Raw genomic sequence first — 62500 nt, 5'->3', positions numbered from 1 at the left:
CCATTTCTGAGCATGATTTTCTTTAAACATTTTTTTTAATGTTTATTATTTCTCTATCTGACGATTTGATCGCTCTCTGAATATTTTTGTTTGTTTGCTTTTTAATTATTTATTCTTTATAAATATACTTTTTGAGATCGGAATGGGGACGAATATGACAATTTACTAGAAAGGACCAAAAGAGGGAGGGAAAAATATTTTTTTTTAAAGGGGGAGGGGGGATGGATGGGATATTTATCATTTGCAACACTGTGAAGAAAGAAGATGAAAAAAAAAAAAAGTGGCGGAACCAGGATTCGAACACAGTGTTGATTCCGACAAGCCTTCTAAGGCAGACCACTTAACCATTCGGCCATAACACCCACATGAATGTCAACGCATAGTGTGTATATATTGTAACCTACTATCCATCAACCGATTTATTGTTAGTTTGTTTTATGTTTTTATTGATATTTTATTAACGTTACTTAATTCTATGTACATTTCGAAACTTTCCATAATCTGGAATGTGGATAAATGTTTAAAAGAGCAGAGTTTCAAATAAGTGTCTGTGTATAACCCTCCATCGTTATTGGTAGACAGTGTCTGCCAAATAATCAATTTTCTTATTCTCATACATGTCTGAGAATAATCACAGTTGTCATTACAATCTGCCACCATCCCTTTTATCACTCACCTCCTCCCCTCCCCCCCTCCTCTCTCTATCTCTCTGCCTGTCTCGCTCTCTCTCTCTCTCTCTCTCTCTCTCTCTTAATCACTCACTTTCTCTCTTGAGGTTGGACAGTAATTCTATCTTTGTTGATGACAGCCCTTTTGCGTTGAAGCTAACGATCTTAAAGTTGTCCATGGTGAGGGCCGAGGGGCTATCCTTTTACCACCCTGACCATGGAAGAGTTGTTGGTGTTGTGCGTGTTTTAGCAATCTGTCTCCAGCGAGGGATTTCAGGGATGTGACTTGGACGCTTGACACTAGATACAGAGGTACATTTCTTCTATCATCTACTTCTGTTCCTCCTTTTATCGCCTATCATGGTTTTTTTTTCCTGGCACTTAAATGACCCAAGTCTGTTTGCAAGAGCCATTAGTAGACTTCTAAAAACAAACAAAACAAAGCTTAGTTTCTTTCAAAACTTGTGAAATTTGGCATGTTTTGCATAATTAATCTGGAAAACCTTTCTTTTGTTTTTGTTGTTGTTTTTTTTTCCAGTGTTGCTCCTTACATCTATATTGACAAGTAAAGATGGACAGATTTAGTAAAATTGAACCAGAGAAACATGAGAGGCTTTCACCAGAAGATTTATCCTGTTCTAAGATATCTAATTCAAATGTCAGATTGGATAATGTTGAAGCAACAGAGAATTCTGTACCATCATTTACTGACGCCCTTGAAGATCTTATAAAAACTAAAATATCACTAGAAACCTTATGCCAGTCTTCTGATGTTGGTGTTAAACTTGAATCAGTAAAAGATGAAAATATACCAGAGCCTCATCCACAGAGCTCACAAGTCAATGTTAAACTTGAAGATGAAGACACCGAAGCAGAGAATTTTTCCCTCGCTTCTTCACAGTTAAGTTATGTCAATATTAAACTTGAAGCTGTGGACAATAAGGTAGAAAATACTTCCCTTACTTGTACCCACTTTAATTATGCCAATGTTAGACTTGAAGATGAAGGCAGCAAGGCAGAGAACTCTTCTCATATTTTTACTCAATTCTCTGACGTAAGTGTTAAACTTGAAAATGAAGACATCAAGGCAGAGAACTCTTTCCAAACCTTTTCACAATTTAATGATGTCTATGCACAAAGCATCGATGACAGTGTTAGAATTAAACTTGAAGACACTGTAACAACAGATCTGTCTTGTGAGATGTCATCACTGGGGACCCAATGCCAGGTGAGATAATGATTTCTCTTTTACTTGTAGTCTCTGATCATGACGACGCTAATAATAATAAAAAAATAATAAAAGATATCTGTATAGGGCTCTACCCCGATTACAAGAGGCTTTAGGGGCTTTACATTCATAAAATAGATATACCGAAAACGTCAACAAAATAAAAGAAAAGGGAAAAGATTAGAAGGATAGAAGGAAGAAACTCGTTAAGTTCCCTCAGAGAGGAAGATCAGGCCACTACTCTGGGCCTAGCCGATCAGATGAGAGAGAGAAAGAGAAAGTCAGTGCTTCACGGTCAGACAACTGTAGTGAAGAAATAAATGGAGATTAAGGTTTATGGACAGGACAATTTATTAAGGAACTAAATACAGTGATGCCAAAACTCCGGTTTCACCGGAAAAATCTCCGATCTGGAGCAAAAAATTCTGGGTTCCGGGCAACTTCCATCAAATTCAGGTGAGGTCAATTTGTTCCAAGGATCCCCCCTCTCCAACCACCACATCATCATCACTGCCACTAGTATTACAACCATCATCACTACCACTACTGCTGCAACCACCACCACATCATCATCACTACCACTACCACAACTACCATCACTATTACAACCACCACCACCACATCATCATCACTACCACTACTACTACTACTACAACCACCCCACCACATCATCATCACTACTACTACTACTACTACAACCACCACAACCACATCGTCATCACTACCACTACTACTGCAACCACCACTACCACATCATCATCATCAATACCACTACTACTACTACTACAACCACCAGCATCAAATCATCACTACTACTACAACCACAACTACCACATCATCGTGACCACTTCTACTGCTACAACCACCATCACATCATCATCACTACCACAAATACTACAACCACCACCATCACATCATCACTACTACTACAACCACCACAACCACCACTACATCGTCATTACCACTACTACTACAACCACCACCATCACATCATCATCACTACCACAACTACTACAACCACCACCACCACATCATCACTACCACAACTACTACAACCACCACCACCACTACATCATCACTACCACTACTACTACAACCACCACCACCACATCATCACTACCACTACTACTACAACTACCACCACCACATCATCATTACCACTACTACTACAACCACCACCACCACATCATCACTACCACTACTACTACAACCACCACCACCACATCATCATTACCGCTACTACTATTACAACCACCACCACCACTACATCATCACTACCACTACTACTACAACCACCACCACCACATCTTCATTACCGCTACTACTACTACAACCACCACCACCACCACTACATCGTCATTACCACTACTACTACAACCACCACCATCACATCATCATCACTACCACTACTACTACAACCACCACCACCACATCATCACTACCACTACTCCTACAACCACCACCACCACATCATCATCACTACCACTACTACTACAACCACCACCACCACCACGTCATCACTACCACTACTACTACAACCACCACCACCACATTATCACTACCACTACTACTACAACCACCCACCACCACATCATCATTACAGCTACTACTACAACCACCACCACCACATCATCACTGCAACTACCACTACTACACAGTGTTATGAGAATTGCCAGGTTAGAGAATATCCTTTTTTTTTTTACATGTGGTCCCTGATGACGATGATGATGATTAAAATGATGATGAAGGTGATGATGATGATGATGGCAATGAGGGTGATTATTGCAAAGTAGACAGTAACAGAGATTGAATCCAGGAGTCTACCAATTTCAATGTTTGTAAAAAACTGAACTCTTTGTCATTTTTCTTTGTACTTGTCAGTCTGCGACCAGTTTTATTACATTAGTCATCGCTTTTCTATATGCCAGATTTCTGCTTGCATCCCATTACTGTACACTATTCCTGGGTGAAAGAATTTTTTTCTATATAATATGTCTCCATAACTGTACGCAAGGTTTGGATAACTGCACACTGTACTCTAACAATCTTCTACTTTTCTCATCCAATATTTTTACAACCAGTGTAAATCAATGGCAATGGAAATGCATTTTTACACATCATGATTTATCGGGGACATGCGACAGTGCCATTCCGTTGTTACAAAGGCTAATTACGTGTTATTACATGGTGAATCTTCGTCATTCACCAGGCCACTAAGGTGTCATAATCATATCATTAGTGAGAGTTTACACACGGCTAACCTTCATCATTCGTCAGGTCATGCAAGGTGTCATAGTCCATTATAGTTTACACCACTCAGCCATCGCATCGTGTCTCCTTATGTATTAAATCTTCACAACTGCACGCTCTTTGTCGACAATGTTCTACCTTATCCATCAGTTTTCTCTTTTACGACGATTGTAAATCATTGTGTTGGGTCAAGACTAATCATATGGTAGACCTGATACACTCAAGAATATCTGGCAAGGTATGGTGCCAGTCGCTCTTTGTTTACAAAGTTTGTTGTACATTGTGGCCACAATGTGTTGACACTAAAAGTAGCCGACCAGAAAAAGGTCTAAAAAATCTGTAGTTTCGTGCTATCTTTTCATTTTATTCTGTATTCTCTTCCTTTTTCAGGGACCCTGTAATGTCAACAAAGGAGACCAGAGATGTAAAACAATTTGTGAGGGGCCAGTCTCTTCCAGTGGTTTGGGGTCAGAGGTCACATATAAGGTCTTGAAGACTGTACAAGGTATTTTAATGATGAGGTTGATGATGATCACTGAATATTTGTTCATTTTTTAATTGTGGGATCTCTCTAACTATTGTCACCTTTTCTTTTGGAAGGGGTAAAGTGGTCCTTCAGAACCATTGGGAGTTTATCTCGGTTTCTATAGCATGAAATGGAGAATAACAATTTCTTGTTACCCTTTAGATAGGATGCTAGTCTATCACAAAGTCCTTCCACCAGATCTAACAGTCCTTCTGCGTTGAAGCTTACAGTCTTAAAGTTGTCCATGGTGAGGGCTGAGGGGCTTTCTTTTTACCACCCTGACCATGGAAGAGTTGTTGGTGTTGTGCGTGTTGTAGCAATCGGTTTCCAGCGAGGGATTCCAGGGACGCGACGTAGACGCTTGCTACATGTCCCCAGGAATGAATGGGTAACACTGAACAGAGCATGGGAAAAAATTGGGAGAACAACTGGAAGCATAAAAAAGTGGGGGCTGGCTGAGACTAGCTTGTGTACATTTGGATCCCCAGAGCAGACGATGGAGCACATCCTTAGAGAATGCCAGAATGGGCCCTGCTTCACTGACCATGTCCTAAGAGTCTACTCTACAGATGCTTTGGCGTGGGTTCGGTGTTGGAGAGACAAGCTATTATGATGAACAGATCTAACAGACCTAGCTACCTGATCACTGTTGGGGGGGGGGGGGGGGGTCAGAAAAAATCTCGACAGCACCTGGGATCGATCCCGTTCCCTTTGTGTTTGAAGTGAGTGCTCTACCAAATGAGCTATCAGGACCCCCTTTGGAAGAGGGGGGGGGGGGGGGGGCAAAGTTGTGTCAATGCAAAATATTGCTTCTGTCCTTTACTATAATAGCCATTTTGTTCCATACACAATGTGTTACACTCCAAAAAAGTTTTCCCTAACCACTTGATGGAGACGGGGATGAGGTGGGGGAGTCTTGTGGCTCAGGTATGTGGTCTTTGCTTCATACCTGAAAGATAGCTAGTTTGAATATTCACTGTGTCATAAGGCCCTAAGCAAGCCACCTTTCCCTAGCTCAATTTTCAGCACTGATCTGCGCCTAACACCTGGGTTATTCCAGTCTTCTCTTGGAAAAGACCCAAAGACAATTATCTGCTTGAGGACTAATAAAGAGAGCTTTATTTACTTTATTGATATGTTGAGGGAGGTAACATTATACAACACATGTTACAAGGGTTTGATGTGTGTGTTGGATGGAGAGTGTTACACCAAAACGCAGCATTCAAAAGAGAAAATAATGCTCAATGTACATCTTATATTTTATATCTATAGTTCCAGTTTATTTGGTCTCCCAGGCCTTCCATTTATAACTAGCCAAATATAATCAGAGTGTAGTGAGTGATATCAGTGTCGTCCATAAGTAGTTTATTGTGTACACTTTGGGTGGTAGTGAAAAGGCATCCAATGCAATGTCACTTGTGACTTTCTGTGGTCCTATCTATCAGAATTAAAAATAGAAGTGTTGACAATAGATGGTCCAGTCTCACTCCAGTGGTGACATGAAATTCAGGAAATATTTTCCTTGATGGATGACCTGGCTTGAGAATTCTTGGTACAGCATTCTAAATATGTCAACTATTTCTTTGGAATTCCATCCATAAGGCTGGAGAATGTTCTAAAGTAAAAAAAAAATAAAATTGAGCTTTATATAGCGCAATATCCACTAAATGTGCTCAAAGCGCTTTACAAGGGGTCCCTGGTCAACAGCAACATTTAATATATAGGACAGGACATGACGCCTGTTAGGCGATGTTACAATTTTTCGGACAAAGACTGCTGTTAACGGCCAGGTACTCATTTTACACCTGAGTATGGTGAGAGAATATGAGTGAAGAGCCTTTTCCAAGGACTAACTATGCGCCGAGTGTGATGCTTGAACCCATAATTTTCCGATCCGAAAGCGGGTGTCATACCACTAGACCACATAACCGCTCTAAATATATATATAAATGTATGAATTCCGACTCACCAGTTTTGGTCAATTATCCATCCACCAACTTTCTTCCAATGTTATGAATATATAAAAACCAATCATCTATGTTAGTTCTAGTTACAATACACACATATTTAATTATTTCATTGGGGATATTGGATCACTTCAATAGATTTCTAAGTTATTGTTTTGTGGAGGTCAGAATATTCTTATCTATTTTACAGATAACAACGATCTTGACAGTGGTGACCAGTCTTTAAATGATGGACTTCGGGAAAACATCCAAATTGAAATTGACGTAGATGAAACTACAGACAGTAGTGTGGAATGGCAAGAGCCTGGCACTGATTTCCAGAACAATCATGATACAACTTTGGAACATCTTAGACCAGACCAAAGATTTGACTTTAGTGAAATAGACAAGCCTCAAGTTGATACAAAATCTCAAAACACTACAACTTCCCAGTTGCAAAATCACTCAAGAATCCAAACTGGAGAATGGCCATATAAATGTGTGACCTGTGGAAAGGCATTTACTCATAATTCACGTTTACAAAAACACATCATTACTCATACAGGAGAAAAACCATATAAATGTGTGACTTGTAAAAAGGCATTTACTCAGAATTCAAATTTGCAACAACACACCAGAACTCATACAGGAGAAAAACCATATAAATGTGTGACTTGTGGAAAGGATTTTACTCAGAATTCATTTTTACAACGACACATCAGAACTCATACAGGAGAAAAACCATTTAAATGTGTGACTTGTAAAAAGGTATTTACGCAGAAGTCATATTTACAATGTCACATGAGAACTCATACAGGAGAAAAACCATATAAATGTGTGACTTGTGGAAAGGCATTTACTCAGAATTCAAATTTGCAACAACACATCAGAACTCATACGGGAGAAAAACCTTTTAAATGTGAGACTTGTGGAAAGGCATTTATTCATAATTCATATTTACAACGACACATCAGAACTCATACAGGAGAAAAACCATATCAATGTGTGACTTGTGGAAAGGCATTTATTCGTAATTCATATTTACAACGACACATCAGAACTCATATTGGAGAAAAACCATATAAATTTGTGACTTGTAAAAAAGCATTTCATCCGAATTCGCATTTACAATATCACATCAGAACTCATACAGGAGAGAACCATATAAATGTGTGACTTGTGGAAAGGCATTTTGTCAGATTTCAGTTTTACATAAACACATCAGAACTCATACAGTAGAAAAACCATATAAATGTGTGACACGTGGAAAGGCATTTACTGAGAATACCTCTCACTGTTGTCATTCACCAAACTTGTTGGTCACAATGCACAGTTGTCAATTCCAAAACAAAGGATATGGCTCAGTCTCTCTTTAGAACTGTTATCATCTACCTGTTGTGAAAACTATACCCATTCCCCTCGCCTCCTATATATTAGTCACATATGACATCTCAAACCCATAGTGCAAAGCCCCATCCTCTTTTTAATCTAATAGTGTTGACACACTACTGTAGCATTAAACCCTGCTCACTATCGATTCTTCAACATGTCATGATTTACCCATGATGAAATTTAATCATGAGATTTTGTTTAATTGATTTCTTATTGAATTTGCCAGTTTTTTGGGGTCGAAAATTTGTTGCGATTAACCAAATTTTGTTGCAATTAACCAGTGATTTTTATATAGAATTAATTCCGTTTCTTGGGAAATGTTGTGGTTAACCGAAAGTTGCGATTAACCGAGTTGCGATTATCCAGAGTGGTCTGTACACCAAATTTAGAAATTGCGAACACTTTTAAATCTTTTGAATTAATCAAGGCATACTGAAAACAAACTAAAAGAGGAAAGAAAGGTGGAAGGAAACAAAAACAGTTAAAAAAAGAGAAGCCAAAGAAAACATCAAACACAACTCAGTCAAATTAAACTGCAATAATTTAAATTCTATTGATAACAATGACGGAAGGCAACTGAAAACCACCGTCACTAACAATAATTCCCAGGACATCAACTGTCCTGAACACGTTGAACGTTTCTAACTGATGCAAAAGGAAACAATCACATTGGCCACATGGAATATACATTCTTTAAACCACTTCGGCAAATTTGAAAACGATATCCAAGACATGAAAAGTTCCAAATTGAACATCCTTGGTATCTCAGAAATGAAATGGAAAGGAGAAGGAGTAGTGAAAGAAGATGATTTTGTATTGCATTATGCCAGTCATCATCATTGCTTCAACACCGAACCCAGTCCACAGCATCTGTGGAGCAGACTCTTAGGTCATGGTCAGTGCAGCTGGGCCCATCCTGGCATTCTCTAAGGATGTGCTCCATCGTCTGCTCTGGGCATCCACATGTACACAAGCTAGTCTCAGCCAGCTCCTACTTTTTCATGCTTCCAGCTGTTCTTCCAATTATTGCCTGTGCTCTGTTTAGTGTTACCCATTCATTCCTGTGGAGCTCAGTTCTCTCGGATCTTCAACAGCTTCATTTGCATGATTGTCCCACTCCATCCATGTGGAATGCCTGTATACAGCTGCATGGTCAGGGTGGATGCTTTCTTTCTTCATGAAGCTCTTTCTCGACTTCAGTCTACTATTAGGCCAGTGGAAAACATCAAGAGAAAGGAGCTGGAATTCTTCTAGACAAATCACCACCAAAGTGCTATTTAGATCATGTTGCAATCTCAGAAAGAGTTGTTTTAGTAAAGTTGAAAGGAAATTTTTTTAATGTTAATATTATTCAAATATATGCGTCAAAATCAGACAGTGACGAAAACATAATTGAAACATTCTGTCAAGATATGGAACAGGCAATACAGCAATGTAAAAAAATAAGTAGTCCTTCAGTGCCATTGGCCCAATGAAACGGAGCTTATCCTAGTTTTTATAGCATGAAACGGACAATAGCAATTGCTTGCTATCCTTTGGATAGGACGCTAGTCTATTGCAAAGTGCATTCCACCAAATCTAACAGACTCAGCTACCCATTCACTGCTAGGTGGACAGGGGATCAGAAAAAAATCTTGGAACAGGCAATAAAGCAATGTAAAACCAATGATATTCATTTAATAATTGGTGATTTCAATGCTAAGGTTGGTAAAGAGAGAGTTGAAAATATCCTATGCCCCCACGGACTAGGTACCAATAATGAAAGAGGGAAAAGACTTGTTGATTGGTGCAGATGGGAAACCTTATCATTGTCAATACATGGTTTAAAAAATCTCTTTAGAAATAAGTGGACATGAGTAAACCCTGGTTGCCTTTATAAAAATCAGACTTTATTCTAGTCCAACATCAAATCAGAAATATTGTGTGCAGGAAATGTCAAGCTTAAAGTTTCTGAGTTAAAAATTGGCCGTTTTGTGTAATGAAGACATAGGCCTGGGGTGCAAAGTCACCCCAGGGACTGAAATAATGTTTAAGAGTATATTTCTGATGTTTTCCCTAGATGTAGCATAATTAATAAATGGAGAGTTTTTATAAAATGACATATTCAACTTGTAGATGAAGTATGAAAAAGGGGTAGTTTTTGTGACGAAATTGATGATTAAGATGCTTTATGCTGAGAACACGTCCGAAGATTAGAACATAATCTACATTATACGACAATATGCTTGGTTTGGTAAAGGCTTTTTTTATGTGAAATGTAATTCTTATAATAATAATAATAATAATAATAATAATAATAATAATAATAATAATAATAATAATAATAATAATAATAATAATAATAATAATAATAATAATAATAGTAATAATAATAATAATAATAATAATAATAATAATAATAATAATAATAATAATAATAATAATAATAATAATAATAATAATAATAATAATAATAATAATAATAATAATATGTATAAAAATGTAGTCAATAACAAGCTGTCATGCTCTTCTAGTTTCAATTTAAAACACAATAATGTGAATAAGGAAGCCAAGAATATGCTGATTTCATGGATGAGGAGTGCTTTATTAATAATTACAATGGAGTCTTTTTATTTCATTCAATAACATATCATATCTGCCGGCTTCATTCCCGTTCAGGGTCAAAATAACAAGTTCAAGGGAAACAATTAAAAAAAAAAACATCAAATTTTACAAGCAATAACGTTTACACCGTTGTCTCCCCTGATCTCAGATAATGATTATTTTTATCACTCCCCACCCCTGGCCAATGCCACTGCTGAGGCTAGCATAACAATTTCTTTAAAAAAATAAAAAAATTCTAACATTAAATGATTATAAATCAAAGGTCTTGGGGGTCTGATAGCTCTACCCGATTTGGACCATGAACAACACAGTCAGTTTCAGGTGTTCGATCAGTATTTTCTGATACTGGATTATCAATTTCTATTCCATTTTCTTCATTCGAAACTTCAAGCTTATGAAGTTTCTGGACAGCTCTGATTAATTCCCCTTTCTCAGTTTTCACTCCAACTGCTCTAATCAGTCCATCTTTGCTTTGGATCAACCTAGATACCCTCCCCAATGGCCATTTCATTCTTGGTGTGTTTTCTTCTCTAATAAGCACCAGAGAACCAACTTGAAGTTTATTTCTATCTCTAACATGCCCCACAGTGGGAAGATTTCTCTCCAGATTTTCCAGAATTCGTCAAGAGCCAAAAGATGGTTCTTGTGCGCAACAATAAACTCATTAGCATTCTGAGGGGTTCGAGTTTTGACATGAGAAGCATCAAAGGGTGAGTTTCGCCCAAGTGAGAAGGAGTCAGAGGTTTTCCCAAGAGCCTGAAATTATCCACCCAAACTTGGTCTCTTGTGCAGACAGATATTCCGTTATTGATCATACATTTGGTTTCACAAATTTCCAAAAATAATCTAAACCAACAAGAATATCAATTTTCAAAGGACTGTCACTGTCCACACATGATCCTTCAGCCAATTTCAAACCTTTCCCTTGTAATATTCTGATGATTTCAGGGGATAATTTGGGCTTTTGGATAGGGGCACAGATCCTGGGTTGACAGTCATTTCGTCAGTTCCATTATTATCACGACAGACTAGTGATAATTTGTATTTATGTCTAATCACTGGCAGATGAGGTTTTGATTGTCCAAAGGTAACCACAGAAATCTTCTTCTTGCCAACAACCGCTAAATCCAATTTTCGAATGCACTCAGAAGAAATGTAACTCCTGTCGGAGCTGTAGTCAAAGAGAATATTGACTTTCATGTTGTAATTACTATCACTATTCACTGCCACAACACGAGCTGTCTGAAGAACTGTTACACACGATTTCACAGGTACGACTTTCACATCATGTAGAGACTGAGTCTGGTCGATCTCTAGGTCACTATTCACAGTGTTTCGTTCTGGATTGTTCGACACGGTACATAGGAAGAAGTGGTGCCTTCCACCACATGAATCTCATCTGGCCTGGGATCTGCAGTCCTTAATCCGATGAGGACCCATGCACAGGAAACACAAATCTTTCTCATAACACTGCGTTTTGCAGCCATTGAGGTCTAGTTGCTGCCAAGAATAACATTTCACCGTTGAGTTGTGTTTGTCGCATACGCTACAGTTGTTTGGGTGAACTTGACAGAGCTGCCAACCTACCGCAAAAATTGCCAAATTGTACGCATTTTCAGCGATTGTACGCTTGTACGCATTTCCCCCAACATTTACCCATTTTCAATGTATGGATGTTGTGTTACGTTGTTATTCATATTATTACTAGCCTATTGAGAAACCTTGGTGACCAAGTGGATATTCATATATTTTTTGACCAATTATGAACTTCATGCTGGGAGGTAGAATTCTGAAATGATTGGATTATAGTCTTGGGAACATTATTGCAATTGAGCTTGTGTGGTGTGACTTTATCAAAGTATACCTACCTCTTACTTTTACAATGGTTAGTTTCCGTCGATTTCAAGATTGTACCTGGGTGGGGATCCTGACCTCCCATAGCGGGCAGGGAGGTCCATACTGTGTCTTCTATCCCCTTATATCAGTTTTCCAACATGATTTCTGTCTTTGTCTTGAAATGAGGTTACTTGATTTTGTCCTGGACCTGGTTGGAGTCTTGGCTGGGAGGGAAACAGTCAAATGCATAGTTATTGTTTTGGGAGATGATATTTTTTTCCTTGTAAATCATCTCACTGTTATGTATTATTATATTTGTTATTTTTAGTGTATAATGTAAGCATTTGAGTGTGTTCCTCTCTGTTGGATTTTGTGCTTGTGTCCGGATGAGACTTATAGGTGATCTCAAACTAAGTACATTGGTCGTATGCTCTTGGAATCTACATCTGACCCCTTTTTGTTCCCAGTTCCCCTTTGTCTTACCTTTTCTTGGGTGCTTTAATTGTAATTCTAGAACTTTTTACTATCCATTTTCTTCCTTTTTACTTGCGCTGATATGACCTAAATGTGTTGCAAGCGCCGTAAAACCCTTAAAAACAAAAACAACAAGATTGTACCCATTTTTATGAAATATCCCCCATATTGAGGTCCCATTGTACACATTCTAATCAGATGGGGTTGGCAGCTCTGACTCGATGCTGTAGAATATCAAAGGACAAGACGCCATTGTTCTTTTCGTAATCGTTAATTGCTTTTCATTCATTAAGAATCAGGGAACATAACTCCATGAAATATGGTAGTGGTAAAATTACAATGATTATTTCCTTTGCATTACATGTTCATATTATTAAACCATTACATCCCTCACTTTCTAGAATGTTTGTAAAAAGATTGAAAAACATTTATTCCCCTTAGTAAAATAGGTATGAAGCATTCTCACTGAATAGAAACACAATGACTTTCTTAAACCTTTCGTACATTACTTTTTACCATTCATTCTCACTTTTATTTGCGGGTGGTTGGATGGGAGCATCACCCTTGAATCATATACCTATGATGTTCGCATGGGTGTACGGATCCGATAGTGATGTCGTTTCTTCTTCTCTTTACTAGCCTATCCTGCTTCTTTGGTTTGTGATTGTATTTTTGACAGGGGATATTTTTTTTTCTGTAAATCTTCTGCCTGTTTGTTCTTGGTTATTTATAATTTAGCTTATGATATCTTTAATTTATGATTTTGATTTACATTTGTACTATTTTTGTTAGATTGCTTGTTTTTTTGTTTCAGCGGTCTCTCATATAACCTCAATTGTGTTGGAAGAGACCTAAAGCAACAAACAAACAAAAAAATTGTTCCTTACGGGCTATAAATAATGAATTCTCACGGTTTTACCGTTCATGTATTAATTTCTTTCATTGAAAGGATTGTCCTTTAAATCTTTGAAAAGAGATAAAAATTTCCACAATTTAACAGTTCAGAAGTTTTTTTTTGGACTTATTCCAAATTACTGGTAATACAATTCTGATTGCTGCAGTGTCTTTTCCACTTATTGTACTTCATCTTACTTACTGACTGCTATATTTCATTCTTACTTACGTTCAACTTACTTCTCTCATATTTTTCTTAAAAAAACAAAAACAATTAACAGCTAACAAACCTTAAACGATGAAATGGTAACGAGTTTTGATAGACAAGACTATCATTAGGACTTTGGTGAGGATCCTAGTAATAAAAAGAACCCCCAAAAAACAACAACAAAAACAAAAACAAACAAATACGACAAGACTTAACAAGCTATTGTCTTGTGTAACAAGTTGGGGCTTCAAACGGATCGACATCTTATGCCCATGAAAACGAGATAAAAATACGATGAAAACGGTGCTCGATTTAATGATTAGATCATCACAAAATCTTTGATTTTCTCAGGGTCCTTTTGTCTCCGTCTACTCTTGGGACGTATTGGTTGAGGCTGCAGGCTTGGTTGACTGCTATCTGCTATCTCAAGTTTCAATTTCAGGGCGTGGGACGTCCTGAGGTGACGTATCATCCATTAGTGAAGCTTTGTCTTCCTCTATCTCACTGGCAGTTGGTGGTCTCGTGGGCGTTTGAAAAAGCTAATATTTCTGGTGATTGTTTTGTCATTTCGTGATGCTGTTACCATCGATCCTTTCTTTGCTGTTACAATGTAGGGTTTATTTTCATACGGAGTCCTAGGTGGGGATCTTGGCATCCCATAGTGAGCAGGGAGGTATATACTGTGTCTTCTATCCCCTTATGTCTGTTTTCCAACATGTTTTCTGTCTTTGTCTTGGTATGAGATTACTTGTTTTTTTCCTGGCTCTGGTCGGAGTCCTGGCTGGGAGGGAAACAGTCAAATGCATGGTTATTGTTTTGGAGATGATATATTTTTCCTTGTAAATCATCTCTCCAATATGTATTATTATATTTGTTATTTTGAATATATAATGTAAGCATTTGAGTGTATTCCTCTTTGTTGGATCTTGTGTTTGTGTCCGGATGAGACTTATAGGTGATCTCAAACTAGGTACATTGGTGGTATGCGCTTGGAATCTACATCTGATCCCTATTTGTTCCCAGTTCCCCTTTGTCTTACTTTCTCTTGGGTCCTTTAATTGTAATTCTATAACTTTTTACTATTCCATTTTCTTCCTTTTTACTGGCGCTGATATAACCTAAATTGTTGCAAGCGCCACGAAACCCTTAAAAACAAAAACAAACAAAACATATGGAGTCAAGGGTTTCATTTGGGTGCTGTCTATGATGGTAGATGGTTCTACATACTGTCGTTTGTCTGCGTATGTTTTCATTTCGGACTTCATCAAAGTGTCTTTGAGTCTGATATTTTCTTCATAAGGTTTAGTCTTAAATGAGATAGGTGGCTCATTAAGTTTTGTTTTCAGATTTCTTCCAAAAAGAAGTTGAGCAGGAGGAGGACCAGTTGTCGAGTGAGGAGTGGATCTATAGGATAACAGAAATGTGTACATTTCCTGCTTCCAATTCTTATGTTGTGCTAATGCTGCTTTGACCGATTTCTTGATGGTACGAGTGAAGCGTTCGATTTCACCGTTAGCCCTGGGCCATAAAGGAGTAATCTTTCTATGATGAATTCCCATGCATGCAATTCTGGACAGTTTTATCCACAACTTGGTTCATGCTTTGAAACCAGGATTTTTTCTGAGAAGGGCAAGTATTTTGTTGTGTCCTTGATGTCCCGAGTGAGCTAAGTCTACTGCTTGCTTTTGCAATGTTTTTGGTAGAACTATTTGGTTACTTTTCAGAATTAGACCGTCTCTTGTAATAGACAATTCATTTTGGCTCAGTTTTAATATCTCAAATGTCTTAAAGTCATCACTAGGTATAGATTTGACATGAATATGCCATTGATTATCATGTAGGGATTTTATAACAGCTTGTAGTGTTTTATCTTGCAAGGTTTGAAGTTGCACTTCCTGAAGTATCATGGCTGTTGGAATGTTGTGATCAGTGATATATTGCACATATTCTTCTGCAATTTTATCTTCCCTATAGCTAGGTGTATTGTCTGCAGGGTGCCTGCTCATGTAGTCGGCTGGATTATCATTTCCAGATTTAAAGATGATCTTCATGCAATATAGTTGCATACGCATTACCCAACTTTCAATTCCTGCTGGAAGTTTTGTTTTAGGGTTGCCAAAAAGTGTAACAAGTGGTAGTAATTAAATACTGAAAATGAAGGGCATCCATATATAGATAGCTATAGACAGGACCATGTTACTGCTAATGCTTCTCTCTCAGTTTGGGAGTATCTTTGTTCTGTTTCTGAGAGGGCTCTGCTGGCAAATTGAACAATTTCCATTGTGTTGTCATCAATTTAGGTTAGAATAGCTGATATTCCAAGGGGGCTCGCATCTACATGGATTTCTTTTGCAGTGTCAAAGTAAACTAAGTTTGTGGTATCCTGTAGCTTACTTTTTAGTTTCTTAAGAGCTTTTTCATGTTTCTCAGTCCAGATGAAGGTTGTTTTGTTTTGGGTTAGGTTGCGCAATTCATAGGTTAGTTGCATAATCAGGAATGAATCGCACACCACAAAAATTTAGCATCCTGGGAGGCTTCTGACTTCTGAGACAGTTTTGGGAGATGTCATGTTGATGAGATTGCTTTGATTTTGTCTGGGTTTGGTTTTATGCCTTCACTGCTTAATACACTCCAGCACGGAAATCTCAAAGAAGCCGGCACCGGGCCTATTTGTTCAAGATTTCCGTGTTTTCGAGTTTTCTGTGTTGAGTATTTTACAGAGGATATGAGGGAGGTAAATGTGGGTGGTCTTGATAAAAGTCATATTATAATGATAACTCTCCGTTATTGTGAACTCTGTCAAGAGTCGATAGTGAGACAATTTAATTTCCTTTTCTCGGCCATCTTTAACAAAATCATGAAGAGAGTTTTCACTGGTGTTGCGTTTATTGTGTCTTGTCTTGTTCAATTAAATGGAATTACAATTCCCACTGCATGTGCTTGATAAAAAGACAAAGACAGCATATCGCATTGTGGATTATACACTCAGCATGCGACGTCATTGCCTACGAATCCGGTACCTAAAATCACTAAACCTATTAATGGATAAATAGATAGGTAGATAGATAGAGAGATAAAAAGGAGAGAGGGACAAACAGAGAGAGAGAGAGAAAGAGAGAGAGAGAGAGAGAGAGAGAGAGAGAGAGAGATGATGTTAGTTTTGTCTGGCTTTCTTTGTATACTGAAAGAAGGGGTGGGGGGGGGGGGGGGGGGGGGGGGGGGGTTCTTTTTAGACAATCAAAAATGTGATGGAACGCTAAGAAAAACTTGAGAGATTCAATAACATGTTTTCATGTAAGTCACTACACAATAAGCCCCACCCCTCCTCCTTAAGCTGTCATCTGACTTAAAATCGAAACAATGCAATGAATAATTTGACCAGCCCATTTCTTTAATTGCAATCTCATTCTCACTCTCTCCGTCTCACTTTTGTTTCTTTCACACACACAAACACACACACACACACACACACACACACACACACACACACACACAAGATTCAATCTTTGGTATTTTTTATTTTTGTGGCATAATTGGTGGTGGGGGGGGGGGGGGGGGGCGGCTGGGGGTATTTGGTATTTTTTATTTTTGTGGCATAATTGGTGGTGGTGGGGGGGGGGGGGGGGGGGGCATTTTCCTGGAGGGACAGATTGCGACCACCGATGATTTACTGTGACATTGACAGTTATGTATGTGTTATCTGTCCCCGCGAATGTTTGCCATTTCAAACGCCAAAATTTGCCATTAAAAAATGGTAAAATTTGCCATAATATTTGCCAGATATTTGCCGCTTGTTTTACAAAAATCAAACAATTAAAACAATATGTACGGTTAAAAACTGACACAAATAGGGCATTTTGTAGAATATTGATGTCACAACATGTCAATATGAATTTATTTACATTTTGAATGGTTTGAAATAATAAAATAATAATAATAATAATAATATTAATAATAATAATGATAATAGCCATAGTAAGTGTAGGTAAGTAAAAAAAAAAAAGAAGGAAGTAATCAAAATATTTTATTAACTATTTAGGTTCTTATAATTTGGGAAATCAAAGTGAACAATCGCATAAAAAATTCAAAATTTGAAAAACTAATTAAGGAGAGGAAAAAAAATAACTATTCACAAGGAAAGAGAAACAAAATCCATTTTCCAATGGGGGCACATTCAATTTGTATGCTCTACTTACTATCCAATTTTGAGCATTATTATTATTGCTTTCTATTTCAATATAGGCCTAATGGGTTTTTGAAGGAAAAACAAGGAAAAAATGTATGGTTGCATACGCATTACTCAACGTTCAATTTTTGCTGGGAGTTTTGTTTTAGGGTTGCCGAAAAGTGTAACAAGTGGTTTGTGGTCAGTAAATACTAGTAGCTGGCTCTAAACTATCGGAACAATGGCGGACGCCCTTATGAAATATTTCTCCGACAAGCATAAAAGCGTACCCATAGGAAAAAAAAAACCATTATAAATCTGATCATGTTTTGACTTTTACACATTCTGATCACAAGACATATAAAAAGTTCTAGCCAGCATGAAGAATAAAAAGTACCGATTTTCTTTGTTTAGAACCACGATGGCCGCCGTTGCTGGGCGACGTGACATCAGACTATTGAATCCGGAACAGAATTACTTCATGATGGTGAAAATTGCGAAATGTGACAGAGAAAGAAAATGGACAATAAAGTGCTCAAACTACCTGGTTAAGCATCTCAAGTTTTAGAATCAGTCTCGTCGTAAACGAAAGGTTGGCCCCAAAAATTGTTTTCGTTTAGAATAAATTGTCTCCTTAATAAGTTAGCCAATATTATTTTTTATACTCATTGGTAAGTTGTATCGATTAAAGAATTTAAAATAAAATTGTCATCAAGTGCTCCGTTTAATGATGGAAATTTAGTGAGACTACCTACGATGTTTAGTTATCCAAAAAGTTTTAAAAGCTCACACTCACAATTGCCGATGATTGGCAGCCGGATAACGTACCGAGAGACAAAACTATAGATAGTTCGACGTTGACGTCACTCAGGTCTTAGTTATTGTTTTTATTTTTGCCATCCGCGTTTATGAGTAATTCTCACTAAACTGTATTAAACCAGACTATAAACGATCATGATTACACATTGTGTGTTGGCCATTTATAATGGACGGATTGACTATTCTCACCCCCGGGATGAGAATAAAAAATCGATCGAGCTCTCACCCCCTGGATGAGAGTAGAGGTCCTCGCCACTTCTCGCTATTCTCACCCTGTTAACCAACATGTAGGGAGGGTAGGTAGCCTAGCCTAGCCGCCACCCCTTCTCGCTATTCTCATCCCGTATTACTCTATTGAGAGAGAGAGAGAGAGAGGAGAGAGAGAGAGAGAGAGAGAGAGAGAGAGAGAGAGAGAGAGAGAGAGAGAGAGAGAGAGAGAGAGAGAGAGAGATCCCGTAGACAGATTTCCAACAATGATTCCCATATCTCAAGCCAGCCAGTCTACATTTTAAATGCACGACATATATGTTCACCCTCCTTACGTCCAGTACCAGGAGAGATTTGATGATCAGGTGAGAGTAGTGAGGAGGGGAGGGGGGGGGGAGGGGGTGCTAAGCTGACCCTACACAGGGATGAGAATAGCGAGAAGGGATGGCGGCTAGGCGAGGCTATCCTCCCTACCTGTTGGTTCATAGGGATGAGAATAGCGAGAAGGGATGGGGGCTAGGCTACCCTCCCTACCTGTTGGTTAACAGGGATGAGAATAGCGAGAAGGGGTGGGGCTGCATGTTCACCCTCCTTACGTCCAGTGCCACTAAAAGTAGTAACGAGAGAGATGATGATGATCAGATGAGAGTAGTGAGGAAGGGGGGGGGGGGGGGGGGGGGGTGCTAAGCTGACCCTACACAGGGATGAGAATAGCGTGAAGGGATGGCGGCTAGGCGAGGCTATCCTCCCTACCTGTTGGTTAATAGGGATGAGAATAGCGAGAAGGGACGAGGGCTAGGCTACCCTCCCTACCTGTTGGTTAATAGGGATGAGAATAGCGAGAAGGGACGGGGGCTAGGCTACCCTCCTACTGTTGGTTAACAGGGATGAGAATAGCGAGAGGATGGGGGGGGGGGGGGTGCTAAGCTGACCCTACAGAGGGATGAGAATAGCGAGAAGGGACGGGGGCTAGGCTAGGCTACCCTCCCTACCTGTTTGTTACAGGGGTGGAGATAGCGAGAAGGGGCAACTACCCCTATTCTCATCCCGGGGGTGAGAGCTCGATCGCTTCTCTATTCTCATCCCGGGGGTGAGAATAGAGGCAGCCTATAATGGATGGCAATGTTGTGAACTTCTTAGCCAAGCGTATACATCTATATGTAACCTTGAATGTTTATAGCCTGATTAATACGATTTAGTGAGATCTACTCATAAAACCGGCTGGCGAAAAACAATAGGTGAAAGTCAATGGCGTCAATTTCGTTCTACCTATAGAGTATCCCCTGACATATGTGAACAGGAAGTACACTGTGTGCACATATTTGCAGGTCATGGACAATAATATTTTGCGTTGATTTGAGGTGTTTTTCCATTACAACAATGGGCCTATAACAATTCGGGGTACCAGACCTGCAAATAAGTGCACATCGTCATGAAATCCACTAACTATTCAAATTAGTATTAGTGAGTTAAATTCCCATACCCATAGCTCCATGTTCTTTCAGTGGGCAAAGAAAAAAAATTTTTTATCAAAAATTTTTTTGTAATAAATCTACTTAATTTTTTTTACTGGCGCTGATTTGATCTAAATGTGTTGCAAGCGCTGTAAACCCCTTAAAAACAAACAAAACAATCATATTAAATTTTTATAAACTACTGTCATTACCAGGCTTTTTATCACTGACGTGATATTCATGAATGTAAACTGTAGTCTGAATTCTTTATTTAAGAGGCCACAAAGAAGTGGAAGATGAACATGTATTATATATATGTATTAGATATTGTTTGTAAAAGTACACAGGTACAAATGTTCATTTTCAACAAAGATCCAAGTGAGTCCACGATTTAAATCTCAGACTAGATACAGAAGTACATTTCTTCTATCATCTACCTCTGTTCCCCCTTTTATCTAAGTCTAAGCCTGTCGTATTACTTTTCCTGGCATTTAAATGACCCAAGTCTGTTGCAAATGCCATTAGGCCTTTAAAAACAAACAAAACAATCACTTAGGTTCTTTCAAAACTTGCAAAACTTAGTATGTTATTATAAGCTGTTTGGCATGTTTTATGAAATTAATCTGGCAAGCCTGAAAAAAAGGTCTGGGGAATTTAAATTTGGGCCGCCTTCTTGTTATAGCTAGACATAGATTTCAATGAGAGATTTGATTAATCCCAGACATGGCCTATAGTAATGGATGATTAGACACCGCTAGCCTTTTCAAGACGAAAAGAACAAAGACCAATGAAAGACACTTGATGCTTACATGACCTATTATTACCTAAAGCACCATCAGACTAGCATAAAAACAAAACAAGCACTCTTTGACATATTTTCCATTTTCTCATACATTTCTTGTTGTGTGTGTTTTTTCTCTCTCCAGTGTCTTTCCTTACATCCTGCATCCTTATAAAATTGAACCTGACAAACGTGAGTGGCTTTCACATGAAGATTTCACACATTCCAAGTCTTCACATTCAAATGCTGGATTGGAAGATGTAGCGACAGAGGATTCCATTCCATCATTTACTGACGCCCTTGAAGATCTAATGGAGACAAAAAGATCACTAGAAACCTTATGCCAGTCTTCTGATGTTGGTTTTAAACTTGAATCGGGGAGAAGATGAAAATATACCAGAGTCTCATTCACAGACCATACAAGTCAATGTTAAACTTGAAGATGAAGACATCAAAGCAGAGAGTTCCTCTCGTTCATTCACAATTCAGAGATGTCAATATTAAACTTGAAGCTGTAGACATTGAGGTAGAAAAGTCTTCCCACAATTATTCACAATTCTCTGGTGTAAAGGTTCTACCTCAAGATGACATCAAGGCAGATAACTCTTACCATACATTTTCACAATTTAATGATGTCCATGTTAAACTAGAAGATGAAGGGTCACAGAGCATTAATGTCAGTGATAAGATTAAACTTGAAGACACAATAACACCAGAGCTTACTTCTGTGACGTCATCACTGGGGATACACTGTCAGGTTAGAGAATATCCTTTTTGTTTACATGCGGTCCCTGATAATGATGATGATGATGATGATGATGATGATGATGATGAGGGTGATGATGATGATGATGATGCTGGTGATTAAAATGATGATGAGGGTGATGATGATGGTAATGACAATGAGGGTGATGAGGGTGATTATTGCAAAGTAGAAAGTAACAGATTGAACCCAGGATTCTACCAATTCAATTTTTATTAAAAAACTGAACTCTTTGTCATTTCTCTCTGTACTCGTCAGTCTGTGACCATTTTCATTCCATTAGTCAATGCTCTTCTGCATGTCAGCAGCTTCTAATGGTGGTCACACTATTATGTTATGACGATCGACCCAATCAGTAAATATTTCACCGCATTCGTGCACCGTTGCAAACCCACCGGAAGTTTTGTCACAACACACCATTCAACTAGATGTTCTGCGGTTTCGGCATGCCAGATTTCTGCTCGCATCGCATTACTGCACACTATTCCTGGGTGACGTAATTTTTTCTTTACAATATGTCTCCATAACTGTGTGCAAGGTTTGGATAACTGCTCGCTCTGCTTTGAGCATCTTCTACTTTTCTCATCAGATATTTTTACAACCAGTGTAAATAAATGACAATGGAAACGCATTTTCACACATCATGATTTATCAGGGACATGCGATAGTGCCGTAAGGTTGTTACAAATGCTAATTACGTGTTAATATATAGTAAATCTCCGTCATTCACCAGACCACATGAGGTGTCATAATAATATTAAGATCATTAGTAAGAGTTTACACACGGCTAACCTTCATCATTCGTCAGGTCATGCAAGGTGTCGTAGTCCATGATAGTTTACACCACTCAGCCATCGCATCGTGTCTCCTTATGTATTAAATCTTCACAGCTGCACACTCTTTGTCGATAATGTTCTACCTCACCCATCATATTTCTGTGTTATGACCATTGTAAATCATTGTGTTGGATCAAGACTAATCATATATGGTAAACCTAATACACTCCAAAATATCTGGCAAGGTATGGTGCCAGTCCCTCTTTGTTTACAAAGTTTGTTGTGCACTGTGGCCACAATGTGTTGACACTAAAAGTAGCTGACCTGAAAAAGGTCAAACTAATCTGTAGTTTCGTGCTATCTTTTAATTTTATTCTGTTTTCTCTTCATTTTTCAGGAACCCTGTTATGCCAACAAAGGAGACCAGTGTTGTAAAACAGAGGGCCTCAGCGGTATGATCTTTGCTTTGTACCCAAAAGATAGCTAGTACGATTATTCACTGTTTTATGTGGCCCTGAGCAAGCCACCTCTCCCGAGCTCAATTTTCGGCACTGATCTGTAGCAGCTAACTCCTGGGTTATTTCAGTCTTCTCTTGGAATAGACACTATGACAAATCTCCTCTTGAGGACGAATAAAGAGAGCTTTATTTACTTTATTGATTTGTTGAGGGAGATTAACAGTATACACAACATGTTACAAGGGCTTGATGTGTGTGTGTGTTGGGTGGGGGGGGGGGGGGGCTGCTGTATCATAACATTTATTAACCTTCCTAGCCAACCTTTAGCAAATCATGGCATTGAAATTAGAATGAATGGTGAAGTGATAAGGATAAACAGAGAGGGGTTGGTCATGTGAAACAATGATATAGTGTGTGAGCATGTGTGTGTGTGTGTGTGTGTCTGTATATGTATCATAATGTATTCACACACCTGCAGTATAGATAGATACACACATACGTAACTGTTGATGTCACAATAAATCACCAGTCGTGAAAATCACCAGTGACATTTAAAAAGAAAATTAATTAATCTTTTTTTTTTTTTTACATTGGCTGTGTGAAATTAATTTGAGGAAACCATGTTCAAGGCAAAAATTAGGTTTACAGGGATGTAAATCTTTCAGAATTTTTCTGAATTCAGATCATTTCAATTTAGAGGAGGGGAAGGGGGGGGGGGGGGGGGGTTCAGAATAAAATATATAAAAGTAGTAAAATAATTTATTTTTGAAAAACCTTCTTATTAAATAAATACTACAACAATATAGAATGGTGCATATAGGCCCAGACATGGCAAGCACTTTCTGTATACACAGAAACACTCCACGAACTGTTTTGAACGGAAGTGGTTATTTCAACTACAAGCGCGAGTCTTCGTTATTCACAGGCCATGAATTCAGACAGAAAATTTCTGAACTGATTCTGAACTACATAGCAGTTATAGAGGTCCTACAGAAAAAAAAAATTCTGAAATTTTGTTCAGTAAATAGCCACCGTGGCTACACAACGAACTCGGTGTAAAAACGTCATTACAACAATCTATAGGTGTTTATTGGAGTGTGGCGGTCTTTGTGAATTTCTTCTTGGTTTAAACCCGAAGCTAAGTTGATAATTTTAGAAAATTGTTGTTTTTTTTACTGTTGCATATGTTTGTTTTTATTTGATGTTGCACTGATTTCTCCTGTTTTGACTTAGAATTCTAAGTTCTCTCAAGTTCTCATTCTCATATTCCTGACTAAACTAAGTTAGATAAGTAACTGTGGTCGTTGTAGTTGTAGAGGTAGACAAGTCATGAGATTACTTTGCTGTAGTAATGACCCTTCATCCAGATCAGATCTGTCCTTAGCTTTCTTCATTAGTGCTGGGCTATCCATCCTTCTCCATTCCTCTTTACATTGTTGTTACTTTTACATTTGTTTGTTTAATTTTATATTGCATCATTGATTTGAGATTCTGATTCTTAGAATAGATTTTGGCCCTCCCATCACGTTATTAGTAGAGTTAGACTTAGGAGACTGAGCTTACAATATAATCAATTGGACATCAGGTGATTTTTTAACTGAGATTTATCAACCTTTGTTATATTTATGTGTTCATCAGTTTTCTTCGCTTCCTCTTTGTAGTTATAAATAGACTATGAGAAATACATACACAACTATTTCCTTTTATTTGAACCATTAATTTGTTAAAAGGCAGTGTGCGAGTTGTTTCAGAATTTTTTGTCATTTGCCATTTACATCCCTGGTTCTAGGAAAGAATGGAATGATAACAAAGAATAATAAGGGAAACATATGAGACATTTAAATGAGTTCGAGGAAACTGTGCTGCAGTCCTAGAGAAAAAAATGCGCAATGTACATGTTATATTTTATATCTATAGTTCCAGTTTTTTTTCCTCTCCCAGACCTTCCAATTTATAACTAGCCAATGACAATCAGAGCATAATAAGTGATATCATAGTTGTCCATAATTAGTGTATTGTGTACAATTTTGGTGATAGTGAAAAGTCATCCAATGCAATGTCAATACAATTGGTCACTTCTGACTTTCTGTGGTCCTATCCATCAGAATTAGAAATAGAAGTGTTGACAATTGTCCAGTCTCACTCAGTGGTGACATGAAATTCAGGAAATATTTTCCTTGATGGATGACCTGGCAGGAGAATTCTTTATACAGCATTCTAAATATGTCACTATTTCTTTGGAATTCTATCCATAAGGCTGGAGAAACGTTCTAGATTGCCATTAGTATTATTAATATTATTGTTGTTGTTGATATTATTATTCAGACTTGTAAATCAGAATAATCAGAATTGTGATTCACCAGTTTTGGTCAACAATCCATCCACCAACTTTCTTCCAATGTTATGAATATATAGATAGTATGCTGATGACGTCACGCAATGACCTACTTTAGTTCCGGATGGCAAAAGAACTTGGCTGCTTGTATACATTTATGTGAAACAAGCTCTTGTCCAATTTTTCAAACGTGAAACGTGCCAAATAACTACATAATCATCGGATGCACTAGAAGACAGGGTCGAGATGGAGTCAAAATGTTCAGGTTACCATCCATTAGGAAGACGAAGGACCCAAAAATAATAAATTTAACCCAGCGGAGACAGTTGCAGCGATCAGAAGAAAGGGATTTGGCGATGGCTCAAATCTAACTTGCAGCCACCGAGTTTGCAATGATCATTTTGTTAAAGGTAAGAATTGATGGACAAATTAAAATCTTAAATATTATATATACGATATGAATTAATTTTTATTATTGTGAACAAAGCAAGTTTACTTCGGTCCAACATCATCATGTAGCCATTGTGGGCCATAGCATGTCACGGAGTTGGCGGCAACCGACCAAGGTCCTTGCCTTAATTTCTGACGTTGCAAGTTTATGATTTAGTAAATATGTGTTTTATTCTTTTTCATGGAAGAGAAATCAAATCAAAAATTTCAAACTCGGTGGTCTAACAAAATCTACGGAGGGATTTTTCACCGATGTGACTTTTCTATGCGAAACTCCGAAGTTGGAGAAATCATCTGACTCATCTCAGACTCAGATGTAATCTGTCTGTAGTCTGTAGGCGGTCTAGAAGGAATCATTTTATTTTATGGTCCATACACGGTCCGGATGGATGATCTTTTATTTGTTGTGTTTAGTTATCAGATAGGACCATGAATATTTCATGCATTTCTCGTGCAACATACTCTAAATCAAAACCAAATGCCTCATTACCGATAGTGATAGGGCTACTTTCGTTTTCAAGCTTTGGCTTTTATGAGATTAGGAAGTCTTTCACTGTTGTTCTGGTCATTCATTTTAGAATTATAATGTTCCAGTTTATAACTTATGCTTTGTCAAGATTATTTTATTGTGCATTTTAAAAACATGTTCTCCATTTGAAAAAATATTAAAAGTAAGGTTGCGTTTTTCTTAAGTTTTTTTTTTCCGTTCCTCCGTTGGTGGTGTATTGTAAAGTAACACGAACAAACTGCTTTTCTACACCACTGTTGGACATGTAAATGCTAGTTTTTGACAGAAGTTTAACACGCTGCTTAGTGATTGCCAGTGTCAGTTTATAATGATAGTAATGGTTATTTTTTTAATGACAAAATTAATATAATAATTAATATTATTTTAAAATTTAATCCAAAGAAAGAAACAATCGACCTCTATCAATCCACTAAAATGACTTTTCATAATTTTCATAGTTAGAAACTAATTTTAACTCAAGGTGAGGATTAGTTATAATGTTTCGTATAGTCATTGAATTAGGGCCTTCATATGGAATTTTTCCCAAATATGACAATAATAATAATAATAAAATTTCAATTTAAAAAAATTGTCCTTTGGGATCCCGATACTTTAATTGCAGCTATGTGGTATAGTTATCACCGTCATTTTGGAAGGATTAAGGTTCCAGACCCGTTCTGAGCAGTTGAGTCATTGGGAAAGGAACTTTATTCACATTCTCTCACCATACTCAGGCATAAATTGGGTAACTGGCTTTTAACATAGGCCTGTAAATTTGCCGGCATTTCTGGCAATTTCGCTCTGCCGGAACAAAAAATTAATTAAAATACTTTTTCATTTTGTTTAACAGCCTATTGAATTGGTGAAATTCTAAGAAAATATTCTGGGAAATGGGGATTTTTGCTCATGTTATTGAAAAAGCTTCAGCTCGAGGATTTTCAGGCAAGTTTTTCAGGGGGCAGATGCAGGCCTGTTAAACAGCATTGTCTCTTTCTGGAAAAAATGTAATATTGCCTAACAAGCGTCATGTCTCGACCTGCATGTAGAGTCTTGCTGTTGATAATAATAATAATGGTATAGATTTATAGTGCGCCAAACATCCCTTCATCAGGAGGGCTCTGGGCGCAAAACATAGATTAACTTAATCATGAAGCCCTAACACAGTACACGAACAACGCTAATTATACACATAATCAAAAGAAAGCCTGTCGGAATAAGAATGTAATCAATCGACGCTTGAATTCCTCTAGTGAAGAAGTGTTGGCTATAAACCCCTTGCAAAGCGCTTTGAACAAATTTTCATTTCATGGAAATTGCACTATATAATTGTTCTACCCTTGTTCTAATTTGACAAAGCTTGATGTAAATTTAACGGAAAACTTAAGGATTGTAAAAAAAAAATAATTTAAAAATTGAGCTTTATATTATAGCGCAATATCCACTAAATGTGCTCAAAGCGCTTTACAAGGGGTCCCTGGTCAACAGCAACATTTAACATGTAGAACGGGACATGACGCCTTTTAGGCGACACTACAATTTTTCGGACAAAGAAAACGCTGTAAACGGCCAGGTATTCATTTTACACCTGAGTACGGTGAGAGAATGTGAATAAAGAGCCTTTTCCAAGGACTCAACTATGCGTCGAGCGCAAGGCTCGAACCCATGACCTTCCGATCCAAAATCGAGTGTCATACCACTAGACCACATAGCCACACAAGGACCAGGACCAGATTGTAATAGGCAAGAAATGAAGTAATATATTTCAACAATCAATTTTTTTGCCTTTACAGGTAGGCCAGCATCACTGCTTGATGAAACTGATCCTGATTGGGTTTCCAACGTTAAAGCTTGGACATGGGGCAGAGAAAAAAACAGACCATTACTCATGTCTTAAAGATAGGAACAAACGCAATGACTGCAGGCAGCAACGGCTCTAGTTGAACAATCAACAATTGGAGAAACTAGCTCAATCATTGACCATGTAAATGTAAGTGTATTGATTGTATCTGTTTAAAACAATATTTATGTCTGCATGATATCTCTTCCTATATGTTAATGTTTCTGTTGGCTTGGGACATCTTGTAGAGTGCTTTGGGTGGATATTGCATGCGCTATATAAAAATAAAAGCAGATCTCACTCTCAGGAAATTTAATAGGTCCAAATCAAGCAATTTTTTGGGGGTAAAAAGTGAGATTAGCAACGTTTGTGCGTTCATTACACTTTAAGGTCATTGCATTGACAGTTGAAAGGAAGTTGAATAGAGAGTGAAAAGATTGTAGATCTATGCATATAACAATAGACAAAGGGCACAAAATCATATTTCATATTGCAAAGCTAAGACACAAATCTATGACTTGAGGAATGTAATAAGACAAAGGGGAATAGAGCACATATCAAGTGACTTCATTTGCTCATAAGGTATGTAAGGAATGCCTGTCTGGTGAGCCAGTAATGAAGTCAAAAGTTTGTCCAAATTGTTGGTGCAAGAACTGACATCAAGAGAAGTTTTTTTTCAAATAACCAGACTGTACAAAAGCTTACATGGTTGAGTTTTAAGACTTTTACCTTCAGAGATAATAAATAACTGAACAAAAACATCACTTCATTTGAATCAAAAGCTTTGTCTTTATTATGTTGATTAATTTTGTTTTATTGAATGAATGGGCAATGACAATTAATAAAAGAGGAAGATCCATTAAATTTGAGGGCAATGAAATGAATACTATTGTGAGCATGTCCTTCTATGCTATGGATAGGTTGCCTTTTAGGATAGTTCATACAAAATTAGAAAATCCTGAAGGTTTTTGTCTTTGACTATAGCGTAACAAATTTTAAAAATATAGATTCTCTTTATTCACCTCTAGGGAAAATTTGTCTTTGGAGTCTATTCTAAAGGGAGACTGAAATAACCCAGCCATTGCCGCAACACAGCGCCACAAACTGAGCTAGGGCTGAGGTGACTTGCTCAAGGCCACACAACGTAGTGACAAAGTGTTCTTATGATGAGATAGATAGAATTAAATGAGTTCACCCATATTGATTTATTCCTCAATTATTAAGATCTGGGAGGAAATGTTTTATTAACCTTAAATTATGCGTTTAAGCTAAATGAATATATTAATATATAGTCTACATGTTATTTTTACAAGCCAATTGTCATTTCATTGTGTAAAAGGCAATCTGCACAAATCAGCAGAATGACCAATCAAACGTTTTTTTTTACAGAAGCATGTACCTATTCCCTATGTATGTACAAAATACACACGCTGGCAACAAATTAAATAAAAAATTAATAAATTATATGGCATAAAAGAAAAAACTAACATTCCCAGAAATGTAAAATATTATGGGCTAAGTTTGTCCATTTTTATTGGTTATAGCTAGCGGTATCTACAAGAAGTTGATGGTTAGGTGCAGCGCTTGTAACACTCAATGGAATTTCCCGTGTAGAGAAAACATATATGTGTGTTTTTTGTATACTGGTGTAGGAAATACAGTTCTTATTTTTTTTCTTTTTTGGCGAAGGCCAATAATTGCCCGAAAATTACAGTACAGCAGATTTTCTGAGCATACAAGTTTGATTCCACAGGTGATAGAATTACATTTAGTTTTTAAAATATTTGCGTGTTACTTGTAGAGTTTGTAAATAAATAGTTTTAGAATTTTTAGGTTTGCCAGTAATTTTGTGCTGATGATAAATATTTAACATTTGCTGTACGGAGCAATGGTGATCCACAACTCTATTTTTTTAAAAGAATAGATTTCCACATAAATATGCCAAACCATTTTGGAATTCATCATAAGGTTCAGGCACTATTGGCATTTGAAGTTGAAGTCAAAGAAAAACTTTAAAAAAAATTATTTTGACCTGTAAAATGAATGACTTGCGTATTTGAGGAAATGGGGCTTAAGTTTTCTTTGTTTTCAAACATATTAAAATATTAAAATTAAAATTCCCAGTGACACGATAGACGCCAGAGGTGGTAGGTCAATAATGTACTATTTGCTCTATGTATTAACTTAATCTTGGTATTTCTTTTACAGGATTGTGAAGACAGACATTTCAGGTTCCCATCTTGATGCTGAGCAGAAGGCACTTGTCGACACACGGAGTCCACTATAACCCAATTTTTGGGAATGGCGAACCTGAAACGAAAAGAAAGCAGTCAGACTTTTTATTCATTCTTTTCCAATAATGCTTGATTTTATATACCTTTGTAATCCTTTTCATTCTTTTCATTAGACTAATACATTGTTAAACATTTTTACTTTTGCCCGAAATGTTTGTGAAAAAATTGTACTAGTTGTAGTATTACTACTAGTAGTAGTAGTATTACTTATGTTACCATTATTATATAGCAATGACTATGAAAAATGTTTTTTTCTCTTTTTGAAGAAAATTTTTATCTAAAATCCAAGCCCATCTCCACTGAGTAAAAATGTTTTTGAATTTTGAAAATCCATTCATAAATAAACAAGTTATACAGTTTTATTTGGATGACCCGCAAAGAGGAAAAAAACACGAAAATATGAGACGCTTTTTCGGCATTTTTTTTTTTCGACCTTTGGTTGTATCTTGCGTAATAAGTGGATTAAAAGATTGAAACTTGAAGAGCAAATTAGGATGGTGTTTTGTAAAATATGGGAAAAGTACTCGTCATATTCATATGAAATTTTACAACCAAAAAGAAGAAATGTTCATGTATTACCTTGTCAGCGACAAAACCTCCAGCCCGGTAGTTTTAGAAATATTTTACTCCAAAGAGTAAAAATCTATTTTTAACGGTCTTCTGGTAATCGCACGAGTTTTGTCGCTTGACATAATCTAAAATGACCTTTTTTCTAACAGTGTGCCAACTTTCAGTCATATTCATAGATAAACAGCGTCGTAATTAATTTTTAAAATAGCATATACGAAACGGCTTCGTCCCATATTTTGACGCGAATTCGGGCACTTCGTGAGCGAAAAAGAGGCCCAAAGATTTGTGCGGGATAGTCATTGATATATTATATGTTCTGCAATAATATTCAAAACCTAATAATATTTTTGAATTGGCAAATAAATAGAAATCCATTGTATATTTAAACATGAAGTTGGAGCACAATAAAGAAAATAAAGTACTGTAATGACTTTTTTAAAAATTTGTTTTATCCGTTGCTTTTGTAATTTGATGGTGAATGCTTGACTGAGTTCTCATTTTTCTACCCTGGGTGTGGGGTCATTGACCTTCCATTGTGGGCAAGGTCATTATTGCTTTCTTCACCCCCCTATGTCTGTATTCCTTTTTCAGGTAGCTTTCTATCTTTGTTTTGGAATAAGATTACATGCTTTTTTTCCTGTCCTTAGATGAGAGAGTGACAAATGGATGTAAATTTATTTTGTAAATTTATAATCAACATTTTATAAACAATAGACTGGGTGGGGTCTTTGACTTCCCATGGTGGCAAGAGGTCATGCTGTGTCCTCTATCCCTTATATTGTTTTCCAAGTTTCTTTATGTCCTTGTCTTGGAATGAGATTACTTGGTTTTGTCCTTTCCCTTGCCGGAGTCATTGGCTGAGAGAGAAAACAGTCAAATGAATATTGTTGGTTTTGGAAAAAAATTTTTTTTTGTCTTGTAAATCGGTTCGCGTAAATTTTTTTTATATATATTATTATATATATTGTGTTATATATAATATGGGGGGCGAAGTGGCCGAGTGGTTAAGGCAGTGCACTGTGATCCGGATGACCCAGGTTCGAGCCCCGCTTCAGGCACTTTCGTTTTTTTTTCCTTGAGCAAGATTATTAACCCCAATTTGCTCACTTGACAACGTGGGTGATTCCTGTTGACATCAGACATCTTGTTTGATGAGTTATCTATATTCCTTCGTGGAATGCCTAGGCGACGATATCTTATGATATCGCTGCGCAAAAGGCATAACGTAACTTAATATAATATAATAAAAAAAATAATACGTGAACGTTTGAGTGTATTCCTCTTAGGGGGGACCTGTGCTTGTGTCAGGATGAGACTTTTGGGTGTTATCAGACTTAGTACACTGATAGCATTCTCTTGGAATCTACATTCGTTCCTCTTTGTCTTACTTTTCTTGTGTGCTTTTAATTGTAAATCTGGAAATTTTTACAATCCCATTTTATTCCTTTTTACTGGTGCTGAAATGTGTCGCAAGTGCAGTAAAACTCTTGAATTAAACATAAACATTTGAGTGTATTCCGTCTCTGGATGGAACTGTTAGGCGATCTCAAAACTAAGCACATTAATAACCTTGATCTACTTCTGCTCTGTATTTGATCCAAGCCCATTTTTCTTACTACGTATTTCGCAACAGCTTTTAATTGTGCTGAAAATGACGTAATAGTGTCGCAAGCACCAAAAGTAGTCTATCAGAACCATTAGGTCTATAGAGCCAGATTTCATCCCAGCTTCTATAGTGTGAAAATAATAACTTGTTACCCTTCTAATAGGGCGCTTTTCTATTGCCAAATTACTGCTGGGTGTACAAAAATAAAAGAAAGGGGAGGGGGTGGGATCTTAACTTCATCTAGGATATATCTCGGTCTCTTTGATTGTGAAATGGGTGCTCTACCAACTGAGTTAACGGGACTGCCATGAGTCGCAAAACCATTAAACGTTTATGTCCGAACACACTGACTGAGCAAATGTGAGTAAAGAGGCTTTTCCAAGGACTCGACTGAGTCTCCCATAGTAGAACTTGAACCTATTAAAGAAGTTTCTTATTTCTTTTTTTTTTTTAAGTTATTCATATTCTAGTTCAAGAAAATTCATTGTAATGAATATAGCCATGTGTTAAAAACCTCTATATCGTATTATCAATCCTGCATGGAGTAATATAAATAAATGTAGAAATCAAAATAATAATATGTAATAACAGTAATAATAATCATAGAAGTGAGATGAAAACGGGGCGGGGGGGGGGGGGTTACCTTAGCAGCTAGTACCACTTTCCCACAGCTAGGAGGTTTAAACCATTTTACATCCGTCACCCATCCATTGTAGGCCTGATTATAAGTTGTCAGTCCCCTGTAAGCCTGAAAAAAAAAATTGTGGCAATGGTGGTAATATTATTAATTGAAACTAGAGGATAAAAACTGTTGTTATCACACTTAGTTAACAACAGTGAATTAAATTTGCTGTGAAATGTGGAGTACTCATCTGAAAGGTTATTAGAATTATTCAGAGAGACACAATTCCATAACTCAACATCAGCCGTGGGGCTAAAAATTATATAGTTGGGGGATTGAGTAAAATATCGAATAAAAAAGTAGTCATTCAATGGAGCCGAAGTTTAACCTGGTTTGAAAAGCGCGAAACGGACCATAGCAATTGCTACCCTTTAGATAGGACTCTAGTCTATGTCAAAGTACTTTCCGCTAGATCTAACAGACTCAGCTACCCAATCACTGCTGGATTGACAAGGGGAGTGGGATAAGAAAAAAAATATTCACTCGGGATCAAGCTCAGTCCCTTGGAATGGGGTGGGGCTTTTAAAACAGTCTTATGGGTATGATGTTTTGTTACTGTATTAATCAGTTTGATTTGGACCACATTGATTTTATAGTCATTGCCTGCCCTGGTGTTTTTAATTTAAATTATTATTTATAATCTTCGGTGAATTCGGAGGAATTCATCACCTTAAAGGCAAAATAGTTGAAATTTGAATGTAACCGCAAAGACTCATTGATCCACTACTTAGACTGACTTAACTTAGACTAAACTTACTAAGACTAAGATGATCACGACTCGTGAAGCAGGTCATATCATATTAATATTCCCGTGTCAGGTTCGACATATCTGTCTTCTGTGATTTTTTGAGAATAAATCTTACAATTAGCCGTGAATGGTGTAACATAGTATAGGTATAGCATAGGGAAACGATTAAATAATACAGACTTACCGTGAAATGTGTAGACCGTGTAGACAGAAACTTGTGGTCGTGACGAGGTAGTTCGCTACATCAAACGATGAGACTGGCTGTAGTTCCTAAAGATTATGGCACCAGTCGTGTTCACAAATGGCATAGGGGTCGACATCATTAACGGGAATTTTTAAAAAAATATATTTATGTCTAGAACCAGAAAAATACGGAAGATTATCGACAGAAACTAATATTTTACTATTCTACGCCATTGTCTTCCATTGCTTTCTGCCAGCCGGAAGTAAACTTCCACTCCGATCAGCTGTTTAATCGCATACTATCTATAATAGACCTGCATGTGTGCCGACAATTGTCGGTTTTCCGACAATCACGGTAGTTGCGATCTCCCGGATCACTTATTTTTTTTTTATTGCTAAAGTAATCTGATTGCGAGTGACGTCAATTGTCAGAGTGTCGGCGAGACCCAACTCGACCGGCGGCGAGCAGTCAAGTGCCGACGAATGGGCGTCGGATTGCCGACAATAGGCTTTTAACGAAATCGGGTCGAACGCCGAACCCGAACGCCGAACCCGAACGGATATAGCCTTCTCACGTGACCATGAACGAGATCTGGATAGTGAAGACTCTCAAGCGGTATGCAGCATCGGATCTAAGGTCACGTGATAGAGGATAGCTTGGGTTGCTGTTGGCTTGTGTTAGGGGAGGGGCAAGGTCAGTGTCATTCAATAGTATATAATTGTGCATGTGGCGCTCTATACAGAGAGAAAATTATAAATTGATTACGGGGGAAGGTGGGGGGAGGGGGGGGGGGGGGTTGACCCACAAACGATCGAGGTGTTGGGCTTCGGGTAGACCATGATACGAAATCAAAGAGAAAAGGCCGCTGGTACTTGGATGGTGGAAATGGTTGGAGGGGGGGGGGGGGGGTAGTGACAATCAGCATGGGATGTATATATTAACATTAATAATATAGGCAATAGATGACCAGGGATGTGTATTGTTTGTATATGTTTGTGTGTGTGTGTGTGTGTGTGCGCGCGCGTGTGTGTGTGTGAAAGGGATTACACAAAAACACCTTTCTCTGTAGCTTCCAAATGATTACGTATACGATAAATTTGAAACCCACATTGTTTGAATCAGCTCACTAATTAATTCCTGAGCCTTGAGATGGTGACGCAACTATTACATACAAGACCTTGCAGTCGAGACGGCAGGGCTTTTGGGTTACAAAACCACTATTTACCCATCGGTCAGCGGTACTCTTTGATGTATACAACACTCACCGCCTTTACGCAAAGCCGCCTGCCCATAAATCAAGAGATGGTCTCCTAACTGTTCACAAGCGAACTGTCAAACGAGCAATCGATGATTGGATAAGAATCTCAAGATCTCATATAATAAGGTAAGTTTTGGAGAGGTGATATCCCCCCACCCGTCATCGGACAGAACTTTCATTGCGTTATATCATATGAACTCCGCCTCCTCTTTCTATTCCGGAGTGACGAGATTAGACGAGAGGACGCGAGAAAAAAAATGGTCACGTGTTGGGCAAGTCGTTCGTTAGGCGAGCTTCGGTGTCTAACTATAACTCCGTAATACTGAGTTTGCGCCAACGGGTCCCGTTAGAGATAGACGACGATTGGGATTGTTTGGAAGCTTTAACCCTTTGCCCACTAGTCATTATGACATCCGAAATGCTATCGCCTTCTACATCTACGCCAGAATAGATATAGAGGGTGGAGCCTACCATGATATAACATTTTATGGATCCCTAATTTCATCATATCAGTTCTGTCCACTGACGGGTGGGTGGATATCGCTTTCAAGAACTTATGTCCTTATATGAAATCCTGAGTTTTTGACCAATCAACGGATTCCTCTTTTGATAGCTCGCTTGTCAACATGAGTCAGCTCAGCCCTTGATTTATGTAAAGGCATCATATGCGGTATATGTTGTGTAACTTCAAAGACCACGGTTGACCGAAAGCGATGAATGGAAGCCCTACTGTGGCGTGGAGAACGAGGTCTTGTATGTATAGTTACGTCATATCTCAACGCTCGTGAATTCTTAGTACGGCTGGACTCACAATCAAAACTCGAAATCTGTGTTTTAAACTCTTGAATCAATCGAATTACATCAGTGCGTTCGTCTCATTGAGAAATGAAAAACGATATATAAATCAAGAACATCGACCGGAAAATAAGGAAATTATCATAAAATTATAAAATTTGAGAAAGCTATTTTCAAAATCAAATATATTACAAAAAAGGTTATTTCTCGACCGATTTTTATGAGACAAAGACAATTTTTCTCCACTTTTCAAGCTGATTCCAACAATGAGGTTTTCAAATTTATCGCGATAAGATTATTTGTCATTATTTTTTTTAATACCCAATTGACTGCTCAGGAAATGAATACGTAATCCTTGGCGGCTAGCGAGTAGGTGTTAAATTTTGCTTACCCTTTCCCACGCAAACGCACACACACACACACACACACACACACACACACACACACACACACACACACAGACTGAACACACAATGTATGTCTTTCACTTCTGGCCAAAGTTGCCTTATTACAACTTAGACTCGAATGATAACAGCAAGTAGGGCGTCAGATTAAACTTCAGTTTTAAAAGTCAAATTCAATTCACACCGTAATAAATCACAATAATGATCATTCTTGATATATTAGAGCATTAAAATATTTAATTCACATTACCATAAATATATTTTAAATATATGTATTTTGTAATTATTTTAGCGACGATACGAACCCCTTTTAATCGTCGAGCCGAACGATAGGATGCTAGACGACGATAAGTCTGTGTGTGTGTGTGTGTGTGTGTGTGTGTGTGTGTGCGTGCGTCTACGTGGGAAAGGGTAAGCAAAATTTAACACCTACTCGCTAGCCGCCAAGGATTACGTATTCATTTCCTGAGCAGTCAATTGGGTATAAAAAAAAAACAATGACAAATAATCTTATCGCGATAAATTTGAAAACCTCATTGTTGGAATCAGCTTGAAAAGTGGAGAAAATTGTCTTTGTCACATAAAAATCGGTCTAGAAATAACCTTTTTTGTAATAGATTTGATTTTGAAAACAGCTTTCTCAAATTTTATAATTTTATGATAATTTCCTTGTTTTCCGGTCGATGTTCTTGATTTATATATCGTTTTTCATTTCTCAATGAGACGAACGCACTGATGTAACTCGATTGATTCAAGAGTTTAAAACACATATTTCGTGTTTTGATTGTGAGTCCAGCCGTACTAAGAATTCACGAGCGTTGAGATATGACGTAACTATACATACAAGACCTCGTTCTCCACGCCACAGTAGGGCTTCCATTCATCGCTTTCGGTCAAACGTGGTCTTTGAAGTTACACAACATATACCGCCTGTGATGCATCTACATAAATCAAGGGTTGAGCTGACTCATTTTGACAAGCGAGCTATCAAAAGAGCAATCCGTTGATTGGTCAAAAACTCAGAATTTCATATAAGGACACAAGTTCTGGAAAGCGATACCCACCCACCTGTCAGTGGACAGAACTGATATGACGAAATTAGGGCTCCATAAAATGTTATATCATGGTAGGCTCCACCCTCTATTTCTGTTCTGGCGTAAATGTAGAAGGCGATAGCATTTTGGATGTCATAATGACTAGTGGGCAAAGGGTTAAAGCTTCCAAACAATCCCAATCGTCGTCTATCTCTAATCGGCCCCGTTAGAGCCCCGATGCGCAATTAGCCACTCCCACGCCTCGTTCTGAAAAAAAGTCCGCGAAATTAAAGGGGAGGCAAGAGAAAATCAGCTGATCGTTAAAATAGTAACAGAAAAGTGGAGGTGCTCGGCAATGAATGCAAGAAAGACATTTAAAACGCCGTAAAAATGTTTAAAAATCACTTAATGTTATAATTACCATCCATAACAACCTGTCAAATTCACATATGTAAGATGTCAAGCCAAAATTAATAATAAAATAATAAAGAACACGATTGACCGGTGGTCCGTTGACTACACATGCATACGAGTACCAGAAATATTTTGTAAACAATGTAACACAATATAATGTGTAAGTTTCAAAGCAAATGCAACCACAAATAACATCAAAGAACAATGTGGGACTACTGTTTTAATTTCATAAAACCAAACGTATATTTTCTGCCCCCGATATTGAACGAACGTGTAGTTAGTATGTATCGTACAAACAACATTCGTTTAGACAGGTAGTCGGGATTCTAGCGCCAGTTTTATTTGGGCAACCATGATTGGGATTTCACTCAATGCACTTATTATTAATTATTATTAATTATTATTATTATTATTATTATTATTATTATTATTATTATTATTATTATTATTATTATTATTATTATTATTATTATTATTATTATTATTATTATTATTATTATTATTATAATTATTATTATATTATATAATAATAATAATAATAATAATAATAATAATAATAATAATAATAATAATAATAATAATAATAATAATAATAATAATAATAATAATAATAATAATAAGCAGTTGAAAGGATATAGTCTTTGGTGTATAAGTGCATATGTACAATATTTGTTATAATAAATGCTTCAAAACAAAACAAAACTAAAAAAAATAAATAAAGAATAAATGAATAAAAATATCTATTTGGGCATTTACTTACATTAATAGTCTTGAAATCACAATCACAATCCATGAAAATTAAATATCCCAAAATCCGAAGAAGACATGAATTTAATCCAAAATCCAACACAGGAATGTATTTTAATAGGAGACAGATATCCTATTAAAACCATAGCATTACTTGCAAACAATACCCCACTCTGCGTTTAACGGGCTTGTGGTCGTCACATTGTAAATTGTGGCCGCATTAGGGTAATCGGTGTCCTAAAGACTGACATACTGACATACAATCAATAAGAACTATAAAGAATCCATTCTAGAATTCAACTACAAACTGAAAAGCATGATAAATATCACTCTCTCAAATAATTTCCTTTGCTCAGGTTCACTCACACTCTCCTTTATTGCACAACATTGATAAGTGAGATAAAGTTTGTATTTCAATTATAAACTTAATCACATAACCTAAATGATGGAGAATAAAAACAGCTAATTATAAAAAAAATTCACAGATCAAGTTATCTATTTGAACTCCGCATATTTAGCTTAATTACTCATTGACCATATATTTTTTTTAATGGCATTGTTTCATTTAAACAAGACCATGACGCTTATGCCTGGACCGGGTATTCACAAATTCTGCTTTTGTGTTCCACTTTTCGAATCGAATTAATCTCTATCTTATCCGTTTGTTTGCAAATTTTCTGCACTTTATAAATAAGACCATAACGCTTATGTCTGGACGGTTGTTCGCAAATTCTGCCTTTGTGTTCCACTGTTCGATTAGAATTAATCTCTATTTTTTCTGTTTATTTGCAAAGTTTCTGCACTTTATAAATAAGACCATAGCGCTTATGTCTGGACCGGGCATTCGCAAATTCTGCTTTTGTGTTCCACTTTTCGAATCGAATTAATATCTAGTCTATCCGTTTATTTGCAAAGTTTCTAGATTTTATAAATAAGACCATAACGCTTATGTCTGGACCGGTTGTTCGCAAATTCTGCCTTTGTGTTCCACTGTTCGATTAGAATTAATCTGTTTTTTCCGTTTATTTGCAAAGTTTCTGCACTTTATAAATAAGACCATAGCGCTTATGTCTGGACCGGGCATTCGCAAATTCTGCTTTTGTGTTCCACTTTTCGAATCGAATTAATCTCTATTTTATCCGTCTATTTGCAAAGATTCTGCACTTTATAAATAAGGCCATAACGCTTATGTCTGGACCGGGCATTCGCAAATTCTGCTTTTGTGTTCCACTTTTCGAATCGAATTAATCTCTATTTTATCTGTCTATTTGCAAAGATTCTGTACTTTATAAATAGGACTATGACGCTTATGTCTGGACTGGGTATTCGCAAATTTTCCTTTTGTGTTCCACTTTTCGAATCGAAATAACATCTAGTCTATCCGTTTATTTGCAAAGTTTCTGCACTTTATAAATAAGACCATAACGCTTATGTCTGGACCGGGCATTAGCAGATTCTGCTTTTGTGTTCCACTTTTCGAATCGAATGAATCTCTATCTTATCCGTTTATTTGCAAAGTTTCTGCACTTTATAAATAAGACCATAGCGCTTATGTCTGGACCGGGCATTCGCAAATTCTGCTTTTGTGTTCCACTTTTTGAATCGAATGAATCTCTATCTTATCCGTTTATTTGCAAAGTTTCTGCACTTTATAAATAAGACCATAACGCTTATGTCTGGACCGGGCATTCGCAAATTCTGCTTTTGTGTCCCACTTTTCGAATCGAATGAATCTCTATCTTGTCCGTTTATTTTCAAAGTTTCTAGATTTTATAAATAAGACCATAACACTTATGTCTGGACCGGGCATTCGCAAATTCTGCTTTTGTGTTCCACTTTTCGAATCGAATTAATCTCTATTTTATCCGTTTATTTGCAAAGATTCTGCACTTTATAAATAAGACCATGACGCTTATGTCTGGACCGGGTATTCGCAAATTCTCCTTTTGTGTTCCACTTTTCGAATCGAATTAATATCTAGTCTATCGGTTTATTTGCAAAGTTTCTGCATTTTATAAATAATAATAATTGTTCAAAATTTTACCTTACACCCGATATTACAAGTACAAGTGAGCCAGGTGAAGAAGATTGTCAAACAGTGTGACAGATGAAATAGGAAGAGAGAGAGCGAGAGAGAGAGAGAGAGAGAGAGAGAGAGAGAGAGAGAGAGAGAGAGAGAGAGAGAGAGAGAGAGAGAGAGAGGGCAAGAGAGAGAGAGAGAGAGAGAGAGAGAGAGAGAGAGAGAGAGGGTAAGAGAGAGAGAGATATTCGTTTTTTGTTCAAAATCTCTCTCTCTCTCTCTATCTCTCATTGCACAAGGTTGTGCTATTTACTACTATTTATCAAGAACAGCCAAGCTGGCAACCCAGTCTCTGTATAAACTAAGCAAGATGGCAACAGGGACCTCGCTCCTTATCCAATGCCGAAGCTTTAGTTTGAGTCAAACGGTTTTGTTAAAAAAAACCACCCAAAATAAGTTCGTGTCGTAAGTGATGGAAGTTGAAGTCGGCTTATTATAAAATCGTTTTTATGGTCTGTTTGGATTACCCTTTTTAAATAGAAAAAGTGAATATAACATAAACTTGAAGAATAGGCAAGCTAAATGAAATTTAAATTGACTGATTAAATGAGTACGCGAGGCTGAGTTGCGAACGACTACTGGGTTCCGACATTCCGATCCCAGTGTCATTCATGTTCACCGTACCGTGTTACTGTCTACACACTACACTGCATTGTTAGTGACTGGTCATGTCTTTTTTGTTTGTATGTTTTACGCAAGCTTAATAAAAATTAAATTGACTGATTAAATGAATACGTGAGGCAGAGTTGCGAACGACTCATGGGTTCCGACATTCCGATCCCAGTGTCAGTCATGTTCACCGTACTGTGTTACTGTCTACAAACTACACGGCATTGTTAGTGACTGGTCATGCCTGTTTTGTTTGTATGTTTCTTTTAATATGGGTCAATTTACAAAGAATAATAATAGAAATGTTCAAAACAAAAACTAGATTCACTATTACGTGCCTGTAATGAAGTGCTTTCCACAAACCGTAAGCGAGAATGGTGGTGGAGGTAATGGCAACCATGTGGGTTTGTTATTGTTTCCTACCTCCGTCAACCCGCGCATCCAGTTGCGCACCCACGCTGATTCTAACCAATCTGTCTAATATTGTCGGCACTTTCAAGCCCTCGACGCTCGTTCGGCAATTATCGGGAAACTCCGCTAGTCTTCGATTCGACCGCAACTCTTCATTGTCTGAAAAACGAGTAGTGTGTCGATATAATCGAGCATGCGCAGTTCGTTAACTTTCGTTTTCATACTTTCGGTATTCCATTCAAGTAACTTTTGTTTGTTCAATTGAACGTTGCTACATTTCAATTTTATTCGCTCTATCAATAAACTTTCGGGATTTGTCGTTGTATATTTTGATCTATTACTCTTTTACATTATTTTTTGTTATCATGCCCGAACAATTCTTTGACCGTTCGTCGGATCTGAAGTCAGTTGAGAATGGTGTTCGAAATCTATTCAAATGGAATTGGCCATGATTTTCTTTCGGAGTACGTGAGAATGCCAGCCCAGCCGGGTGCTGCATTTTGTATTTTTTTTTTTTTTTTTTTGCCAGTGGATTAAAGTCTAATGATTGGGATGGTTATTGCTCTTTAGAGTTAGAGATAAGATCAATTATTCCAGGTTAAAAACTACTGTGGGGGTCCGATTACGGTGGCAAAGGAAAATCATTCATAAAGAGGCATTCTCACAGACAGTCAAAGTCAAAGTGAGTAACACAAGAGAGAAAAAAGAAAAACACCTCAGTCGTTGACGGCTGTTTTCACTGCTGAGACAGAGACTCGTCCTCTTCAAGATTCACAAGATTTCTTAACTCACTCAATCCTCGCCCTAGCCCAGTCTGTAGGTAGACAGGTGCCGATTAGCCATTGGACAAGTGAAGCGCAACTTTGGGTTAAAATTTGTATAACACAATTTCATATAATTATAATCACTGTTGCATTATTTTTCACAGTATGTGAACGGCTCTGTTATCATTTTAAAGGGCAGAGATCAAGATTTCTTTTGATGTGATAGAAATCAATGTTGACATATTGTATCAAAAATTATAATTTGATTATAAAAATAACAGCATTTTAAAACTTTTGAAATCTTTTTCAAAATTGAGATAGCAAAAAAAAAATAAAAGAGAAGGCGTCTAGATAAATCATTTGTCTGTGTCTATATCAAATTTCATAAAGATTGAAGGCAGTGCAGTATGTTTAATGTTGACCACAAGTGACCAACCCTCTTTTCTCTTATAGGCAGTTTAGTGAGCAGCAGCAGTGGCAGTCAAATTTTGACCCAACTCGCCCATAGGAAAGTTGTGACTGGAAATTGCCGTTCGCGTTTTGCGGGGTTCAATTAAAGATGCATAACTTCGTTATAAAGAGGAATATCGCAGATATTTTGGTATCATTATTTTCGTCTTTCAATTTCCTTGTAAATGGTGCCAATTAACGAAAAATCCATTAATAATTCCAGAAGTTATATGAAGTTAAAATTTGGCAATTTTCAAATGCATTTATTTTTTTATTTACCGCGTGTGTTTTAAAAATTTTAACGCTTGTTTTTAGAATAGCATCTAAACTTTATTCATGCCAAATTTCAGGGCTCTATATCGATGCGCAGACACCTTTTAACTCTGCGCCGAAATGCCTTGTTTACATTATCTTCTCATCATGGCTGCCGGGCGATATCGATATTCATATCGATATTTTAAATTTAGTTATGTATTATGTTAAATTTAGTCCATAATATTTTCAGTACTATTATTTACTATGTTTTTATTTTGAATACATACTTTCCAACTTTATTTATAGGCATTTTATAGTTTTTGTTTTAAAAGTTTGTATATTTCTTCTCTTTGTGAAATCCGATATTAATAATAATATCGATATTTTAAAAATACCAATTGCTTTAATTTAATTTTATTTTACTTTGCCATCAGGTCATCAAGTTTCTTTCCCATATGTTTAGATATGTTTATCATTTGTATCCATATTCTAAAGGCCTTAGCCTTAATAATTATTATGGTAAGAAGTTCTATTAGTTTTGACACCCCCATACATTGAGAGAGAAGGCGGGGGGAGGGGGGGGGGGGGATAAAATTATATTAATTGTCAGTTCAAATCATGTAATAGCAATATCTAAATCCAAAGTGTTAAGCAGAATTTTTTAAAGTATTAAAAGCCAGAACTTTCCTTCTAATTATAATAGGGAATCTGTTTCAATTTATTTGAACTTTTTCAATCTACCATTTTATTTATATACAATTAAATTGCCATGGGTAAAAATAAACTCATTATGTCATTACACAACATGTTTATATCTTTCCATTTAGATAGTCTCAAACCCTTTTTTATTCTCTCTATGTATTAATTAAAAGAGGGTAATTATTTGCAATTGTTTCAGTGAGATATTGGGGATAAATCCAAAAGTGATAGAGCAAATTGTTCCTTACGTCTTGCCGAGTTTTTGATTATGTAACATTTGCGACATATTATGTAATAATGTGTTAATTTGAAATGTTATCTTCCTCTTTATTAATGTAAATGCATTGTCCTCGATAAGACGAACATTTTGGTATACAATATATGATAAGAACTCCATATTGACTGTTTTAACCATTTTTTATTAACATCACGCGATTTCGGTCACAACTTTGCAATGGTAATTTTGGGGTAAAAATCGGTCTGAAATTTCAGACTTTGAACTGCCGTAACTACATTTCTAATCAAGATAGAAACAAAATTCAAACTGTTTTGTAATCTGTGTTGCCAGCTCTTTCATATGACATTGGTTTCAAGTGTGTGAGGTACATTTAGAATTTCTATTAAACTCCCTATTCTCTATGCTAAGATCCCGTTTTAATCAGTAGTCACCTTATCGAGAGGCTTCCCAGTGGGGGAATTCTCAATCAATTTTGAGCTTTTTGTAAGACTAAATCTAGAGTAGTAAAATCATCATAACTTTGGAACCGTTTATCCTAGATCCAAAAGTAAGGTATCTTATTAAATGGTTTTTAAAGGCCTATCTGTCTATGTAAAAAATAATTATTAATTTTTATTTTTGAAAAAATATCAAACTACCACTCTACCTCCATGCTGTCCCTTGTCCCTATAAATGTTTGGTACTTTTTAACATTTTAAAATAAATATATTCGGTAGGACAATCCAAAAGAAAATGTATATGACTAAGTACTGAGTTACAAAATAAAAGATCCGGTAATGCGATATGTGTGAAAAAGTTCAGACAATTTGGTCAGGACTCGCATGCAGGTCTAATATAAAAATCAATCTTCTATGTTAGGTATAGTTACAATACACACATATTTAATTCTTTAATTGGGGATATTTTATCACTTCAATAGATTTCTAAGTTATTGTTTTGTGGAGGTCAGAATACTCTTATCTATTTTACAGATAACAACGATGTTGACAGCTGTGACCAGTCTTCGAATGATGGACTTCATGAAGACATCCAAATTGAAATTGACGTAGATGAAACTACAGACATAGGTGTGGAATGGCAAGAGCCTGGCATTGATTTCCAGAACAATCATGATACAACTTTGGAACATCTTCCCACTAATCACAATAGACCAGACCAAAGATTTGACTTCAGTGAAATAGATGAGCCTCAAGTTGATACGAAATCTCAAAACACTACAAATTCACAGTTGCAAAATCACTCAAGACTCCAAACTGGAGAACGATCATATAAATGTGTGACCTGTGGAAAGGCATTTCTCTCTAATTCAAATTTACAACAACACATTAAAATTCATACAGGAGAAAAGCCATATAAATGTGAGACTTGTGGAAAGGCATTTATTAAGAATAATCAATTAACACAACACATCAGAACACATACAGGAGAAAGGCCATATGCATGTCTGACCTGTGGAAAGGAATTTACTCAGAATTCAGTTTTACAACGACACATTAGAATTCATACAGGAAAAAAACCATATACATGTGTGACTTGTGGAAAAACATTTACTCAGAATCCTCATTTACAACGACACATCAGAACTCATACAGGAGAAAAACCATATAAATGTGTGACTTGTGGAAAAGCATTTACTGAGAATTCACATTTACAAGACCACATCAGAACTCATACAGGAGAAAAACCATATAAATGTGTGACTTGTGGAAAGGCATATACTCAGAATTCAGTTTTACAAGGTCACATGAGAACTCATACAGGAGCAAAACCATATAAATGTGTTACTTGTGGTAAAGCATTTACTCATAATTCAGGTTTACATCGACACATCAGAACTCATACAGGAGAAAACCATATAAATGTGTGACACGTGGAAAGGCATTTACTGAGAAAACCTCTCACCATTGTCATTCATCAGGCCCAGACCATGATGACCCATGACCTCCACATAGCCCAAGTTGTCAATGACCACCTTTACATTCATATAACCCTTGTTGGTGTTACATTAATAAACAAATCACTATGAACATTTATATTGTGATTTTCCACAGATTTACCATGCTCAATGTCCATCACAATCTTTCAATTCCCCCCCCCCCCCCCCCCCCCCCAAGCGGCCAAATGGAGCTATATTTTTCATTGCATACAGTACTAGTCAACTGCTAGGCAGAATTTTATATCAACACTCTTACAATATCGTTCACTGTAATATGTTCAGCGCTGGAAGGCTGCTATTCACAAAGCTCTCAAATTTTTAGTGTTATTTCTATATAGGATGAATTTTATTTCATACTCAGCGGATCTCTTATGACTGTGCTAATTTTGGTAACATTTTTGTGGATTTTAAGCAATTAATTTAGCGATAAATTAAAGTTTTGTAAATTTTTACAAAGATTTTAACAGCTCTACAGGCCAGATTTGTTTACAACTGGCGTTGAATGGAAAACTTTACCATTGTCAATACATGGTTTACAAACCTCGATAGAAAGAAGTGGACATGGGTGGCCTTTATAAAAATCAGATAGACTTTATTCTGGTCCAACATCAATTCAGAAATATTATGTGCAGAAAATGACGTCAAGCTTGAAGTATCTGAGTTAAAAATTGGCTGTTTTGTGAAAATAAGACCTAGGCCTGGGGTGCAAAGTCACCCCAGGGACTGAAATAGTGTTTAATACATCATCATCATCGTCACCGAGCTTTGGACCATTCCACGGAACGCCGCTACATGTTTTCAATCCAGCCACTGAGGATGAAGTGAAGTCGGTCATTTTAGATAGCCCATCAAAATATTGTGACTTAGTAGACCCCATCCCAACTAGTATTCTTAAGACTTGTGTTGAAGAACTGTTACCAACAATAACTGAACTTATAAATAATTTGTTGGTCTCCGGAAGTGTCCCCGACTCGTTTAAACGTGCCATTGTTAAACCACTATTAAAGAAAATCTAAATGTAAACGAACTGAAAAATTACAGACCTGTCTCCAACTTTCCATATCTATCCAAAGTGCTTGAACGCATTGTGTTAAAAAGACTATTGTATCACATCCATCTAAATAATTTAAGTGAAAATTTCCAATCTGCTTATAAATCACACCATAGCACCGAAACTGCCCTTTTAAAAGTATGCACTGATGTTCTTGATAGTATTGACAAAAATCATGTCTGTTTATTGACTATGTTGGACCTTTCGGCTGCATTTGACACCATTGATCATGAGATATTAAACGATTAGAAATTACTTTTGGAATAAGAGACACTGCGCTTAGTTGGTTTAAATCCTACCTAACATCAAGATGTCAGTCGGTTCTGATTGATGGCGCAGTATCACAAACATTTCCTCTAAATTACGGCGTTCCACAGGGGTTTGTCATTGATCCTGTTATTTTTACTCTTTATACTCAACCTCTTTCGGATATTTTTGTTAAAAATAAATTAATGTCTTATTTCTATGCTGATGACACTCAGATCTATGTAAGCGATATCCCTTGTAATATCCCATCATTGATTACCCGTGTTGAAGACTGTATTAGAGATGTTAAATGCTGGATGGAAATTAACAAGTTAAAGCTGAATAATGAAAAGACAGAGGTGATGGTGTGTGGTAGAAAAAGTGTTTTGAAAGATGATTTTCTGAAGTTTACTCTAAATATAAATGGGTGCACAATTAACCTCTCAACGTGTGTGAAAAACCTTGGGGTAATGCTAGATCAACATATGACTATGCAGGCACAGTTTGATTCTCTATGTAGAAGTTTGATAATAGGCTTAAAAAGAATTGCGTCCGTTAGACCTTTCCTAACAAAAGAAGTAACATGCAAACTAATAATATTTTTCTTACTATCTAAAATAGATTACTGTAACTCGTTGATCTCGAATGTAAGCAATGATAAAATATCACGCCTGCAAAGTATCCAGAATGCGGCTGCTAAATTGATTTTAAGAAAAAAGAGAACATCCTACTCGTTGCTACTTTTGTATGAGCTGCATCGGTTATCAGTTAAAATGAGAATCGAATTCAAACTAACAGTATTGTGCTATAAGTGCCTTAATGATCAAGCACCATTGTATATTACTGAATTTTTAGAAACTTATAAGCCAACGAGGAGTCTACGCTCTGCACTAGATTCTACAAAATTAATAGTTTCAAATAAATATAAATATACATTTTACGGCGGCAGATCGTTCAGTCACGTCGGACCTTCCATCTGGAACTCTCTTCCTAAAAGAAGCGAAGTCCTTATCAATATTTAAATCAAAGTTTAAACACCATGTCTTTGTCAAAACACATCTTGATTAATGCATCTTTGTAATTTGACTCCAATATGAATGTTAATTTAATGTTATTATATCATTATTTTATATTATTTCCGTATTTGACATAGCATGTGGATGTATTATAACATATCTTGTATTAATGACTTTATGTTTAGTTATTACATTGTTGTATAATGATAATATTATGTTGATGTTGCTCCACACACAACATACAGGTCTCTTTTGTATGTGTGCAGAGTTATTTCAGTACACTGTGCACAGGGACTTAGTTACAGGCTAAAGTTTATAAAAATTTGAAGTGGGACTTTTCCCCCCAGGCCGGGGTGAAATGTCCCACCTCCCAGGGTAAAAAGTCCCAACCCAGTGAAAGCTAATTTAGCCAAGAAAATTATGATCAAGAAGTAAGATGTTGTCAATTTGTTCATTATGACAACATTTTTTGTCATTAAAACCTGGTAATGATTTGTATGTAAGTTTCATCGATCATTATTCTCCTGTTTAATCAGGTTTCACTTCTCCATCCATGGAAAACTTTTTTTTTTTTCAAAACCTCTTCGTCTGAAACATTTTATTAACAAAAGGGAATACATGACATTGAAATCAAGTGTAGTAGCAATTTAAAAAATTAAAAATGTACATTACAGGGAATGTTTAATTCAGAAAAGTGAGTGGAGCAGGCACTTATGTTGGTAACAACAAGATATGAAGTGAGTAGAAAAGTGCCAGAAGACAATAGAGAATAAAAATTTTTTTTCGCGGCGGTGGTGGGGTTTGAACCTGCGACCTTATTGGTACGACAACTCCGCCTGGCAGGTGAGAGCGTGGCTCTACCGTGTGAGCTATCCACGAACACAAAAATATTCGTTTCAAACCCAAAGTCATTTCTAGATCCCTCTCTCACCCACTTCTTGAGATCGCCGATTCGTTCAACACCATCGCGAAGTAATTTTGACCAGCAGTTAAGCTTAATAGCCAATATTCTCATCACAAACATATAACATAGAAACGATTGAGACATTGAGTATGCTCCGGTGTATGGGGTGAATTTTTAATTCAGAAAAGTGAGTGGAGCAGGCACTTATGTTGGTAACAACAAGATATGAAGTGAGTAGAAAAGTGCCAGAAGACAATAGAGAATAAAAATTTTTTTCGCGGCGGTGGTGGGGTTTGAACCTGCGACCTTATTGGTACGACAACTCCGCCTGGCAGGTGAGAGCGTGGCTCTACCGTGTGAGCTATCCACGAACACAAAAATATTCGTTTCAAACCCAAAGTCATTTCTAGATCCCTCTCTCACCCACTTCTTGAGATCGCCGATTCGTTCAACACCATCGCGAAGTAATTTTGACCAGCAGTTAAGCTTAATAGCCAATATTCTCATCACAAACATATAACATAGAAACGATTGAGACATTGAGTATGCTCCGGTGTATGGGGTGAATTTTTAATTCAGAAAAGTGAGTGGAGCAGGCACTTATGTTGGTAACAACAAGATATGAAGTGAGTAGAAAAGTGCCAGAAGACAATAGAGAATTTTTATTCTCTATTGTCTTCTGGCACTTTTCTATTCACTTCATATCTTGTTGTTACCAACATAAGTGCCTGCTCCACTCACTTTTCTGAATTAAAAATTCACCCCATACACCGGAGCATACTCAATGTCTCAATCGTTTCTATGTTATATGTTTGTGATGAGAATATTGGCTATTAAGCTTAACTGCTGGTCAAAATTACTTCGCGATGGTGTTGAACGAATCGGCGATCTCAAGAAGTGGGTGAGAGAGGGATCTAGAAATGACTTTGGGTTTGAAACGAATATTTTTGTGTTCGTGGATAGCTCACACGGTAGAGCCACGCTCTCACCTGCCAGGCGGAGTTGTCGTACCAATAAGGTCGCAGGTTCAAACCCCACCACCGCCGCGAAAAAATTTTTTATTCTCTATTGTCTTCTGGCACTTTTCTACTCACTTCATATCTTGTTGTTACCAACATAAGTGCCTGCTCCACTCACTTTTCTGAATTAAAAATTCACCCCATACACCGGATCATACTCAATGTCTCAATCGTTTCTATGTTATATGTTTGTGATGAGAATATTGGCTATTAAGCTTAACTGCTGGTCAAAATTACTTCGCGATGGTGTTGAACGAATCGGCGATCTCAAGAAGTGGGTGAGAGAGGGATCTAGAAATGACTTTGGGTTTGAAACGAATATTTTTGTGTTCGTGGATAGCTCACACGGTAGAGCCACGCTCTCACCTGCCAGGCGGAGTTGTCGTACCAATAGGGTCGCAGGTTCAAACCCCACCACCGCCGCGAAAAAATTTTTTATTCTCTATTGTCTTCTGGCACTTTTCTACTCACTTCATATCTTGTTGTTACAGGGAATGTTGGAACTTTGAAAAAAAATATCAAAGAAAGACATTCGATAAGGCTCAGCTGGGCTAGTCTATTGAGCATATTTCACGATATCATCTTTAAACACGTGTCCACTCTTCGTTCTTTGGGTACCGGTCACATCAGATTTGCACAGCTTTGTAATAATTTGCTTTTTGTGGACAGACCAGATCTCCTCATTGGAGAAATTAATAAATTTGTTCTTTACTTTTTCACTTCGTTTGAGGAATTCAATTGCGAAGTCCCCGTCCTCATCCATTGCACTTTTCACGATCCCAGTGTAGAATACATTGCCCTTCTTTCCTTCGCATCTAAAGAACACAAAGTCTTCCAGCTTGAGGAGGGACATGTCCTGTTCTTCCATAGAGGAGGAAAGGAGGGGGCCTCGTTCAGGTCTTCTTCTTGAACCTCAACGTCGTCCTCTTTGTTCAATTTGTCTGCTTTTTCCAGAATTGAATCAAGGGCACAGTTAGCCTCATCATCACTCTCAGAGTCATATTTCAGCCTTTTTCTCTTCGAAGCCACTTCTGTTTCAACAACCAAAGACTGTTGATAGTAGCCTGGTCGCTTCTCTGGGGTCAAAGTCAAAATAGTTGACTTAACTGTTTTCCGTTGTTTGTTTTCCTCTGGGCGAGCTGTTGCTTTGGGGAAGGGACAAATTTCTTTCGGCGATACAAAACCTTTGCTGATAGATTTTTCAGCATCGGTTGTTGCAGTTCCAGAGATCATTGATGGCTGGTTTAGGGTCGCAGGAGCAGGTTGTGGTCGATCTGTTGAAAATGTTGGTAAGAACTTGTCGTCAGAGAAAATGTTCCTATCTGTGGGAAAAATCCCGGTTGCACGAAAGCCAGTTGTGATATTTGCTGGGGTGAAAGCCTTTGGGAATGCATAAGATATAATTTGAGGCACAGTGTGGATGGACATCTGTTTGCCAGTATTTTGTGGATCCTTGCACCCCTTGTTGACGGCGTAGTCGTAGAGGTCTGAAATGGCCCGTAGACAGAAACATCCAGGGGCTGCATCTGATGCGAGCAATGTGGCGGAAATGAGAGCAGGGTGATGATGTTTTCCTGACAAAAAGCAATAACATTCTCACCACAATGCGAAGCATGGTTGTCAAGAATCAACAGCACTGGATGCGCAGCTGGTTTAGCGTATTTCTGAAAGTGCTGCGGAAAACGCAAGAAGTTCTCGGATGTCATCCACCCTGAAGCTTTGGGGTGAGAGTCGCAAAGGGATCCTGGTGGGGCAGTTGTTGACCAGTGTTCTTGTACATTTACTCGTGGAAAAATAAGGTATGGGGGCATGCTGTTGCCAAGGGCATTCACTGCCCACAGAGTGCGACCGTACATCCCTTTTCCTGAGAGACCACAGACCCGACACGTTTTTCTCCTTTCCTCGCCAGCTGTCGTTTGGGCTTCTGAACCGTGGAGCATCCTGTCTCGTCGATATTCCAGATACACTGTGGTGCAAACTTATGCACTGCCATTACATGTTCTAGATTGTCAAAGAATGTATTCACATTGGTCTTGTTGAACGCTTGCATTCTGTTTAATGTTGTCGCTTCGGGGTTTCGCAAACTGAGACTGTCTTTGTTGCGTGTTCTGAATCCATAGAACCAATCCTCTCCTGCAGCCCTATTGGCAGTCCATGATTCTGGGACTGGAATTTGATTCTTAACAGCCACCTCATAGGCTAATCCTCGAAGGTCTTCCAGCGTGAGTCCATAATAGATGGAGGAGGCTTCCAGAACATACTGGAGAATGATCTGCTCTTGGTCATCTGTGAAGATGCGCTTCTTCTCTGAGCCATAGCCGAAGCAGCCACTGTCGATGCTACCTTCAGCCCTGTGTAGTTTGACATAGCGTTGCAGCGTCTTATAGTTGATATCAAACTCATCTGCTGCTTTTCGGGAAGACATTCCCCAAGCACGGCCGCCACAGCTGATGCCATCGTGTCTTTCGTGAAGGAGCCCCTCGTGGTTGTTCGGACGTAGTTCCTTGGCATAGTTCTGGGGAAATAAACAAAATGTGTGAGTTTACCATTACAAATTATCATCATCACTACTCCCTATCATAAAAATGGAAGAATGGAAGCCATGAAACTTCACAGTTATGATTATTTTATTACTTTTAAAAAATCTTTAAAAACATATCTTTTTCGATTATTTTTAGAGTAAAAGTCCCCTTGTCTTTTGGTACAAGTGTTTATGAGAGAGTGTATGAATGAGCGCCTAGAGCCTCTTGGGATAGGCGCAGATAGAAATCATATTTATTATTATTTATTATTATTATTATTATTATTATTATTATTATTATTATTATTATTATTATTATTATTATTATTATTATTATTATTATTATTATTATTATTATTATTATTATTATTATTATTTATATGTTTATATAGACATCCTCAGGTGTTGCAGCAGCCTGGGTGAAAAGTCCCAGTGGGACTTTTTCCCCCAACACTGGGACTTTTCACCCCGATAGGGGGTTGGCCTGATTTGCAGCCAACTGTGCCAATATGAATACCAGCATTAGTGTAAAACATGTCAAGAGTTATGCAAAAATGGCCATAGAGTCACATCACAAATGCATACATTAATTGAATCAAAAATAAAAGAATACTCACAAATTCTGATGAGGGTAGATTTGCACTTTTTGCTTCAGATGAACAGGTGGTGGCAGCTATCTCTCAAAGATGGAGAGGGAAAGAACGCTTGTTATTGCAAATAGGCCAACAACTAAATATACCATATTTTTCAAAACAGAAAGGCCAAAAAATTATATCTAAGGGCCAAAACCTCCTTGGGACTTTTCACCCCTGGGACTTTTCACCCCGGTCTCCCCTATGTATAATGTTTCATTTGTATAATAATGTCACTGTATTATTGTTTCGCGCATTGAGCATCACCCAGTGATGAAAATGCGCGTTGCGGGTGGTTGGATGGGAGCATCACCCTTGAATCATATACCTATGATGTTCGCATGGGTGTATGATCCGATAGTGATGTCGTTTCTTCTTCTCTTTACTAGCCTATCCTGCTTCTTTGGTTTGTGATTGTATTTTTGACAGGGGATATTTTTTTTTCTGTAAATCTTCTGCCTGTTTGTTCTTGGTTATTTATAATTTAGCTTATGATATCTTTAGGTTATGATTTTGATTTACATTTGTACTATTTTTGTTAGATTGCTTGTTTTTTTGTTTCAGCGGTCTCTCATATAACCTCAATTGTGTTGGAAGAGACCTAAAGCAACAAACAAACAAACAAAAAAATGCACGTTATAAATGTCATGCATTATTATTATTATTATTATTATTATTATTATTATTATTATTATTATTATTATTATTATTATTATTATTATTATTATTATTATTATTATTATTATTATTTTATTATTATTAAGGGTATATTTCTGATGTTTTCCCTAGATGTAGCATAATTAATCAATGGAGATTTTTTATTAAAAAGGGGTAGTTTTTGTTACGAAATGAATTATTAAGTTGCTTTATGTTGACAACACTTCAGAAGATTAGAACATAATCTACCTTATGCGACAAAATGCTTGGTTTGGTAAAGGCTTTAGTATTTGAAATGTAATCATTAAAGTTCAGAAAGTTTTTAAGAAGATTGAGGTCAACTATTTGGTTTGCTCCCTTTATGGAAGTGTGAAGAAAAACTGTTCTTTTTTTATTTTTATGTTAGAAAACAAAATACTTTTTTTTTCTATACAAAGGTAGGCCTGTTAACATTGTGAGGTTAAGAGAAATGGATTATTGTTATTATATTATTTGCTACCTAACACTATTTCTCATAAATGATAATAATAATAATAATGATAATAATAATAATAATAATAATAATAATAATAATAATAATAATAATAATAATAATAATAATAATAATAATAATAAGAATAAGAATAATAATAATAAGAATAATAATAATAATAATAATAATAATAATAATAATAATAATAATAATAATTTAAGAAAAAAATATATTGTTCCATAGCTTCATGTACATTAAAAAAATCTATTCAGGTATTTAGATGTTGATTGTGACAATTTTAGTGATGTTTTTTTGTGGCATAAATCGGGAAGGGGGGGGGGGGGTGGCCCTTTCCTGGAGGGACAGATTAGGGCCGCTGATGATTTACTGTGACATCGGCAGTTATGAATGTACATGCTATGTCATGTATACAATATGATGCAGTCACTCATACACTCCGTTATTGGTTCACGTAGCCGACACCTCTCTGCTTATTCTTTTCACTCCGCCGTTCTTTCTAATTTCAGTGCAACCCCTCCCACCCACCCCCCCCCCCCCCCCACACACACACACCTCAACCCCTTGTAACATGTCATTACACATCAATAATAATAATAATACATGACATTTATAACGCGCATTTTCATCACTGGGTGATGCTCAATGCGCGAAACAATAATACAGTGACATTATTATACAAATGAAACATTATACAAACTACATCAACATAATATTATCATTATACAACAATGTAATAACTAAACATAAAGTCATTAATACAAGATATGTTATAATACATCCACATGCTATGTCAAATACGGAAATAATATAAAATAATGATATAATAACATAAACTAAATTAACATTCATATTGGGGTCAAATTACAAAGATGCATTAATCAAGATGTGTTTTAACAAAGAGATGGTGTTTTAACTTTGATTTAAATATTGATAAGGACTGCGCTTCTCTTATTCTTTTAGGAAGAGAGTTCCAGATGGAAGGTCCGACGTGACTGAACGATCTGCCGCCGTAAAATTTATATTTATATTTATTTGTAACAATTAATTTTGTAGAATCTAGTGCAGAACGTAGACTCCTCGTTGGCTTATAAGTTTCTAAAAATTCAGTAATATACAATGGTGCTTGATCATTAAGGCACTTATAGCACAATACTGCTAGTTTGAATTCGATTCTCACATTAACTGGTAACCAATGCAGCTCATACAAAAGTGGCAACGAGTAGGATGTTATCTTCTTTCTTAAAATCAATTTAGCAGCCGCATTCTGGATACTTTGAAGGCGTGATATTTTATCGTTGCTTACATTCGAGATTAACGAATTACAGTAATCTATTTTAGATAGTATGAAAGATGTTATTAGTTTGCATGTTACTTCTCTTGTTAGGAAAGGTCTAACTGAAGCAATTCTTTTTAAGCCTATTGTCAAACTTCTACATAGAGAATCAAACTGTGCCTGCATAGTCATATGTTGATCTAGCATTACCCCGAGGTTTTTCACACACGTTGAGAGGTTAATTGTGCACCCATTTATATTTAGAGTAAACTTCAGAAAATCATCTTTCAAAACACTTTTTCTACCACACACCATCACCTCTGTCTTTTCATTATTCAGCTTTAACTTGTTAATTTCCATCCAGCATTTAACATCTCTAATACAGTCTTCAACACGGGTAATTAATGATGGGATATTACTAGGGATATCGCTTACATAGATCTGAGTGTCATCAGCATAGAAATGATACATTAATTTATTTTTAACAAAAATATCCGAAAGAGGTTGAGTATAAAGAGTAAAAATAACAGGACCAAGGACAGACCCCTGCGGAACGCCGTAATTTAGAGGAAATGTTTCTGATACTGCGCCATCGATCAGAACCGACTGAGATCTTGATGTTAGGTATGATTTAAACCAACTAAGCGCAGTGTCTCTAATTCCAAAAGTAATTTCTAATCGTTTAATAAGTATCTCGTGATCAATGGTGTCAAATGCAGCCGAAAGGTCCAACATAGTCAATAAACAGACATGATTTTTGTCAATACTATTAAGAATATCAGTGCATACTTTTAAAAGGGCAGTTTCAGTGCTATGATGTGATTTATAGGCAGATTGGAAAATTTCACTTAAATTATTTAGATGGATATGATACAAAAGTCTTTTTAACCCAATAAAGTAAATAAAGAAAAAAGAGTTCCATTTATTCATCCTTAAGCGGAAATTTGTCTAAGGGTCTATTCCAAGGGAAAACTGAAATTACTCAGGTGTCAGCCGTAGCGCAACGGCGCAAATTAAGCAAGAGAGAGAGGGGGCTTGCTGAAGCAAAGATCATTCCTCTCTCTCTCTCTCTCTCTCTCTCTCTCTCTCTCTCTCTCTCTCTCTCTCTCTCTCTCTCTCTCTCTCTCTCTAAGTAGTGCCGCACGGGTTTTAGTTCTCGAGAACAGGAACACAGCTCGACCAGGAACATTTACTAGGAACATACACCAGGAACATGTTCATGGTCATGTTCCTTTTCATGTGTCAAGTGTCAACTTAAAGATGTGATTTGGTGAGGAAGGGTTCAGTCTACGGGCGAAGAATGAGACGAGGAGGTGGGGATGGGCGGACGTTGTTATTGTTATGATGTGTCCGTGTATGCATGTGTGTGTGTGTGTGTGTGTGTGTGTGTGTGTGTGTGTGTGTGAGGGCGCGCAAACCAGCCTAGGTACCTCCCTCCTCCCTCTCAGTCTGAACCTCTCGTCTGTGGTTGGAACCATCTACAACACGAGTACGCACGCCGTACTGGATATGACTGATACGAAACTCTTCGACCGGAACGATCGCGAATCGCTTCAATTTGGACCAGGAACAGGAACAACGCCACCAGGAACACAATCCGAACATGAAAATGGAAACGTTCCGAATGCCCGGCAGTCAAGGACATTGCCGGCAGTATTTAAAAGGCGAAAATTGCGAAATGAAAGAAAATGAACAATAAAGTAATAAAGTGCTCGAACTACCTGGCTCAGCATATCAAATTTTAGAATCAGTCTTTTCGTTACCGAAAGATTGGCCCCAAATAGCTGGGGGAATTAGGGACACAAAACCCCCAAATCGTGCAAATTAGTGATGAAAGCATAAATTTTTTATGAAAAAAACTTCGTGCTCTTAGGTTTAAATTGTGATATAGAACCACTCTCTCATTACTCCAAGAGCTGAGATATCAGCAATTTGATTTTTGTAAAAATTAATGGTGGTGATGAAACTTGCCACCATCACGACATTTTGCTTGGTGTCAAAAGGTCACAGATCGGTACCGAGTACACATGTGCCCAGTGTCTTAAATCGAAATCGGAAAGATAACTTATCATTTATTCGTTAACATACAACATATCAAATTCATTCATTTACCAAGTGAGTAACATAGTTTTCATTACTATTTTATTGAGTCCGATATTATACCAATTTGGTTATTTCAAATTTTGCCGGCTTTGAACGCGGAACATGAGATTGTGAAATCGAAGAAATCAAAGTTGTGGTGGTCGAATACGACTACGAAGAAAAAATAAAATTGCTGATTTTTCTTTCATATCTTTGATATATTCCGATATCTTTCAAAGAATACGTTTTTTATTTCCTTCATATCTTAATAAACTAGAATTATTTGAAAATAATAGACTTCCGCTAATGTGTTGATATCGATAAACAATGCATTGCATTCTGCGGTTGCAAGTTTAGTCGTCTGCTTTCGGGTCGGCGAGGTCACGAAACGGTGTCTACTTAAACTTTGTCGCCTTTTACCCACCGCATATTATTATGTGGTACTGTAGTTAGTTATAATGATGGTTTTAAAATACGTCGTAATAATAATAATAATAATAATAATAATAATAATAATAATAATAATAATAATAATAATAATAATAAATAATAATATAGAAAATATAGTAATGATGATGATGATGATAATAATAATAATAATAATAATAATAATAATAATAATAATAGCAACAACAACAGCATCATCGTCATCATCATCATCATCATCATCATCATCATCCTCATCATCATCATCATCATCATCATCATCATCATTAGCATCATACAGAGCATCTAAATATCACTTAAGCATCAATTTATGTATCTCGCACTTATTCAATACACTTGTGTTATTATTGTGGTTGCATAATAGTATTTTTCAAAACAAATTTCAGGTTGAAAATGTCCATATCATCATCATCATCTTTAACATTACCTTCATGAACATCGCCTCATCCCCGTTATCAAACGTGATCACCGTCATTTAACCCATCAAACCATGCCTTTGACAATGTACTAAATCCTGTACTAACTATTAACAATTATAAAATGGCAAAGCGCGGTATTGACGTGGATTGGTCAAAATGTATCATTTGTCAAGAGATTAAAAATGAAAAATTAGAATGCCCAGCTCTGTCAAAGCGGAAAGACTGTGGACAAGGGTACGTGACTTTTGTTGAGAGTGTAAAGACTTTTAACGGATTAGCACATGATAGTGACAAGCTCGATCTGTCTGTTGGAGAACACTCTGAGGATACAGTGGAGGTCCTGCAGCAAAAGGATGCCAAATGGCACAAATCATGTCGCTCTCGATACACGGCCACAAAAATCAGGAGGCTCGCTGTGAAAAACCAGAAATTACAAGAAAACGTTTCAAATGACCCCGATCTAGACAATCTCTCATCATCCCACTGTCCAAGGAAGCTGAGTATGCGTTTTCCCTCAATTGACGTTATCACAAAAAATAGGACAAATTGCATGTTTTGCAACCAGAAGACTGACGCTTCCCTTCATTCGATAATGACAAAAGAGATGAGTGAAAATATCCGCGTGGCTGCAGAAATTATAAACGATATACAGATTCTTTCCATGTTCTCAAATGGTGATTTGATTGCTCAGGAAGCTCATTACCATAAGATTTGTCATGTTCGTTTTATGAACATGAAAAGAACTGCTGAATATTACAAAAACAAACAAAGTGCTCAACCTACAGACATCGATACCAGTTTTGCGTTTGCTGAAATTGTTTCAAGCATAGAACAGAGCAAAGAAAGAGTTCACAAATTATCAGAATTGATAAAGATGTATAGCAAAGAATGCTGCGAAAGAGGGTGCACCCAGTCGTATGTTCATCCAACCAGGTTCAGAGACAGACTCCAGCGGGTACTACCAGGCCTAGACAGTTTTTTCTCAGGAAAGGAAATATTTTTAGCCGTCAATAAGACAACATCTAGTTTACTTGAACAGACTCACATGGAAAAGGCTGACGACGAAGTATTGACTTTATCCCGCGCGGCTAATATAATTCGAAGAGATCTGGATAAATTAGAAAAAGCTGCTGCTGACTTCTCTCAAGTCTCCCAAGAAAAATCTGTTCCACAGTCATTACTCGGTCTAATAAAGATGATTTTAGTTGGATCCTCATCATCTAAAAGTGTTCATATACGTCACCAAGAAAGTCTCTCTTTATCGCAGTTGATAGTTACCAACAGCATTGACAGACTAAAGAGAGATGAACCCACTGTAGCCCCAAAGCGAATAATGCCAGCAAAGGAGACTCCTCTTTCACTGTTTATTGGTATGCATCTTTACAACGAGACACGATCAAAAAAGATTGTCAATACTTTGTTTAATCTGGGCTTAAGTGTTTCTTATAAGCGAGTTCTGTCCATTTCATCCAACATTGCCCGGCAGTGGAAAAACGATTTGAAGAGGATGGTGTTGTATGCCCCGTTTCGTTGAAGCATAACCTTTTCACAACAGCAGCTGTCGACAATCTTGACTACAACCCTACCTCAACTACATCTAAGTCTGCTTTTCATGGTACAGGAATTTCTATATTTCAGCACCCACAGTTTAGTGGAGATGGTGAAGAGCGACTCGGCCTTGGTGACATTTTCTCTGACGATGTTAATACAGATTGTACTGAGACCACAGTTCTGAAAGATTTTATCACCGTGAAAGAAGAAATAACTCTTGGAGCTAAACCGTGTATTCCACCAATTCATGATCACGTTAATTTTCATTCTGAAAAGATCAATCTTCAGAGATCATTACAGAAGGAGGACCAGTGGTTAGAGCATGTGCTATCCACTAATCCGGAGGAATTAGTAATTAACTGGCCAGCTTTCCACTCAGATAGACAGGACAATGTTTCACCCTCAATCATATCAATGCTTCCACTTCTTGAAGTAGCTAGTAACAAATCTTCAACAATCAAACATACAATGGATAACCTAAACAGCATCACACATTTTTTGAATCCTGGACAAACTCCTGTGCTAGTTGCTGATCAACCGTTGTACGCCATTGCCAAACAGATTCAATGGAAATGGCCTGAAATCTATGGGGAGTCAAAATTTGTTGTCATACTTGGTGGATTGCACATTGAGATGGAATTTTTGAAAACCATTGGGACGCTTTTGGATGGAAGTGGATGGACTCACATTTTATCGAGAGCAGGAATTTGTGGTGCTGGAACAGCAGATTCTTTTTTGAAAGTCTGCCACATAAAAAGAACAAGATACGCTCATCAGCTAACAGTTGCTTGTCTTTCAACTTTAAAACAGGAAGCCTACAATATATATGTTGAAAAGAACGGGCATGCCATTATGTCAGTTGAGGAGTGGAATTCAAAGCAAAGCAAAGAATCAAGTCAGTTTTATTTTTGGGATATGATTATAAAGATGGAATTGCTTACATTATCATTAATCAAATCTTTCCGCACTGGAGACTTCTTGACCTATGTCGAATCTTTACAAGAATTTATTCCCTTTCTGTTTGCTTTGGACAAAACCCATTATTCTCGGTGGTTGTCTGTCCACATTAGAGATATGTTGATCCTACCTTTGTCTTCAACCGAAGTCTATGTGCAGTTTCTTGCAGGCAACTTTACTGTCAAGAAGTCAAGAAGACACTTTTCATCAATGAGTATTGACCAAGCTCATGAGCAGAACAATGAGAAACTAAAGGGCTCTCTTAATGTTATCTCTTTAATTGAATCCCCCTCAACATTGCATCGATGGATGTTGTCTGCACCGCAAATTGACGATATGGTTGCAACTTTTCATAATGAAACATCCTGTAAAGATGATCAGAGACATTTAGACGACAGTACATCAAAGAAGAAAATGTTTACAACAAATCTAAGAAGCCTCATTGATACCTTCAATACAGTTGGCAATCCATTTT

General features: G+C 37.1%; 2 protein-coding genes and 1 long non-coding RNA gene across 6 annotated transcripts in view; 2 read left to right on the top strand and 1 right to left on the bottom strand.

Annotated features, from left to right (window-relative positions):
* The window catches only part of LOC144958175 (uncharacterized), a 128889-nt gene extending 115062 nt beyond the window's left edge, over positions 1 to 13827 (top strand). For 2 of the 3 annotated variants that reach the window (XM_078889953.1, XM_078889954.1), the window contains exons 2-4: positions 1207 to 1896; positions 4537 to 4651; positions 6830 to 13827. In XM_078889953.1, coding sequence (XP_078746079.1) covers positions 1240 to 1896; positions 4537 to 4651; positions 6830 to 7794 — 1737 coding nt within the window. In that variant the 5' untranslated portion in view covers positions 1207 to 1239 and the 3' untranslated portion in view covers positions 7795 to 13827. Of the gene's footprint in view, positions 1 to 237; positions 1897 to 4536; positions 4652 to 6829 lie in introns of those variants that run through there. The other variant, XM_078889955.1, reaches the window with a different exon arrangement.
* Positions 13828 to 18653: 4826 nt separating this feature from the next.
* LOC144958177 (uncharacterized) lies at positions 18654 to 46907 on the top strand. Of its 2 annotated transcripts, none has more exons than XM_078889958.1 (4): positions 18654 to 18783; positions 21598 to 22209; positions 23389 to 23443; positions 45793 to 46907. In XM_078889958.1, the coding sequence occupies exons 2-4, from the start codon at positions 21838 to 21840 to the stop codon at positions 46686 to 46688; spliced, it is 1323 nt and encodes a 440-aa protein (XP_078746084.1). In that variant the 5' UTR covers positions 18654 to 18783; positions 21598 to 21837; the 3' UTR covers positions 46689 to 46907. The 2 variants fall into 2 exon arrangements, with proteins under 2 accessions (XP_078746084.1, XP_078746083.1); XM_078889957.1 differs by having other exon boundaries at positions 18770 to 18862.
* On the bottom strand, positions 29345 to 34974 carry LOC144958181 (uncharacterized). Its single transcript, XR_013642378.1, has 3 exons — positions 34664 to 34974; positions 33693 to 33797; positions 29345 to 30889 (listed from the first exon to the last, which is right to left on the bottom strand). It is a non-coding gene; the product is annotated as an uncharacterized LOC144958181 (long non-coding RNA).
* Positions 46908 to 62500: the final 15593 nt, after the last annotated feature.

This window comes from Berghia stephanieae, chromosome 12 (assembly GCF_034508935.2).
Source record: "Berghia stephanieae isolate SIO BIC M18660-M18661 chromosome 12, UCSD_Bste_1.3, whole genome shotgun sequence".
Classification (NCBI taxonomy): Eukaryota; Metazoa; Mollusca; class Gastropoda; order Nudibranchia; family Aeolidiidae; genus Berghia; species Berghia stephanieae.
This window is presented reverse-complemented; position numbering and strand designations above follow the sequence as displayed.

Bases quoted from the DNA above. Each gene is read 5' to 3' on its own strand.
- LOC144958177 (XM_078889958.1), top strand. From the start codon at position 21,838: ATGAAAATATACCAGAGTCTCATTCACAGACCATACAAGTCAATGTTA. The intron at 22,210-23,388 runs GTTAGAGAATAT...TTCATTTTTCAG, and splicing joins CACTGGGGATACACTGTCAG to GAACCCTGTTATGCCAACAA. The intron at 23,444-45,792 runs GTATGATCTTTG...TCTATTTTACAG, and splicing joins TAAAACAGAGGGCCTCAGCG to ATAACAACGATGTTGACAGC.